This window comes from Primulina eburnea, chromosome 12 (genome assembly GCF_022965805.1).
Source record: "Primulina eburnea isolate SZY01 chromosome 12, ASM2296580v1, whole genome shotgun sequence".
Classification (NCBI taxonomy): Eukaryota; Viridiplantae; Streptophyta; class Magnoliopsida; order Lamiales; family Gesneriaceae; genus Primulina; species Primulina eburnea.
Window position 1 is genome coordinate 11,691,512 of NC_133112.1, and position 72,089 is coordinate 11,763,600.

Consider the following 72,089-nt stretch of genomic DNA (forward strand, 5'->3'; position numbering starts at 1 on the left):
GCACATACATCTCCATATTCTATTCATCCAGGAGGTACCAAGATATACAAGGATATGCAGATTTTGTATTGGTGGCCAGGGATGAAGCGAGACATTCGTCGGTTTGTGTCTGAATGTCTCACTTGTCAGCAGGTGAAGGTAGAGCATCAGAGATCAGCAGGACTACTTAAGCCGCTCCCTATTCCCGAGTGGAAGTGGAGGAATGTCACCATAGACTTCGTTGTTGGGTTACCGAGGTCAGTCGGAGGATCCAATGCCATCTGGGTCATAGTGGATCGATTTACTAAGTCAGCGCACTTCTTGCCAGTGAAGACGACTTTCTCCATGACGCAATATGCAGAGCTCTATATCAGTGAGATCGTTCGATTGCACGGGATCCAGTTTCTATTGAATTCGATAGGGATCCGAGGTTTACATCGTCTTTTGGAAGAACCTACATGCAGCCATGGGGATGAAGTTTCTATTCAGTACAGCTTTCCACCCTCAGACAGATGGCCAGTCTGAGCGAGTGATTCAGATCTTGGAGGATTTATTGCGAGCCTGTATATGGGACTTTGGAATGTAAGCTACCTCTAGTGGAGTTTACCTACAACAACAGTTTCCAATCGTCTATAGGTATGGCTCCCTACGAGGCATTGTATGGAAGGAAGTGCAGATCGCCGATTCATTGGGATGAATTCGATGAAAGAGCAAAACTTGGCCCAGATATTGTTCAGCAGACTGCAAATGTGGTGGTCAAGATTCGAGACAGAATGAAGACCGCCCAAAGTCGCCAAAAGAGTTATGTAGATAAGAGGAGGATAGATCTAGAGATTGCCGTAGTTGACCACGTCTTCGTGAAGATAGCACCCATGAAGGGTGTTATGAGATTTAGGAAGAGAGGCAAGCTCAGTCCGAGGTTTATTGGACCGTTCGAGATTCTTTACATAGTTGGGACACTAGCTTATCGTGTTGCCCTTCCGTCAAATCTGGATGAGGTACATAACGTGTTCCACGTCGATGTTGAAGAAGTATCTAGCTAATCCCTCGCATGTTCTGAACTTTGAGCCGTTTCAGCTTGCTCCAGACCTGTCATATGAGAAAAGACCCGTCCAAATCCTAGATAGGGAGGAGCTCAGACTTCGGAACAAGGTGACGAAACTAGTCAAAGTCCGGTGGCTAAATCAATCAGTTGAAGAAGCCACTTGGTAGACTGAGGCAGATATGAGGATTCGCTACCCGGATTTGTTCGGTAAGATTTAATTTCGAGGAAAAAATTTTTATAAGTGGGGGAGAAACTGTAGAGCCCAAAATCAGTGCACGTAAATCCCATGCATTTATTTAATTGTTAAAACTTTTATTTAAAGTTTAAAATGATTTTTGTGAAGCATGATTGATTTAAATTAAATTATTTTAAATTATTTATGTTTATGTGATACACGTTAAAATGTTTCACGAGTTTCATGTTTCAGACGATTATTCGATGCGGGATCGAGGAAAAGAGGCCGACGACGATTTTGGAAATTTTTAAAATGTGGCATTTTATTTTAAGTTAAGGATGGGACATTTTAACTAATTTATTAAGTTTTTAACATTTTAAAGCCTAATTTAATTATTAGATGAATTTTAGAATTTTAAAACTTTTAAAAGTTTAGCACATGTACATTTTTATTTTTAATTAGAGATTTTATTAAAGTTAAGGGAGAGTTAGTATTTTAAATTAGTTGCTAATTAATAATTAAACAAATTTTATTCCCCTAACTTAACTAATCACACGCACACACACCTCTACACACACACCATACGTAAAACACACACACACAACTCTTTGCACCCTATTTCAGATTTTTGTGAAGAACAAATTAGGGTTCTTGGTCTAGAGAGCAGCCGCCTCTTCCCTCTGTAATTTCCAGCGAGTTTTCTTCATTTTTGTTGCAAGAAAATCTCCCCACGATCGTCCCAGATCAACCTCGTATCTTTCTTCGCTTCGGTATCGCCGCATCATGAATTTTTCACATCAAAGGCACGTATATTCTATTTTTCCTGCGTCGATCATGTCATAGTATATGTTGCGATGTTTTTATGTGTGAAAATCCATGTGTAATGTGAAACGTTTGAGCAGAATTCGTTTAGATCGCATTTTGAATGTTCTTGGATCTAAAAATCTCGTTTTTACTATTCTTTTAAACACTGTGAATTTTCGGTCGTGATTTTGAGATCGACGGGTGATCGTTGCTGCATTTAGGTATGTTTAGTATGGTGTTGGGTTGGTATTTGGTATTCCGGTTAGTGTCGATAGGCAATTGAATTCATTAGAAATCGTAGGAAACGATTTGATGTCAATTTTCGTGATTTTGAGATTTGTATAGTGTTAGGATGGGCGTCGTGTTTCGGGGTGTGTGTACAGGTTGTGTCAATGTAGTAGGATCCTAGGATGGGTCTCGTGGTGTCGGTTCATAGTCCGTACAATTGAGTCTAGAACGTTAAGCAGCACATGTACTAAAATTTCGTGAGTTTTCTCCTACCGCGACCACACGGACCCTTACACGGGGTCCGTGCCTTTGTTTCCTTCGTAGTGTCAACAAACAAAGTCTACACGGACCCTTTAAAGGACCTCTACACGGGGTACGTGCCCTTGTTTTTTCCGAGTCACCAACTTTTCGTGTTTACCCGGACCTCTAGACGGACCCTAGCACGGGGTCCGTGTCCCTACTACTTTCCGAACATTCTTTTGCGCATTTACACGGACCCATACATCGACCCGGGCACGGGGTCCGTGTACTCTCATTTTTGGGAAAAATATTACGTTTTGCTTTGGGGTGCTATGTCATAGTTTAGTCGATGACTAAAAGAGGTCAAGTCTTGAGTGATCTAGAAAGTCATAAGCTATTTAATTACTTCAGTGGTGAGCACGAGTACCTACGTCTAAGATATGCAAGCTAAGTATTTAAATTCATGTTTGTATGTGAAGAAGCGGCCCCAAGTGAGATCCAACGAATCCCTCAGGATTGGAAAGCGTTAAAGCATGAACGAGGACCAATCTACCCGTTAAAGCATGAACGGGGATCTCATGTATGTGGCAGTAGATTCTTCCCTGTCAGCCCAGTACTGTGGTTTAGTTTGATAAGGCGATTTATGTTTTGGGTCACTTGCTTTGAAACATGCCTCTACGCAAAATGCTGAAGTTATGTATGTACAAGTATGCAAGCATGTTCATGAAAAGTTTTCAGGTTATGGCACGTCTATGTTATGTAGGTATGTTCAAGTTTATTGCAAGTTCAAGTTTCAAGTATGTAAGCTCTATTTTGAAGTTGCATGTAGTTTTATTTCGTATTATTCGTTACTTCCAGTTTATATGTGTTGACTCTTTAGACTCACTAAACTTGATCGATGCAGGTGAGGATGCATTTGAGCGGATGAGAGATGTGGACCAGTGAGTTGGCTTGGACTGAGTGGGAGGCTAAATCCGAGGACCGCTATGTTTTAAGTTTTTATGAAAATTTAAAAGTACTCTGATTTACGCTACTGGTTATGAGATTTTGAACAATTGCTTTTGTCAAACTTTATTTTTAAATCTTTTGTTGCATCTACTTTGGGACGTACGGTTTTATTTATCGAATTTGAAGTTTGATTACTCTTTTAAGAAAATTTTTAATTATTCTGCAAATTTTAAGTAGCAAAAGGTACGGTACGTTACATATTTCCCCAAAACCCAGGCCATCAGCCAAACCCGAAGTACTAGCCACGAGCCAGCCTACTGGGGACCAATACCAAGACCTGTTGGGCCTACTTGAACCAACCCTTGGCCCCATGCACATTGCAGCAACCTAGCTGCTCCAATCCCCGAGACCTCACCCCCTTGTCCCCTACTATCCTCGATCGATCGGATGCTTTCGTGGTTCCAACGATGGTTGGGTCTCCTCAAGCCATGACTCAGACTCATGATGGTCTGGTCTGGGCCTTGGATCAGCCCTTGCACCGCCGTCCCTACCCCTATCACCTGATCTACTCAAAACCTGAAGCGAACCCTTAACCATCATCACAGTTCCTAGCATACAGACCACCAGCTCACTACCCCTTATTGACATCACACTCTCGATGAAGAAAACCCTTCAGCAGCATCACTCGACAGCCCCCTTGCAACCATGATCAAACGAACGTGAGAAATCAAAAGTAAGGGAACAATAAAACATGCGTCTACTACCACCGATGAACAAACATGCATGGATCGAAAAATTTACATAATTGTACAAATACTACACACATATTATCAGCGTATTTGATGCATCAAAAAAAGAACAAGCGTGCCTCGGAGATTGATGAATAGAAACGAGCCAGGAGCTTTCCTTTGCACAAACAAGGACACGACCAAAACTCTCAGCTGGAGAATACTGAAACCGAGAGTGACAACAGTTGGGGAGGGTATCGGCTGTTGGCAAAGATTAGGTTTAGGTTAAAATGAGTTCTAGGATTAATTAGTATTATTTAAATAGTTATCAAATAACTAATGGACCTTAATTGATAATTAAAACTAAATAAAAGATTTGAAGCCCAACAAGTTTGAAAGTAGGCCCATTAAATCCAAACACATTCCCGAAAAATAATTTGTGTTGAAAAGATTTTTGAAACTATTAGCCGAACCCTCAAAAAGTCCCCTAATTCGATAAAACTTGCGTACCGTAAGGGAAAGATTAGGTTTAGGTTAAAATGAGTTCTAGGATTAATTAGTATTATTTAAATAGTTATCAAATAAATAATGGACCTTAATTGATAATTAAAACTAAATAAAAGATTTGAAGCCCAACAAGTTTGAAAGTAGGCCCATTAAATCCAAACACATTCCCGAAAAATAATTTGTGTTGAAAAGATTTTTGAAACTATTATCCGAACCCTCAAAAGTCCCCTAATTCGATAAAATTTGCGTACCGTAAAAAAATAAAATCATGTGGGTAAAAATACTCAATAAAATCCCATTTTCGAAAAATACACTTAAAAACAACTTATATTACTTAGTAAAAATTAATTATGTAATAAAATAATTTTCCTGAAAATTCTCCGGTCCCTCTTCTCGTTCGAGCGTGAAATGCACCTAAACACCCTAATGGATGAACTTAAGAAAATTTCATGAATTAGATCCTATCATACATGAATTATGCATAAAATGAATAAAAATAATTAAACACATAATCTAAAATAAAATCCTAGATTGCATGCATTCAGGTACGTGAATTAAATTCTTGGACCATACAACTCTCTCCCCCTTAAACAAAATTTCGTCATCGAAATTTAGAACGTACCGAATAACTCCGGGTAGCAACTCCTCATCTAGGCCTCGGTCTCCCAATTAACCTCCTCCTCAGAATGATTCAGACAATTGACCTTGACCATCTGGATCACCTTATTTCGGAGTTTCTTCTCCTGCCTGTCAGAAATCTGCGTGGGTCTCTCCTATAAATATAGGTGTACTTACGCAGCATAGAGACGTGGAACACATTATGAACCCCCTCCAGATTCGGCTGTAAAGTGACTCTCTAAGCGAGTGTCTCAACTCTCTCTAGGATCTTGAATGGTCTGATGAATCTAGAGCTGAGCTTGCCCTTCTTCCCGAACCTCATCAAACCATTCATCGGTGCGACCTTACTGCGAACTCAATATCTCGCCGTCTCTAATCAACATAACTCTTCTGGCGGCTCTGTGCAGTCCTTATCCTGTCTCTAATCCTAGCCACTAAATCCGATGTCTGACTGACAATGTCTGGACCCAACTCTGCTCGCTCCGATACCTCATCCCAATAAACTGGCGACCTACACTTCCTCCCGTAAAATGCCTCGTATGGAGCCATACCTATCGATGCCTAAAAACTGTTGTATTATGTGAACTCCACAAGAGGTTACTTCAGCTCCCAGTTGCTCTGGAAGTAGATCATGCAAGCTCGGAGTAGGTCCTCCAGAATGTGAATCACCCTCTCTGACTGACCGTCTGTCTGAGGATGGAAAGCGGTACTGAACAGTAACTTCATACCCAACGTCTGATGGAGACTCTTCCAGAAAGCAGACGTTAACCTCGGATTCCTGTCTGACACTACAGACACTGGAATCCCGTGCAGTCTGACTGTCTCTCTGATGTACAGCTCTGCATACTGAGTCATGGTGAATGTCTTCCTGATCGGTAAGAAATGGGCTGTTTTAGTGAGCCGATCAACAATCACCCAGATGGGATAGAATCCTCCAGCAGTCCGCGGAAGCCCTTTCACAAAGTCCATAATAATGTTCTCCCATTTCCACTCGGGCATAGGGAGTGGTCTCAGCTTCCCTGCAGGTCTCTGGTGCTTTGTCTTAACCTGCTGATAAGTCAAACACTCGGAGACGAATCGCAGAATATCCCATTTCATGCCCGGCCACCAATACAAAGTCTGTAGATCCTTATACATCTTTGTACTCCCTGGATGGATGGAGTACGGGGTGCTGTGGACCTTGCTCATTATATCTGCTTGAAGGGAATCACTGTCAGGTACCCATAAGCGGTCCCTATATCTGACTATGCCGTCCACAACTGTATACCATCTTTGGCCCTTAGCCTCGTCCCTCTGTCTCCACTTTTGTAATTGCTCGTCAGAACTCTACCCAGTCCAGATTTTGTCTCTCAAGGTCGGTTGTACTGTCAGAGTAGCAAGATTCGGGGCCTCGCCCCTGGCATAAACTGCAAGCTCAAATCTCTGAATCTCAGAATGTAACGGTGTCTGTACTGACAGATGAGCTATCACTGCGTGCTTCCTGCCTAGAGCGTCTGCAACTACATTAGCCTTACCCGGATGATAGCTAATGTCACAATCATAGTCCTTCACCAGCTCAAGTCATCTCCTCTGACGCATGTTCAGTTCCTTCTGTGTGAAGTGGTACTTCAGGCTCTTATGATATGTGAAAATTATGCACTTCTTCCCATACAGATAGTGTCTCTAGATCTTCATGGCAAATACCACTGCTGCTAGCGCAAGGTCATGAGTCGGATAATTGTTCTCATTAACCTTCAGTTGTCTGGACGCATAAGCTATCACTCTGTCCTGCTGCATCACAACTGCGCCCAAACCAAGCTTCGATTCATCTGTATAGACCACAAACTCTCTTTTCCCTGATGGGATAGCTATTACTAGTGCAGTGGTCAAAGCCAGCTTCAGTCTGTCAAAGCTCTCCTGACACTCTGGTCCACAAACAAACTTGGCATTCTTCTTCCTCAAAACTGTCATAGGCACCGCAATAGAAGAGAAGCCCTCGATAAACTTCCTGTAATAACCTGCCAATCCCAAGAAACTGCGGATCTCTGTCACGCTCTTCTGAACTGGCCAATCTTTGACTGCCTCTACTTTTCTCGGGTCGACTTCTATGCCATCTTGAGATACAATGTGTCCCAAAAAATCCATCCTTTCGAGCCAGAACTCACACTTGCTGAACTTGAAATACAGTCGTCTATCCTGTAGAGTCTACAATACTGTCCTCAGATGATGGTTGTGCTCTTCCCTGCTCTTCGAATAGATCAGGATATTGTCAATGAAGAATATGAAGAACTGATCCATGTACGGTTAGAATATGCGATTCATAAGATCCATGAAGATAACAAGCGCCTTTGTCAAATCGAAGGGCATCACCAAAAACTCATAGTGCCGGTAACGCGTATGGAAAGCTATCTTATACAAATCTGACTATCTCACCTTTGGCTGATGGTATGCGAATTGAAGGTCTATCTTGGAGAACACTGAGGCTCCCTGAACATAATCAAATAGCACTGGCGCGCCCCATGGGGAAAACTAGGGCGAATGAAACCATTATCCAGCAGATCTTGAATCTGATCCTTAAGCTCCTCCATCTCTGCAGGCGCTAATCGGTAGGGTGCCTTAGATATCGACATTGTCCCTGGCATAAGCTCAATAGAGAAGTATACCTCCCTGTCTGGTGGAATTCCTGAAACATCGTCATGGAATACACTGTAGAACTCACTGACTACATCCACATCCTCCAGCCTCTGAATGACTGGATCTGCCACCGATACAATGCTGGCTAAGAATGCCTGATAGCCTCTCTTGATAAGCTTCCTCGCACACATGCAGGAAATGACGTGCGGGAACTAATGATGTCTAGCTGCCTCGAAAATAAACAGCTTCTCAATGGGTAGTCTGACAAAAACTGAATTCTGTCGAAAATCTATGACTGCACCGTGAGAAGATAGTCAGTCCATTCCCAAGATAATATCAAACTCTGTCAGCGGTAGTACTATCAGATATGCCTGTACTGCCTTCTGCTGCAATCTGAGCTCCAATCCTCTCACTATCCGGGAAGTGAACATCTGATCCCCAGATGGGATCGATATTCTGAAACACAAATCCATCGCTACTGGTATGATTCCTAGTCGCTTCACGAAAGACTCGGATATTAAAGAATGCAATCTGATAGAGTTGAACTTGAGGGATTTCTTGCCGAAAAATAACCCAAAATCCTCGAACAATCACTGAATTAACCCAAATATCGATTCTCAACAGTTCGAAATTCAACCTCAGAAAAATCAAAAATTTCAATTTCACCCCTTTAAGTTTGAAATTTTCATTTTGGTCCTTAAATTATCTGTTAATACACTTAGATCCCTATAATTCCTCGGATCCAACAATTAAATTCTTGATCCAAACCAGGTAGAAAATGCATGCTAAATATTTCTAAGTTATCAATCACATTAAGTAAATCATCAAGCCATCATTAAATCCAAGCAATCATGCGAAAATTAAAATCTTAAGCAAAAAAGTTATTGGTAATCAGTGTCGAGTCTGGCGCTGCCTCCACATCCTCGGCATGCATCACATAAGCCTGGCCAGCAGTGGGGCCCTTGTTCCTAGGGCAATCCGATGCTTTATGGCGCTCCTGTTCGCATACAATGCATTTGAAGTTTCCCCACCTTCACTCACCGAAATGGAACCTGGTGCACTGAGGGCTTAGGCGCCAGGAGGTCTCTGTTGCTGCTGCTGCGGTCTCCTACCCTGACCCTGGGGCCTCTGCTACCTCGGCGGCTCTGTAAACTGCTTCTTCTGTGGCTGACAACTGGACTGGGCCTGATGTCACTTCCGTTGCATCTCAAAGTTTATGTCTCGCAGTGTCTGCTCTGTCTGAAATGCGCAGGCAGTGGCCTCATCATAATCTGCCGGCCTCATCAGCATGACGTCCCGGCGAAGAGTAGGTCTTAGTCCATCCAAGAAATGCCTCAGCTTCTGGGCGGCATCTCCTGCTATCATGGGCACGAAGTGGCAGCTTTTGTCAAACTTGGTGATGAAATCCGCCACAGATAAATCCCCCTGCCGGAGGCTCATGAAATTTCTTGTCAGGCGGACCCTGAAATCAGCTGGGAAATACTTCCCGAAGAACATCAAGGACGCATCATCCCTTAGCATATAAATAGCACACCTGGCCCGGTCGCCATCCCTCATCCGCAGATAATCAAAATGAACCTCCAGCGACCTAATTCATCCATCTGCTACGAATGGATCGATGGTACCCCCGAACTCTCCCGAGTTGAGCCTACGGAACTGTTCAATAATGTCTGTCTGCTGGCGAGGAGCCTGCTGGCCTGCTCTATGAGCCTCGCTAACCCCTCAAGTACACGGGTAGCTGGGTCCCCTGGTGGTGGTGGCTGAGGGCCCCTGCCACACTCAGGGATATCATCCACTCTGGCCATCCTGGGCTCGCATCTGGAGGTACATCTGAATACAGTCTAATTTAAAACGTAACCCCTCATGCAATTAATTTAGTTTTGAAAATAATGAACCTCAAATCGTTAAAACAGTTAAACATAAGCAGTAAATCATTATAAAACGTAAATCATGAAAACATGCAGGGGATAACAATAAATTATTTAAAACAAAAAACTTACAGACTTGAGGCTTTGAAGACTGAGCGGCAGAAGCTGGTGGTGGGACAACCCTACACAAGAATCTTTCTCTGATACCAACTGAAACGTCTACTTGTTTTAAAATGCGGATTTTTTTAAAAAAAAAACAGCTCGCAGTTACAGAATAACATTTAAAATGATCGTATTTATTTGGCAATAAAAATATCGCATTTAAAAGTAACCAACATCAAACGTAAACGTAAATGAGTAAAAATCGTAAAAACTTCAATGTATATAAAATGTTTAACTCATCTCCAAACTCATAACTCAAAATGCGGAAAAACGTGCGGTCCTCGGGCTATGTCACTGCACCAAGGCTGCTTACTCAGAGTTCAGCACCTCCTATATCCTGCTCAAAATGCTCACCTGCATCACACATGCCTAGTGAGTCTAAATATTCAACACACCTGTACCAATAAAAAAAATACATATACAGGTACACAGCAGTGAAAAATATCATACTCAACATAACTTTAATGAACTTAAAAACATGAACATAAACATGTCGTGCAAAATCATAACGTGTCAAATTATGTCATCTCATGTCATCATATACGTAAAATTTTTATTTTAAATTGAATTCAGTTCATTAGTTGTGACTTTCGTATCAGCTCTATCGTATCAGTTTTATCGATGGATCCATCTACGTATAACCACAGTACAGGGCGGCAGGGACATCAGCGACAGCATTACCCGTCCATTGAGTCCGGGCCTCAGCTCATCATATCAAATGTCATCGTATACATATACATCGTGAGTCACAACCCATTCTCATCCTTCAAAAATAACATCATATTCACCACTTAATAAATCATACATATACGTAACGTTTTCCTTAAAACCAAACATGCATCGTATTTGTCATAGTTGCGTAAAAATCCTACACATGATGCATAAACATTTAAAATATCAAAAATTTGTGCTCAGGGCACTGCCATGACCAAAAACTCAGCTCGGTGCAAAATGACCATTTTGCCTCTAGAAACCCATAAATTATCGTTTCACCCCTGGACCTCTAAATTTGACCCGAAGCTTACCAAACTACTTAAAATGACCCAAAATATTATTATAAGCATTCCTAGACGTAAAATCGAGTCAAAATTACAACTTAACCGATTCGTTTTAAAACATGAACCGGGGTTTCGGTTTTAATCCGGATCGACTCAAAATTTAACCAATCTTTTCCAAATTTTTACCATATCTTAAAAACACTAAAATGATCCTAAAACTATAATACCCAGCCCAAAACTCTCAGCTGAAAATCCTCACCCTACCAAAAACTCTCGTCCCTTCCACAATTCACTCCTTCCTGCACCTCTTTCCCCAAAACCCGGGCCAACAGCCAAACCCGACGTACTAACCACGAGCCAGCCTACTGGGGACCAATACCAGGACCTGTTGGGCCTACTTGAACCCCCCCTCGGCCCCATGCACGCTACACCTACCTACCTACTCTAATCCTCTAGACCTCACCCCTCGTGGCCCCTACTATCCTCGATCGATCAACTGCTTTCATGGTTCCAACGATGGTTGGGCCTCATCGATCCATTACTCAGGCTCATGAAGGTCTGGTCTGAGCCTTGGATCAGCCCTTGCACCGCCGTACCTACCACTATCACCCGATCTACTCAGAACCCGAAGCGAACGCTTAACCATCCTCACGGTTCCTAGCGTACAGACCACCAGCTCACTGCCCCTTATTGACAGCACACTCTTGATGAAGAAAACCCTTCAGCAGCATCACTCGACAGCCCCCTTGCAAACATGATCAAAGGAACGTGAGAAATCAAAAGAAAGGGAACAATAAAACATGCGTCTACTATCACCGATGAACAAACAGGCACGGATCGAAACATTTACATAATTTTACAAATACTGCACACATATTATCAGCGTATTTGATGCATCAAAAAAAGAACAAGCGTGCCTCCAAGATTGATGAACAGAAACGAGCCGGGAGGTTTCCTTTGCACAAACAAGGACACGACCGAAACTCTCAGCTGGAGAATGCTGAAATCGAGAGTGACAGCAGCTGGGAGAGGGTGTCGGCTGTTGGGATATATTAGGTTAGGTTAAAATGAGCTAGGTTTAATTAATATTATTTAAATAGTTATCAAATAACTAATGGGCCTTAATTGATAATTATAAATAAATAAAAGATTTTAAGCCCAAAAAGCTTAAAAGTAGGTCCATTAAATCTAAACACACTTCCGAAAATTAATTCTTGTTGGAAATATTTTGAAACTATTAGCCGAACCCTAAAAAATTCCCCCTTCTTGATAAAATTTGCGTACCGTAAAAAAATAAAATCATTGCGGATAAAAATACTCAATAAAATCCCATTTTTGAAAATTACACTTAAAAACACCTTATATTACTTAATAAAAAATTAATCATGTAATAAAATAATTTTCCTGAAAATTCTCTGGTCTCCGTTCTTTGTTCGAGCGTGAAATGTGCCTAAAAACCCTAATGCATGAACTTAAGAAAATTTCATGAATTAAATCCTATCATGCATAAATTATGCATAAAATGCATAAAATAATTAAACACATAATTTAAAATAAAATCCTAGATTGCACGCATTCATGTTACGTGAAATTAAATTCCTGGACCTTACATGAGCAGTCACAAACATAAGAAATTGAACCCGCTTTATTTCAGTTTTTTTTAAGCGCATTACAATTCTCATAGCAAATCAAATACACATAGCTTTTTCTCGCATATATTAAAACTATTAGCAATGGCAAATCAATTCCCTGCATACATTCTCAACGCAATGGCTATTGACTTTGATTCAGTTATGTCTGTCAAGGACGAATCTATCAAGGATGTCTATCTCAAGCTTGAAGCAGCCGGACTGAAGAACTTTCTGGGATCATATCTCAAGAAATCTATCCTAAAGAGCTTCAATATCTGTATGTTAATGGCTTCATCTCTGCGGACGACAAAATCACTATAATCGTCAACAGTCAACTGCTGATCATTGACGAAGACTCTTTCAACAATCTCTTCCAGCTGCATTATGATGGCTTGGCCAATATCTCTGAAATTAAGATGTCTGATAGTAGAGGAGATGCAGACACTCTTATCTACATATGGACGGAAAATCAAGGTTTATGATATTAAGAAAGAACTGAAGCCAGAGATTCAGTTCCTGAATGACATTGTGGCCAAGGGACTACTCGCCAATGCAGGCTCATTTGCTGCTCTCACCTTGGAAAAGTACCAGGTAATGACTGCTATCATAGCTGGACGAAGACTGAAATGGTCAGCCATCGTCTTCTCTATCCTCAAGAACATGCTTCAATCCTCCCAACAGTCCAAGGATTTGCTGTATCACTCAGCTACTTGTTGAATAACAACGGTTTGGTGGGTGACTTTTCTAAGAAGCCATCCAAATTCAAAATTTTCAGTGCCAAGAGTGTCCAGCTACTAAAAATCAAGCTGGACATGTCACCTGAGCAATTCATTAAAGTGAAGAAGGAGATTGAGACGCATAAAGCTCCCAAATCAGTCAAGAAAGTCAAGAAGATAGCTCAGAAAAAGACAATTAAAAGGAAACTGATTGTCAGTGAGAATGATTCAGAGATAACTCCATCTCCAAAAATCACAAAGAAGCCAATAACTCTCAAAATCAAACCAGCAACTGTTCTAGAAACAATCCAGGCTGAAAGATTGAAACTGACTGGAGCTGAATAGCCTATCAGCTGCTATACCTTTGAGGGAAATTCCAGTCGAGTCTTCAACTGAAGGTCAGTCACCAACTCCAACTGATCCATTAAGAAGATTATCACCAAATCTGGTGATAAGCAAAAACCAGTAGGAGTCCAAGCTCCATTGATCTCCATCACTGCTCCAAGTACTCTACCAGTTTGCCAGACCAAAAGAGTAGTCATAAGGGAGAAAGTGGATGAAACTGAATCAGGACTGAGTATATCTCATGTCCTAACTGACCCGAAAGGAAATGGCAAGTTGATTGAAGAGCCTCGACCGAAAAACTCAATTCAAACTCATATCGATCTGATATGGAAAGAGGTCAATGAGTTTTCTAATCAAAGCTCAAGACTTACAATGAATGGGTTAGATTTAGAACCTGAGTTTTTGCGAAGCAATTGTAGAAGAAAGCAGTTTCGAACAAATTCATTGCTTTAGAAACTGTAGTCTTGAAGGTAGTCAAAGTTGCCTCGATTGTTCAAGCACTGGAAAGGAAAACACACTTCGTTGATCTGGTGCGTGTCAAGAAACTTGCACAACTGATCGCTCAGCTCCGCCAATTTGTAATCCAACCAGTCCAGCTGCCTTCAATGACAGAGCTGTTCATAATCAGCTGGACACAGATCTACGCTCACTATAGATAAAGATCAAAAATTGGGAAATAGATCTTTTCCAACAAATGCTCAAAGTCCTTCATCTGAAGAGCCAGCTGAACAACCAGTTCAACACCCTGAGCCATCCCAGGAACCAGTTACTGAATCAACTGAGCCAGCAATTGCTCCTTCCTCAAAAGATGGTCAACCATCATCTTCAGGTCCTCAATATTCTACTTCAAACCTTCAGCTCTACATTGATGCTGAGTTATCATTGGCAAATATTGATGAGGTCATACAATCAGTCGCCACTGATATCCAGCTGAATATTCTATCTATAGAATTATTTGAAGAACCGAGATTAACTAAACAACCAGCCTCAAAGGCTATTTTGCAAAAAACTGAAGAAACAGTTTAGTCGGCCTGCCACGACTGAACAAGCAGTTCTAGATGAAAATGAAGTGACTTAGTTGCACCAGGAACCAGCTGAAGAAGTGCAAACTGAAGTGCCAACTACAGTATCAGTTCATAAACAAACTGACGAGCATTCCAGCTCAACTGCTGTTCATTTTCTCACTCCTTCCCCAAAACTTCAACGGGAAGCAATACCAGAAGATGTTTAAAAAATGGTTAATGTTGTGACTGAATCAACTGATATAGCCTTGATAATCTTTATCAAGAAGACAAGGAACAGGAAACCAGAATCCTCTGAAGCTTTGTCTCTTGAGATACCAACAGGTACTAAATCTATGATCGAAGTAATTCAGCCCAACTTTCATAATGTGCTCTCATCCATTTTTGCGTCAAATCAACTCAATTGCTGCACACCTTGAAGATTGATTCTATAATGGAGAATACTTTGAAGAATTTACAACAGGTCACGAAGGATGTTAGTTCACTATTTCTCCAAATGGATCAGTTAAAGAAGGACCGAGTGATGCTTTAAGCTCATTTCCAAACTAAAGATGTGTTCACAAAACGTATGGATTTCCTCTGGAACGTAGTCACAAAGAGAATGGATTTGCTGCAAGAACATCTAGTGCATGCCTTATCAAATGTCACTTCAGATGTTCGTGCCTCATCCAGCAGGGTTGATAAGTTTGAAAAAAAATGGGAAGAAGAAAAAGAAGAATATTAGCAGAAGCAATCCAAGAAAGTGATCTAGTAAACTGACTGATCAAGGACCAGCTAACAAAAGAGCAAAGAAATAAAGAGATCCAGATCAGTTAGAAGACATTCTTTATATTCTTTTTGAGTTGAAGAGTTTGGCATATTTTGAAGAATTTTTTAGTCAGCAAAAGATGCTTTTATTCTTTCATTATTTGTATGAATCTGTATATTGAAAGAGTTGTCAATAAAAGATTATTTTATCTACAATTATTCAGCTTGATCAGTTCGCATTTTCTAGGTTTTGTAAAACACCAAAAATTGAGGAAATTGTTGGAAACTTAATTTTGGAAGTTTGACAAACCAAGCATAAAAAGATTGAACAAACTAATCAAGAAGACTGAAAATAATTGATCTAAAAATACGCAAACTATTGGTTGCCTAACTAAATATTAGTGTGCAGATAAGGCAACTGAACTAAGCTAAATGTACTATGTAGTCGACTGGATGATCATTTGGAACTGATTAGTTTTACTACAATCAGTTGAGAGATTTCAGCCAATTCTATCAGTTGTGTCAAACTAATAAAACAATTTGACACGTCATCAGTTAAGGAATATAGCTGTCAACCGACAATTGTACAAAAGCAGACTGCAACATATAGTGGGAACGCTGCATTTCAGCAATGCTACAATGTACAATTGTCAGAATCATATTGACGTGGCAAACAACGGATAAAAAGATTCGAATACACTCATTGTTACCGTTAGAAGGAAATCATATAAATAGCCGAGAAGAGCAGCTTAGATTACATAACAAACCGAACTACCAAGTTGTTATTCTGATGAAATCTCTTCAAAAGCTTTATGTTCATATTCAAAAGATTTCAAAAGCTCACACTTAGCATATACATTTATAACATTCAAGGCTATACATTGAGCTTACAAGCATAAACACATATCGTTGTAATATTCGATCTTATAGAGATCAGTGGTGCTAAGTAGCTTCAGATTAGTTGAGAACTGATAAACTGTATTGAAACTAAGAATTTTAGTTTGGCATTGTTAAGTCCAAAACTGAATGGGGTCTGTACAAATCTTGTATTGATTAACGTTTTTTAGTGAATATCAAATCTTCTAGATAGAAGAGGTGACATAGGAGTGATTGAAATATCTGAACATCCATAAATCTCGTGTCTCTTATTTTAGGTTTTATTCTATCTGTCAGTCAGTTTATTTCCGCAGTTTCATTAATTAGTTAACCTGATTGACATTGACATAAAAAGATTCCAGAGTCCAGTTTATCACTAAACTGACTCATTATTTGAAAATGTGGTAAAATTGTCAAGTTTTTATTCAATCCTCTTCTAAACACTATCACCTACCAACCGATCCTATCATGTTTGGATCCATATTATTTAAGAAAATTCTCTTTCTCAATCATTTAATTACATTGTAATAATAATTTTGTATATTTGAAATACTTTTACCTCGACTCTGATTTCATTTTTGGTCCAATTATAAAAACAAAGATGTATTTTTTGGTCCTTGTGACTAAATGCAAAGTTGAAACATGGATCGAAAGATTTTTCTCTAATTTACTCTATGAATAGTTGGGCATTATTTAATTATTTTTAATTTTCTTCAGCACGAGGGTGACCGAGAGGTATATTAGTACAAGAATCGCCTTTTATCTTCCTTAAAATAAAATTATTCTAAATTTTAATATATATTGTTTTATAAAATTACTCCACTTGATTTTTCGAGGTAGCCATTAGTTATTTTAAACTACAATTTATATTCTATATATATATATATATATATATATATAGAATATGTTATTTACTAAAATGATGCAAGGGACCATGCTCCATGGAAGACTAGAAAACAACTGAAAAATTAGAAAATAAGGCGTAGCGGTGAGACAGAAGACAAATTATAAGAGTGCGTGTTTTGTGCTTAAATTTTTGCATAAGTTGGGAGAAAAAGCGCAAAAGTTCCATTCTACGCTGGATTCCTCGTGAAGTATATATATATATATATATTGAGGCTTCCTCCACACGAAAAGGCGTTTCCGGATTCAAAATCGCTCGCCCTTCCTCGTCATGATCTACGTACCAGGCCTCCTTGGCTTAACTCTTTATTGTACAAATTAGTTTTTCAATTGAAAATTTATATTTTTTTATTCCCTATATATGCAAAATCATATACGATAATTAATGCACCATACTCGTAAACCTAAAATCATCTTATTTGCACCGTCGAATTTATTTATCCTGATGAAAAGCAGTAACTAAGAGGGTAGCAGCGGACCTTTTTGGCTAAACAGAGCTATAAATCATGGATATTAAACTATATATAAACGTGAAAAGTCGGGTTCTAGTTAGAACCAAACTAACCATGATCACTATGTTCTAGTTTAGTAATTAAAAGTGAATTAATGACAATAAATAAAATATAAATGAATATTCATGAAAATTAATAAATCAATATGTAATATCTTTCAAAATACATGGTATATGCAATATATATGATCATCTCAAAATATTAAACCAGTAGTTTGAATGTTAGCCACATTTTTATAAAGAAACCATTTAATATTAATTTTAATTAAACTCATATACTAAGAAATAAATATTTTATAAAAAAACTTAATTAATAAAAAGTCTCCAAAAACTAAATTACCTCCAATATTATACTTTGGAAATAAAAAAATGAAATAAAAAAATATTTTATTTATTAATTTTAAAAATATAATGATTTTCTATTTTTATTAAAATAGAATTAATTTAAATTTTTCTATATATGAATTAATGAAATTGAACACTAAATATTTTCTAAGTATTAACTCATTTCAAAATTATTAAGATCATGTCTAAATTAATAAAATTGAATATAAATGTAAAAAAACAAAGAAGCAAATGACAAATGTGGCCAATTTAATTCATTAGAGTTATGTTACATGCACAAAAAGATTTGTACAACAATTCATACAATACAAAAATTCAATTTATCAAAATATCATGAAATATCCAATAAAAGATCTCATGAGATAATAAAAAATATCATAATATAATTGTGATAAATATCACTATATCATATATTTGTTGTACATTTAACTTTAATTAAAAAAAGAAAAATAATCAATCAAATAAGGTCTCTCGCAAGCATGGTTCACAATCGCGGTCGCGGAGGTCACTGTTCCAGTTCTCATGACATTTCGCGAAAACGGTTATAGTGCGAATATTTTTTCAAAATTAATATAAATTGGAAATTTTGGAAAATTATTTAAAAATATATAAATCAAAATAAATAAAATTCCCATAGATTATTTGATTAAAACAATATAGTAAAATTCAAGATTTTGAAAAATAAATTATATTTTGAAATTTTTGATTTCGAATATGGATAGATATTATAAAAAATTACTAAATAAAATCAATCAAACATAAAAATATACAAAGAAATCTTCAAAAATTTAACTAAATTTTTGGAATAAAAAATATAAATCGTCAATTTTAAAATTGCTCGTATATAAAACCATTAAATAAAAAAGGAGTAATAGTATTACCTTTTTTTTCTTTATATTCACTTCAATTTATCATTAACAAATCATTTTTATTATCTTTTTTTAAAAAAAATACCAAAATATAGAGCATGAAAGAAAGTTACGGTGTACTTTAATTTATGTAGTAAATCATATCTATATATAGGAAAATATCATTTCACTTAATGTTTAAAGAAGGTATGCTATAGAAGGTGAGTTTCAACTTAATGTAATAAACCGAATATGAAATATTAATATATATATAGTTAGCAAAATGATATTGATAAAAAAAAAAATTTTAAAAAAAAAACTAATTGTTCCTAGTGTAATTGAAACAAGAGATTATTTTTCGAAAAAATAGTTTGACCAATATCATTTTTCAAAATTTGCATATGATTTAAATTAATATGTAATTATTGCAATCTACAACAAGCTTCACTTACACAAGAGCTGGACCCATTAACCTAAATTTTTTTTAAAAAAAAGAAGAGTGGGAACTCGACCCGCTCACCTCGACCCACCTGGGTCGAGCTCTTCGACGCAGGTGGGTCAAGATCTTCGCACATGGGTCGAGCTCGACCTAGGTCTGAAGAGTGGGTCGAGCTCGACCCACCTCGAGTACTCGACCGAATTTGTTAAGACCGCAGCGTGTTTGGAACAATGAATTTATTTTTTATTCGATACAACTCCCTTTCTACTATTTAAACAAGTCAAAATCTCTTTTATTTAATTAAGTTTTAAATGGATCATATAATTTTTTTTTCTTTTTAACGTTCCGTTCCGTGCCGTTTCGTCGATCCGTGCCGTTCCACCGATAACACAGCGTTTTCTATCTACGTAATGACGACCCAAACATCAATGTTCACACTCCGAAACTTCGTCAAGGTGGGCCTCGTTCCCGTTTCGGAACGGCCATTCCACCCGTTCCGATATCGTTTCTTCAAACCATGCTCGCAAGACACCAGCACAGAGCACAAATAAAGTATTTTTTTAACCTCAGTCAACAATTACATTGGAGGAGATAATTTTCTTAAATAAATAGTTGACTGAGGTTATTTTGCAAATTTGCCAAGCAACGGCCTATGAAAGGAAAAAAAAATAGGGCAAAACGGCCGTTTCTCTCCGATCTCGACCAAAACCCGCTCCGAAATGGTCGATTTTCCTTTATAACGGCCTTGTTCATATCATAGAAAGCCGATTCAAAGCACATTCCTTTACATCGTGGAACTTTGTCCCGGCAAGCTTCGTTCCAGCCGTTCCGATAACGATTCTGCGAACCATTGACTCAATGTTCTCAAGTATCCGCAGAAAAATGTTTTCAGATTTATGTATTCTCCAGCCCGCTTGTCCACAGTTATATGAGCTAGTACACCCCCTGCACTTGAGCCTTGATTTCAGTTATTGGCAGTTACTTCAAGTCAGCGTGAGAGTCTTGATCCTCTGTAACAACTCCAGCCAAGTTGGTGAATTCCAGATTAATAGGTGATCCAACTCCTTCAATGTATACATGGATCCAGCTACAGAGCGTGATTTTTTCTTCGTAGATAAAATTAGACCCCTTTTGAATTGAAGAAACGAGGCATGCTTCCGCATAATTATCTAAATTTTTTGATATTTTTTTAACACGGGTTCTTGCTCCATAAAGTGAAATCGCTCACCTTAGGCGTCCCTCACCCTCGGCCCGACAGGATTGTAAGAGGAGGTAAATCATGGTGAGTTGGTGACTCAGCCAAACAGCAGTACGCCGGAGAATTTAACTCTCACACTGCTACTTGCGAGACTCGATCCCTGGTCATTGCTTCAAGATTCACTGCTGCTGACCAACTGAGCTAAGCCATTGCGGGCTTTTAACACGTGTTCTTGATATTTAAAATGATGGTTCATCTTTGTCAATTCTATTAACAGAAAACTAAATTTATTTTCTTTTAGAAAAAAATTCCCAACTCAATCCTACGTGGGAACGAGTGTTAACATCGCTAAATTCATGCAGGAGAATGCAAAGGCCACGTGAGCGTGGGGTATCTAATTGTTTGTTGAATGATTTTTATCGTACGCCACCTACTAATGATAACACGTCATGCAACCAATATGAGTTCAATGCCACTACACTCCCTCTTCCACTTATTCTATAAATTAGCCTCTCATTTCTCCATTCCACACCACAGTTTGTGAGGAGAAGTAATATATAAGAACTAGGATTTCGGTCCTTGTTTCCTTTATAAAACTTCTCTCTAACTTCCAAGGCATGGCTGTTTTTGGCGATCAACCCGCGGCGATCACATTCGGGATCTTAGGTATAATCACAATTTTCGGGCCATTTCTTCTCTTCTTCGATCACTATTTTATGCACGTTTCTGGAAATGGCTACGAGTAAACACTATGTCTTTTTTATATTAAAACCAAACTCTTTTTTAGTTCATGTAGTTTACTCACCTATACATAGAATAATCTCATTTGCATGATCAACCTTCCCCATACTTACATATATATATATATATATATATATATATATATATATATATATATAAAGAATAAGCCATGCTGCAAGCATGGTGTACACCATGCATGTTGATGAAAAAACACCCATAATATGTTTTATAACAAATATTTGTCTTAATCTTTGTTGAATAAAAAAAAAATCATTAATTTTACTATTCTGATAGATTCTACAAATTAAGAAAAATTATGTTTACCTGCAGGCAACATTGTGTCAGTCCTCGTGTACTTTGCTCCATTGTAAGTATCTGTATCTGTCTCAGAATCATTATATATTAAGATGTTATAAAAATTGTTTATTTTTAACTTTTCACTTCGGCATTGGCAGGCCCACATTCGTGAGAATCTACAAGGAAAAATCGACCTTGGGGTTCCAATCAGTGCCTTATAATGTGGCTTTCTTCTCTGCCATGCTGTGGCTGTACTATGCGTTCCTCAAGAAAAATGTGCCTCTTCTGATCTCAATCAACTCTTTCGGATGCCTCATCGAGACGTTTTACATCGTCAGCTACCTTTGGTTTGCATCCAGAAAGGCCAGGGTATATCACTCATTATATAATTAATCTAGCAAATATATTATTATATAATCTGAATACAAAAGATTTCGATGAATTATTTATTTCTTATTAATTTGCAGATTGACACTAGCAAACTTTTCTGCCTGATGAATCTGGTGCTATTTCCCGTAATGTTTGGGACCACATTCTTCTTATTCAAAGAACCAGAGCGAGCTCAGGTGGTGGGATGGATCTGTGTTGCTGTTTCTGTCAGTGTTTTTGCAGCCCCTTTAAGCATTGTGGTAATTAATCATCAACGCCGTTCATCAAAATCTTATAAATTATACTGATACACCCATTAATATTATCCATTTTCATGTCTTAATTCCCGCAGTTCCAAGTTGTACGAACCCGCAGCGTGGAGTACATGCCGTTCCCTCTGTCATTTTTCTTGACGCTCAGCGCAGTCATGTGGTTCGCCTACGGTCTATTTCAGAGAGATCTATGCGTTGCCGTAAGTAATCAACCCAATATTCTTACTGGCCGAGTTGTGTCTAAAATTATTGAGATCTTTAACCAAAAATTATTCATCTTGTAGCTTCCAAATGTCATCGGATTCTTCTTGGGGGCGCTACAAATGGTGCTATATGGATTGTACCGAAAACCGAAGCGAGGATCTATAGACGAAGTCGAAAAAGAAAAGTTGCCGGAGCACGCGTTGAGCGTGATTGTTTTAGGAACACCAGAAGTGCATCCGATCGACTCCAAAAATCTTGGAGATGAAATGATTCATGTGGAGAACCTCAAGGACGAAGAAGCTGCTGATACGCAAGATAATTTTGTGACTTGCGCATTAAGTGTTGAACCCAGCCCGGTGAATCCGCTGAAGGATTCAATTGTAGTTGAAGTCCGTGCAGCGTAATTTTCTTTAATCACTGTGTGTTTTTTGAGTCCGTTGGCGTTGTCTCCCGTGATTCCGAGTATTGTATGATGTGGAAACTAGAATAAAATGGTGCAATTTCTATGTATAAATAAGAAAATTATATATTAATATTTTGCTCGTTTTCGTCTCTCTTTGCTAAATAAATTTAATTTTAGGCCCCAAAATTGGTTAGTGGTCTTTAATATGAGTAAAAATGGCAGTAAAATTTTGATAAGGTAATGGTGGGGATGTGGTAAATGGGTGACTAGGTAGATCACTATGATTCCTAATTATAAACTATATTATCTGAAGAAAATTAATGTGAAATGTTGGCAAGTTATTGAAATTTGGAAAAGGACGTGATGCCTAACATACACTACACTTCAAATTAAACGAGGTAACTAAAAAAATGATATTAAAGTACAAGCAAAAACTTGTGTGAGACGGTCTCACGGGTCTTATTTGTGAGACGGATCTCTTATTTGGGTCACCCATGAAAAAGTATCATTTTTTATGCTACGAGTATTACTTTTTATTGTGAATATGGGTAGGGTTGACCCGTCTCACAGATTATGATCCGTGAGACGGTCTCACATAAGACTCACTCGTAATTACAATAGTTGGAAGATGTTTTAGATTACAATATTTTTATAATATTAAATAACAAAAAAATGGTATTGAAGTAGAGATCAAATATAATATTAAAAAATTTCTTATAAAAATTCACTTAAATTAAATAAAAAAAGATTCATGTAAAATAGTTGATAAATATTTTTGACAACAAGTTTTTCGCATAACCCATGCATTTGAATGGGTTATTATTATTATTTATTAATAATAATATAAAAAATTTTCTTACAAAAACTCACTTAAATTAAATTATTAATATTATTTATTATTAATAATAATAATAAATAAATGTCAATTAAATGTAAAGATAAAGATATCTTTACCCACTTTATTTGATTTATGTGTGCTCTACGTACATATCGAAAGAAATGTAATGAAATATATATAATTATTTTGCATTCTTAGGATCGGTGAGGACACATTTTAAACTACAATAACTTTCTAGAGTTTAAATTCAGTACACGTATAACTCATGCATTTATTTAATTGTTAAATCATTTATTTAAGTTTAAAATGTCTTTTTAGAGATGCATGACTTATGAAATTGCATTATTTCAAATTATTATGTTTATGTGATGCACGTTAAAAGTTTTTCTCGAGTTCCATGTTTCAGACGACTATTCGATGCGGAATCGAGGAAAAGAGACCGGCGACGATTTTGGCAATTTTAAAATGTGGCATTTTATTTTAAATTGAGAATGTGGCATTTTAAATAATTTATTTAGTCTTAGCATTTTAAAAGCCGAATTTATTTATTTGGTGATTGGAGAGTTTAAAACTTTCAAAGTTGAGCAATTATGCATTTTATTTTAATTAGGGGAATTAGTAAAGTTAGCCTTGAATTAACCTTGAAATTTGCATGTCATATGGTTATTAGTTATTTTAATTAAACCCATTAGCCCCTAATTGCTCCCCAGTAACACACACACGTTACAATTTTTCACAAAAACCCACACATTTACACACACATATATGGTTAACACACGCACACAATTCTTGGTGTTCCATTCCATTTATTTTAAAAGAAAATATTAGGGTTCTTGGATAGCAAGAGCGGCCGCCCCTTCCTACGATTTTCAGCAAAGTTTCGTTGAGTTTTCTTCAAAGAAAAACAGTGTAACGTTCGTCCCGGATCAAGCCTCGTGCCGCTTCCGCTTCGGTTTTGAAAAGTTTTTAGATCTGAAAACTCGAAATTCGTTGTCATTTTAAATACTGCGACTTTTCGGTCGATTTTTACGAAAAACTTTCAACATATAAAACGTAGAACTTTTTGATACCTTCGATTTGAAAGTAAATTGGAAATATTTGGATAAGAAATGAGTGAGTTATGATCGTTTTCGTATGACTGATCAAATTGCGTTTTTTTAAAAATGCGTTCTTGATGTGTTCTTGAAGTTTTTGAGTTGCAGGTTTCGTTGGGCAACGTCAGACTTGTGCTACTGCATTTAGATATGTTATGGGTTGTATTTAGGTGTTATTTGGTGGTTCGTTTGGGTCGGAATTGGCTTGGGATGTAATAAAAATCGTAGGAAGCGAAATGATGTCGAATTACGGGTTATTGTTGTATTGAAGTTGCTTGTCGATGATTGGGGACGTTTGGGTTGTTTGTACGGATTTGAATCAATGTAATAGTATCCTAGGATGAGTCTCGAGGTGTTAATGTGTAAAGGCCCGTATTTCGTATTCATAATTTTGCGGAATTATTAAAAATTTTCTAAGTAAATATTTATCGTATCTACTACTACTGCTCTCGAGAAGCTCATGAAGTCACGTCTTCGGTCTGTAAGTTTTACGATTACGCATTTATTTTAAAGCTCGAAATATTTTTACATCATGATTGCATGAAAGATTTTATGTCAAGAGTACGATTATGCATTATTTATTTAAATTTAAAGAAATAGTGGAATTATGCATGTTGGGTACGTTTGGAATTGGACATGTCTAAGAATTCGAATATTGGGCTTTAGGAGAGGTTGAAAATGATTTGACTATATTAATTCTTAGGTCAGTAGTGTTGATGTCCTCCTTATAGGTTATAAGTTAATCTTGAAAATTATGAATGCTTTTGAGACTTGTAGAATTTCTAAGAAATTATTAATGGTTCTTGGTTGCTAGTCGAGTAAATTTTTGAGGCTTTCATATAAGCAATAGCGATTCGAAGACTACGACAATCTTTAGGATTATAAATGTACAATTTGAGGATTTTAAGTATCTATGGAAATGTAATATTAATTATGAGAATTTATTTAGGATACATGCTCTACCTAGTTAGATTTAAGGATGCAATTGCATGAATTGAGAATTTTAGGGACCTAATTGTAATAACTAATAATTTGAGGATCTAAGTGCAAAAATAAAATTCTAAGGGATTATTTTAGAATTTACCAAATTTTGAGATGTATAATTTTTAGTTCGAGAATTTTAAGGTTAATGGGGTTAAATCGAAAAATTTTATGGGGACAATAACGCAAATTTCTTAGAGTTGTAAGACCAAAAATATAAATTTTGAGATATTTAAGGGCCGAATTGCAGAGTCCGAAAATTTTAAGGATTAAATGCGAATTTTTGAGGAACACTTGGGATTTTGAGTATTTATAGAAATGTAAGACGTGTTATGGGAATTAATTTTGGGTTTAATAAACTTAAGACTATTGAACCTTATGATACGTGAAATCCATAAAATGAAATTGAGAATACTGAGGACTCGTGGGTAATTGTGGAATTTTCGAGATTTAAGAAAAAAAATTGGATGACATTCGAGGAAAGTAAGAATTAATTTTAAAATCTTAGGAAATTTGAGAACTTATCTAGTAGTAAGTGAGAATTGAACGGTTTAAATGGTAGGAATTTTCGGTTATTTAGACTCGAAGGAAATATAGAATATTTAGATATTTGGATTATAATGTTATAATGAATAGTAACCAAGGACATTGTAGGGTGAATCAATCTTAGGCATGAAAATTTAAGCGTTAGTGAAATCATGTTGTGGCAAATTAAGGATTTAAAGTGATGACGATTTAAAGTAAATTTGATCGGTTAGTTAAGTTATAAGAGTAAACATTGAGTTAGCGAATTTTTTTGGGAATTTAAGTTTGATGTGTCGTAAGTTTTGACCAGGATCTTAACAGTTAGAATTATACCTTTGGGGGGAATTTGATTTTTCTAGAAAGTTGAGTATGATGGATGGTTAGGTTACTCGATAGACGTAAAAATTGAATTAGACACCTTATCTTGAGGAATTTTGAAAGTCATTAAGAAATTTGGGACTAAGCGGATATGTGGGCTGGAGTTATACTATCTAATATTATTTGGGTTGCATAAGCTTGAATTTCAAGATTTATAAGATAGGTGTTCATACATAAAGTTTTGGGCGAAATAAAAACAAAAAGAGAATTAGAGACGTTCAACATAGAGTATCAATGAACTAACATTAAGATTTTAATTGAGTAAGAAATCCGAATCTTGATATGGGAATTTTAGAACTCTATAGGTGATATGAGCGAAGTTGAATTATTAGAGTAAGTTTATCGCTAACATGAGATAACCTATTAAGTTTTATACACTAGACTTAATTAAGAATTAATGATACTTAAGAATGCGGCATTTGTTTCAATGAGGAAAATCTAGAGTCTTAGGCCTCAACTATATGGTAATTGGGAAGATAATAGTTTAAACATATAATTGGGACTTGAAGGGCTTTAAAATATTGGTACAAGGTCGATCTTGTATAATTGGGTTTTATGGGTTAACGTTATTCGAGATTTAAGATTTGCAACAATTTTGTAATTGGGATATACTTGTAAATAGTTAAATTACGTAAGGTTGGGTCGTAAGATAATGATTCGATTCAAGGATATTGGGCTAATATTATTATGGAGTTAAGATAAGGTTTAACTTTTAAGTGTATTGCCGATGATAGAAGTTGATCAGTAACCTTTGGTGCTAAGAGTCTTTAAGTTGAACTGTGTATATACTAATGTAATATGTCGTTGAACATTACGGGTATAGTATAAGAAAGGTAAGATATGATAAGTTTGAACCACCAATTCTAATATTGGGAACAATGAGAAAAGTCAGAATTCGAGGTCATAGTAAAGTAAAGCTAAGTTACCATAAGTCGTTTTAAGTTGCGATTCGCAAACGAGATTTTTGATAGACAATCTAATTAGGATTGAAGAAACGTAAGGACAGCCTATGACTTAATTTTTATCAGAGTAGCGCAGCGGTAGCATGGATTGTTGGGATAATAGAATTAAGAATCTAAACTTTTGGATTATCGAGGATTAGCGAATTTCGGGGACGAAATTCAATTTAAGGGGGGAAGATTGTAACGACCCAAAAATCAGACTACGTATAAGCCATGCATAATTACTGTTATTTAAATTAAAATGATTTTTATGCACGAGAGTTTAAATTCATTCTTTTAAATTTATTGAGTCATGATTATTTATCTTAAAAAAATTAGATGTTTAGTTTTATATTTTCAGGATAAATACGCGAGGCCGGACCGGAGTTTGGAGATTAGAGATAAGATTAGCAATAAGAAAAATATTCCTAAATTTAATTTAAGCTAAGGAAGGATTTAATTTAAAGAAAAAGAATGTCTTTAGGATTTAATAAATTAATTAGAGCTAAGTTGGTAAATAAGTTCTTTAGGTTAATATTTAATTAAAGCTTAAATTAAAATATGTAAACATATGAGGATGAATTAATCTAGGTATAATATATTCAAGAAATTAATCCTAGCATTTGAATATTTAAATTTGAGGTCATGAATGCCATGCAATAATCTATCCTAAATTTAATGTGTAAATTCACTAAAATATATAATGAGGTGCTAAATTTTAAACAATTAAAATACAAGATTTAAACAATAAAATACCATGCAAATTAGTAATAATAATTTTGGGTCCAACATTTAAAATAATTCAAAGGTTGGTAACTCTCCTTCAAACCACTCCTAATTGCACTTCATGGGGTATTCATTTCTCATTTTAAATTCTTTAATGGGTAGTAAATTTAAATGCAATATAACACCTCATTTCTACTCAACCTACTAGACTAAAAACCGTTGATAATGCAGCAAGAATGAGAGCAAGAATCGGCAGCTAAGGGGAGAAGAAACAATTCAAAAACCCATTCAACTCTTGCACTTGTAACTCTCAACTAAATGCAATTCAAGACTCATTTAACACCTCTTATATCATTCACCTTCAATACCTAGCATTCCATCATCCCCACCTTCGAAATTATCAGAAGAGAACAGCAGCTAGTAATCGAAAACAGCAGCAACAAAACAAGAAGGATAAGCCAACTCCGACTCCGCCGCTCGTATTCGTCGTTTTGATTTGTTTTTTTCAAAACAAATTCCAGGCATGTATATATTGTTTCTTTTCTCTTCAATCAAGTCCTATAGATATTTTAAAACATTATATGTTCAAGATTCATGAAGAAAAACGAAATTTGAGCAACGATTTCAAAAAAAAAAAAAATCTGCACAGGTGCTCTCCATTGGCTTATGTCTTCGTTAGAGATGTTTCTTGTGGTTTCAGGATGTAGTTCGTTTCCAGGCAACCAAGGCTGCTTCTAGGCATAAATTAGAATGTGTTAGAGTGTTTTTGGTTCATTTGTTTCAGTCCATACACTCAAAAACGAAGAAATGACAGCAAACTCTTCTTATGTGCAGAAATGAGTCACAATTTTCTGTCCTTGAGTTGTTTGAGGGGTGTTCGAATCTTGGCTTTCCTAGGGGCTGTAGCCATGGTTAAAACCCTTCCTTATCATGTCTAGGACGTGACCAAATCATCTTTTCAAAGCTTGTTTCATAGGTACCTCAGATTTTTACAGAAACATAACAAGTGCTCTTCGGTTTTCAAAATCTGATTTTTGGTGTGAGTAAATTTCGGTTTTTCTGTGTTGTTTGGATTATGGTTGGCTTCTAGCCCATAAGCCATGGTTCATACCACAATTCATCATGTCAAGATCGAGCCAAGGTTAATTATATAGCCACTGGAACGAAGATTTACAGCAAAACAATTCAATATATACACCACTGCACAGAATATGCATTCTCGGCTAGCATGTGCATTGTCCTATGTGTTGGCTCGGTTTGTGGTTGGCTTTTAGCCCTTAGCCACGGTCCAAGCCATGCATTCGGATGTTGGTAAGAGTCTCTGGTTGGTGGTTCAAGCCCACGGCCATTTGTTTCAGAGTTTCACCCCGAAATAGCAACATAGCTGCTGCTGCAATTTCATTATTTGACAGCAACTGTGCGTCCGATTCAGAAGGCTTGTGTGAGTTCTTGGTGAGCTTTTAGCCTATGGCCTTGGACTGGACACTACCTTAATGAGTTAGGAAAGTCATATTTTTGGCCGTTCACGATTTGGTCGAGTTTAGAGGTCGTAAGAGAAATTACGGTGAAAGGTGCCAAAATGACTCTCGAAAAAGTGTTTTATGTTTTTGTGTTCCATTCACCTATTTTCGTGTTTTACAGACCTTGTGCATATTTTTCAGTATGTTTGGGGTATTTTTAATCATGTTTAAACGTCGGTTCAATGTTGGTTCGGGTTGGTACATGCCATGATTAAAAATCAAGTTGTTGGTCCGAATCGTCTCGTTTTTGGTTCAATTGTCAAGTTTTGGGCAAGTTAAGATTTATTGCATGTGTCACATATTAGAATTAAGTCGCAGCAAGCCTGGGAACGATCCAAATCATTCGTTAAAAAAATAAGGTTATAATTATATTACGTGCATAAAAATATAAAATGTTTATTTTTGAGATATATGCTATATGTCTTGTGGCCACCTTATGCTTATGGGTTTGGAAGTCGGTAGGCGCAACCGAGGACCTCTCCGCCCGGTGACTTACGACCGGTTATGATTATGTATGGGTACGGACATCCAGTCCAAGGGCTGTGATTGATCTCTACCGCCCAGTATACTGTGGTTTAGTCTGATCAGGCGCTTACGCTATGTTATGGGCCACTTGCTTAGAAACATTATCTCTACCAGTAAAATTATGATATGTTATGACAGAGCTCTATTGAGCAAAGCTTTTACGTATGAATTTTCAGATATGCACGTAGTTATAATTATTCATGATACGCTTTTCATCGTACGCTCTACGATACTTTATTTTTATGATGCATGCGATATTATGTTATATTTACTTGTTATTCACGATATATACATGTTGAGTCTTTAGACTCACTAGACTTGATTGTTGTAGGTATTGACGAGGTCGAGACCGCGGGCGGAGACCAAGTGAGCGATCTTGGGACAGCAGTAGTAAACCCGAGGACCTCATGATTTAATTTATGCACTTTTTATTATTCAAACTCAGTTTTAATACGTTGGATTATTTTTAAATTGATACGTTGGATTATTTTTAAGTGATGTTTACGTTGGATTATTTTTAAATTGTTGGTTGAAAACAATATATGCTTCCGCTTTTAATTTAAAGTTAAAATTAGTTACATATTCATTTTATAAATGAGACAAGATAATTATTTATTTAGAAAAAAATTTTAATAATTCCGCAAAATTATGAAAATTATGAATACGAAATACGAGCCTTTACATAATGCATGGTCCCTAAGCTTGGATTGGAAGGATGAATCATGAAGTTAGTGAATTTTCGCGAGTTTGCAAGTCCAGAGGCTACCTGGACCCCTACACGGAGTCCGTGTCCATTTTTCCTTCAAAATACGATTTTCCAGCATCTACACGGACCCCGACACGAACCCTTACACGAGGTATGTGTCCTTTTAAAAAAATTAAAAAAAACTTATTTTTATTTTTTCTAGGGATCTTTTTGGGGTTTTGATGTCATGATTTAGTACGATTATTAAACGAGGTAAAGTCCCGAGCGATTTAGAACGTCATAAGAAAATTTGTCATTTTTGGGTGTGAGCATGACTATACGTTTAAGTTATGTAAGATAAGTATTTGAACTCATGTTAGTATATGCAGCAGTGGCCCCAAGTGAAATCCAACAAATCCCTCAACGCCAAGTAAGTATGTTTGATGTGAAAGAAAATACTTTATAAGTTTTTGAAGTATGCTAAATGTCTTGTGACCAAATTATGTATGGGATTGAAAAGCGGTAAAGTATGACCAGGGACCAATCCACCCCGTTAAATTATGAACGGTTTAGATCAGGATTGCAAAGATGTAAAGTATGACCAGGGACCCATATATCCCGTTAAATTATGAATGGGTTTAGATCAGGATTGTAAAGCGGTAAAGTATGATCAGGGACCAATACACCCGTTAAATTATGAACGGGGATATCATGTATGTGGCAGTGAATCTTCCTGTCCGCGCAGTACTGTGGTTTAGTCTGATCAGGAGCCTTTATGTATGGGTCACATTGGTTTGAAACATGTTTCTACGCAAAATGATGTTATGTATGCTCAAGTATGTATGAAGCAAGCATGTTTACGAAAGGTTTTATGTTGGTGGCATGTCTAAGTATGTATGTACGTATGTTCAATCTTATGTATGCATGTTCAAGTTCAAAGTATGTACGCTTTATTCCAAAGTTACATGTGAATTTATTACGTAGTACTCGTTACTTCCAGTTTATACATGTTGAGTCTTTAGACTCACTAGACTTGATAGATGCAGGTGAGGATGAGTTTGAAGAGGCGAAAGGTGAGGACCAGTGAGCTGGCTTGGACTGAACGGGAGGCTAAACCCGAGGACCGCCATATTATAAGTTTATTTCATGAAGTGTTCAAAATACTCTGATTTCACGTTTTGATTACAATGTTTAAAAAAGTATTTTTCCTTGGCAGCTTTAATTGCGTTAACTCTTTTGCAAATAATTTTGGTTGGATAGTTCATTTATGATCCTAGTTTGAAAGTTTATTGGTATTTAAGAAATTTTTTAATTTTTCTCAAATTTTAAATAGTTTAAAAGTACGGTACGTTACAAACCTAGTTTATGAAATATTGAACATCGATGAATTAAATTGAGTTTGATTTTTTAAATCAATTAGAAAATACTCAATATAATTCCTATAAAACTAACTAAATATTTTTTAAAATATTTAAAAGGTATGTAAGTTAAATGTCTAAAAATAATTTGGTTTAAACTTTTTATCAAACACTTTGTACGAAGCATTTCGATATTTTCTATAACATATAAAATGTTTCAAAAATGCCACAAAAACATCAACAATACGAAATGTGATAAAGTAAAGAAATACAATTTTTTTTAATGTTTGATGGTCAAATCCTTAAATATCTCTCCTTTTTCTATTGCTCATTTTGTACAAACCCGATCCAACACATGTCACACTCTCGATTAGAAATCATAGTACACTCTCAATGTTCTTGACAACAACTCATTGACTAAATCAATATTTTTTAACGTCTTTGTGCAAAAAAAATCACTCACTATTTTATCAAGATCATCTCTATTTTGTGTTAGTTACTTTTTTGTGAGGATTTAATTCATTATCGTGCAATTATCTAAACTTTAATATCACACAAGTGGATATCTCTCAATCGTTAATATATCTATTAAGATTTTCATACATACTTCAACCCTTCAATAAATTCTTCTATGTACTCTTTTTTGGGTTGAGTTGTTCTGCCTCCTTGTCTCGTTTTCACTCTTCTGATATGATCTTCGGTGAGTTTTATTTATGATATGAGTGAAATGAACATTACAAGCAATAATATGTTCGTTTGAAAAGGTTCACTATGATTTCTGACATTAAAACATTCATTTTTGTGCGGCTGGTCATTTTTTGAGATCGAGCTAATTTTTTATTGATCGGGTTGGTTTGATTATGCTGATTTAATATGCTAGTTCGGTATGTTGGTCCGCTGGTTTGATGATGTCTTCTAAGCTAAATCAAGCAGAAGTTAGCTAAACAAGCCAAGGTCTGTTGTGATAAATTTTAAAGCATTGCTGAATTCCATTTTCACCTTCCCAAAACTTACAAATTCTGATTTACCAACTACACATTGATGAAATATGTGAGAAATACAAAAACAAGTATTTTTTATCATCAAAATCAAGATTGCTAGTATTTCGCAACTCAACTGTAAGGTTTAAAAAATCAAACGACGTAACCTCACTGAATGCAAGTATGGGGTATTAGGAAAATTCTTACTTAATTATTTTAAACGTGTTAAATGCATGGTCATGAGACGATTATACATTTATATTGCATGATTTATTAGATTGCAAGTAATAGGGCTGTTAGCGGTATTCGATGCTCGGACGAGGAATTGAGAACGAAGACAGTTTAAGGAAAATGTTTTTATTAAATAATTATTTTTAGTTATTTAATATATGGTATATTTAATATGTAATTTTTGAAAATGGGTATTTTAGGGTAGTTTTTACACGTCGAGTCATATTTTAAACCGGTAGTCGATTTTTGGCAAAATTGATGAATTTTTGAGGGCTCGAGTAATATTTTTGAAAAAGTATGGATACTACACCTTCATATTGTAAAAATTAAGCCCAATATTCTCATTCTTTTCTCACAAAAATCAAGCCTAACCCGAGCATCCCCTCCCTCAGCTCACGGCTGCACTCTCACACACGCATACCATAAGATTTTTGTCTCGTTTATGAGGGGAATTCATTAGGTTTATCGTCACGTCCCTCCGGTGTTCGTCTCTTGATTCGTTGGTTTGATTTTTCTAGCATTTATATGCAAAGGCACTCTCTACACCTTATTTTTCTCATCGATCACATCATAATATGTATTTTGAATGATTTTGCATGGTAGTTAATAGATCTAGTAATATGAATCGGTTTTATATGGTTTTTACATGAAAATATGGGTTTTCTTGTCATGCTCCTCACGTTTCTATCACGGTTTGAAGGGGGATGCAAGAATTTAGGTATGAGGCATGATCTACAGCAGGTTTGTATGTGTTCTAAGTGCTAGGTTCAGATCTGGAACGAGTCATGTAAGGGTTCGATCAGATCTTCATAGTTTTGGCTCAGTTTTTGTCTCGATCGCTTGGGTGAAGGGGATGTTGTGCATAGGACCGTTCCGGGCTATTGTTCAGACTCTGAAGGGTCTAACTCAGTGTCCTAGATGGGCGGTGCATGGTTGGTTTAAAGGGCTAGGGGTAGGCACGTGGTTGGTTAGAAGAGAGTTGTGTTTTGGGGTGTCTAGGTCGAACCATGCACGTCCGCATGCATGAGAATGTGGTCCATGGTTAGATCAACCTAGGAATGTTCAATCAAGTCCTAGGGGTTTCTGGTTTGAGGCTGGTCCTGTGTGGTTTGGGCTAGGGTAGAATTATGGGCTTGGCTTGGAGTTAGGGCTTTCGGTCCATAGGTGCAGAACATTCCAGCGGCTTGCAGGGGTTCGAAGGTCTCATATGGTCTGGACATGGTTGCTTTAGGTATGATTAGGTGTCATTAAGTTATGGTTGAAGTTTGAGAAAGTTTGGATGAGTTTTGGGTTGATTCAGGTTAAAACCGGGACTCCGGTTTATGTTTTAAAATGAGTTATGGAACTTGGTTAACATGACTGCGTTTGTGCCTAAGAAAGTGTTTTAAGGTATTTTGATAAGTTTGGATGGACTCGGGTCGAAATTTTACGCTCCAAGGACGGGCCGATCTTAACAATATTTGGGCCTGAGTCTAACTTTTAAAAAGAGACCTCCGAATCATAACGTGTGTTCGTATTTTTTTCGTTTCATAGCAATTTTTCAAATTAAATCAATACGTCAAAGACAATATAAAAAACTAAAGGAATAAAAATATCAAACATGTCCAAAATGATCACTAAAAAATAATCCGCCTAACAGTTTTAGAGCTAAAAATACTAATCAAATATGTATAATCAAGTTGTTCAGTAATTTCTTTCTCAATCGATAACATAGCCAATCCATTCAATCTTTCTCGTGATATGGTTGATCGGAAAAAAGTTTTGATGAGCTTTATCTTTGAGAAACTTCGCTCTGCACTTGCTACTGTGACAGGACAGTCGACAAGATTTTATAAGCAATATGAGCATTTGAAAGCCGGATAAGCATTACATCCACCAAAATTTCAGTCAAAAGCGTATATTATAAATACCACATAAAGCCCGAAGAAAGTAAAAAAACTATAATAAAAAATTAGAAGCCCGAACAAAGCAAATACAAGAAAATAGACTTACACCTCCTCGCGGGTCTTTCAATCAAACCTAGAGACGACGCAACGAATGGAGTCGATTAAGGCATGTCTGCAAATGAATATTGGGAAAATTGGAGAATAAATCGATGACATGCTAAGCAAGTTCCATTTAATAAATACTTGGTTTTGAGCTATCTAATAACTAATATTATATATAATAATTTTTTTAAAAAAATTTGGGCCCCAAAAAAGAGATGGGCCTGATTCATTGGACTCATTTGCCTCCTAATAGGCACGGCCCTGCTCCAAGGGTAAAATGATGAAATTAGGGTTTCAGGGGCAAAATTATCATTTTACACCAAAGTCAAGTTAGCAATGTTGGCCGTGGCCTGATAACTAAAATGTATGTTTAAAAGGTTTATTTTGAAATGAATATGGAATTTTTACGAAAAATGCTGAAAATACGTTGCATGCCTATTTTCAAGAAAATGTATGTATGTAAGGGTGGGCGTCAGGTCGGTTCGGTCCAATTTTTCTCTATAATGGTTCGGTTTTTCGGTTTTCGGTTTTGAATATATCTGGTCCAAAACCAAACCATTTTATTACGGTTCGGTCCGATTTCTTTGTAATATGGTTTGGTTATATGGTCGGTTATATACGATTATATAATATTTTGTTAAGAAATAAAATTGTACATCACTTGACGCTTGATGGGTACAACACATATTAAAAAAAACAATGATAGTAGATGAATAGAACATATATGATTATAATACACTTATGACTTAACAATCTAAGCTTCAATTACAATTTGAAATACAATTTCAAACAATAGCTCTTCAATCAAAAGATGCACAGTCATTAAATTTCAATTATCAGACTCCAAAATGCACATAGATTTTGCATCTCAAATCTCAATATATTTAACAATATGAGCTTCAATAACAATTTGAACTTTCAATTGTCAATATTGGACTTGTTACATGACTAAGGCCCATTTATTAGCCCATTATACAAAAAACCCTATGTTAAATATAATATGGTCGGTTCAGTTATTTCGGTTTTCTGAGGATCAAAACTGTAAACCGAACCGAAAAATCGAATTTTTTTAATTTTGAAACCGTAACCGGCCGATAAAACCGAACCATTTAAACCGAATTCTTCGGTCCAATCGGTTATTTCGGTTTTAACCAAACTATGCCCACCCCTACCATGAGTCATTTAATATGGTTACACAAATTGGATTTTACAAAGATACCCAATAAAATATAAAAGTATTGATTCATTTAATAAAATATACCATGGCAATCTACTGTAGTAAATATGTAACTAACCTATAAATATGTAACTAACCTATAACTAATATCTCATATTTCAATTTCTAAAATTTCTGAAAAACTAAACCATTTTTTTGTGCTTATTTTTAATAATAAATAAAAATTTGTAAAAAAAATGAATTTAATTGAAACAAGTAGGTAGACGGATATTCTGGTACATTAATTGATGGATTACCATTTGCCAACTATATAATCCTGGTACATTAAAGTTAAATATAAACGAATTACAAATTTTGTCATTTGGTCGTTTAATCCATCTCTCCTTAACTCGTTTGAATTTACACAGGTGCAGCATGACTAACACTAGCAGCAGCCAAGGAATCATAAGATGCAAGGGTGAACGATCTTGAAGTTTTTTTTTAAAAAAAAAATTATGAGTGTTTTTTTGGGAAATAAATGAACTATGAATTCAAGTATCCAATGAATAGACAAAATTAAACCTGTAATTTTCATTTGTGGCAGCTGCGGTGGTATGGAAATCTGGGGAGCCACTGAAAGTGGAAGAGATAGAAGTGGATCCACCAAAATCATATGAAATTAGGATCAAAATGCTTTGTGCTAGCATGTGCCACACTGATTTCCTGTGCTCCAAGGGCCTCCCTGTTGTAAGTTATACAATATTCCCTTGCTAGGAAACATCAAACCGTCGCTATAACCGTCGTCTGACACTCCAGGCGACGGTTTTAGCGACCGTGTTTTTTTTTTTGTAGTGCAAGTAATAAGTTTTTTTTGTTCTTATTAAGATTACGTGCAGTAATTAAGATTCAAGAAATATATGTCATGTTGATTTCGTTTTATTCCCAGCCTTTGTTTCCTCGGATTCCCGGTCACGAAGGGGTCGGGTAAGTGCTTTCTCTTCGATTCTGATTGCACCGTTACTAGTGACTATAAGTTTTGTTCATGATATATTCACTGTGTTGAAGTACAGAATGATTGAGAGTGTGGGAGATAAGGTTACAAACTTGAACAAAGGAGATACGGTGATGCCACTTTATCTTGGAGAATGTGGGGAATGCCTCAACTGCAGTTCAGGGAAGACGAATTTATGCCACAAATATCCCATCGGTGTCACTGGCCTGCTGCAGGATGGCACATCAAGAATATCTATTAGCGGGGAAAGAATTTACCACCACTTTAGCTGCTCGACGTGGTCCGAATACGTAGTCATAGAGGCCTGTTACGCGTACAAGGTCGATCCTAGAGTGTCGCTTCCACATGCCAGTTTCCTTTGTTGTGGTTTTACTACAGGTTTTGGAGCAGCATTTAAAGAAATCACTCTTGAGAAAGGCTCGGCTGTTGCTGTCATTGGCCTCGGTGCTGTCGGACTCGGGGTAATTCAGCTACGTACTTTGTATTGATACGATCTGTAGGACTTTCTTCTGCAACATATATATTCTGATTATCATTCTACTTAATTCTTTTAATTTTCCATAATCAATGCATGTGGTAAATTTACATTGGTTTAAGAAAAAATGTTACAGAAGTTTCTTATAGTGTACAAGGCACATCTTGTGAATTGAGTGGTCTAACTCTACATCTATTTATTTTCTCTGAAAACACAAACGCAGGCTGCCAAGGGAGCACAAATGCAAGGGGCGGGGAAAATAATCGGGATCGATATAAACGATTTGAAGGAGGAGAAAGGAAAAGCTTTCGGGATCACAGACTTCATCAACCCCAAAAGTTCAGGTAAATCTGTATCCGACTTGATCAAAGATGCTACAGGGGGCCTTGGAGTCGATTACTGCTTCGAGTGCACTGGAGTGCCAGAATTGCTCAATGAAGCCGTCGATGGTTCAAAAGTGGTATGTATGAGACCACCCACCCTCTGCATATGTGAGTTAGTATTTGAAATATATGTCCAGTAATAATAAAAGAGTAATTTGTTATGAATCAACAGGGGCTAGGGACGACGGTGCTCATCGGCGCAGGACTGAAGACGAGTGGCGAGCTCAAATACATTCCGCTCTTGTGTGGTAGGACTGTGAAGGGTTCAATCTATGGAGGAGTAAGGCCTCAATCAGACCTCCCAAAAATAGTAGAAAATTGTATCAACAAGGTAAAAATTTATTCATTTGTTACTTATTCAAGATTTTTGTGACATGTCATGTAAATCGTGGGGGAATAAATTGTAATTTTTTTGTGCAGGAATTTAATCTTGATGAGCTGATAACTCATGAGGTTTCACTTGAAGAGATTAACAAAGGGTTCGAGTACATGATGCATCCCAAGAGTGTTAAAGTTGTGATTAAATTTTAGATGAAATTGGGAAAATGAGTTTGGGGTTGGAAAGTTTGAAAGTAACATGAGAAAGAAGAACATGTGTTTAAGTTTTATAATTGATACAAAATAATACTTTTATAATTGAAATTTCGATGCTTATATCATGCGTTACTTTTTTGTGTTATTTATAAATAATTATGATATATATATATATATTTCTATGCATACAAATAAAACATTAAGATTAGATATGTCAAAACGGGCTAACGGGTTGGGCCAACTTGCAACCTGCCATTAGATGGGGCGGGGCGGGAAACAGTTAGACGACGATGAAATATTTATGTTTTAGGATAACGAAGAAGATGTTTTCAAGTTTAAGAACTTATTTTAGTTATTTTATTTCAATTTTAATTAAGTTGTAAAACATTTTCACTATTCATTTTGTTCTTGAGAATTTTGTAATGACGAGTTATTCATGAATCATTTATGAAATGAAATTATTTGATTTATATCGAATTAAGATGCTTGTTGTTTTACGGATTTTATTTGTCAAAAAAGTCAGTGTTGAACGATTCGGTCGCTGGCGGGCATGACAATCCCAGCTAACGTAGATCGATATTTATTTATATCATGATCACTTAGTTCTACGAGTCGAAATCTTGGAAGTAACACAAACAAACTCGAGGTAAAGTTATGTTTTGTTCATGCTTTGTCCATTCCATCCAAAAGCTTTTAATAGTTTGAAATTGCTTTAAACTAATGACAATTTTTTTGCAATAAACTAATTACATTTTTCCATCTAATATTTGTGATTGTTTCCAATGCATCACATATATCGCTAAGAAATATGTGTATTTCAAACGTGTTTTAGAGGCCATGAAAACCAGTAGAGCAAGGATTCCACAAATAAAAACAAACATGTAATATGTGGCATGTTTTAGATGTTTGTAAATTTTTTTACAATTATTTTAATTTTTATTTAAATAAGAATAATGTAAAAATTAATAAAGAGAGGTGATGTAATTTGAAATGATGACATGTCGTTGTTTGAATTGATTATATTAAATGAATGTAACACCATTATTGTGAAGATTACTCATAACTAGGAGTATAAACAAATTGAACATGTTAGCAAACTTTTCGGACCCTGCTCGAAAATTATTCGATTTGTATTTAAAATAATCGAATCGATCGTCAAACTTGAACATGTTCAAATTTTTTTCGAATCGAAATCAATTCGAAATTATTTTGTCTGAAAGTTCATGAGCCGCTCGTAAACTTTTATTGTATATATTTATTACATAATATATAAAATTTTATATAATAATTCAACTATAATGCTTGTACTCTGGAGACCTAGTGGTTATGTAACCCATAACCGAACTAGATCTCTTCCACGTGGAAGAGCTTGTCTAAGATGGTACTTGAAAATCTGGCGCTCGAACATGGATGTCATTTTTGTGTGGTGCTTCGAGTACGATCTGAGATTTGAGTATGAATTACAATGGGAGAGAGTAATCACTACTGTGTAAATTGTTGGAAGTAAGATGGCAAAGGCCACCGAGGAGATAGCACCTCTTTGGGGAGTGTTGTTTGTAAAAGTTCGATCTCGATTCGATTCGAAAAATATTCCAGCTCGTATTCACGAAATTGGAGCCATTATCCAAAATTTTAACTTCGAATCAAACTTTTAATACGTTTATTCGAATTCGAATACGTCTCTAATAAAATCTCTCTAATAAAATAAAACATTTTTTTTTATCTCAATGTAGCCCTTATATGATATAAATAATACACTTTTGTTTTTATTTGATTTTTGTTGTGAAAAAGTAAAAATTTATGGTAAAAAGTAAAAATCTCAAACACTCAAAATTTACCAAACTACACACTTTATAATATTTTTCTCTCTACTCAATTGTGATTTTCTTCACAAATGAGAGATCTATTTATAGAGTTTCATTACACATAATCCAAAAAATAAAATACATCATTACCTACATCATCACACACAAATTTCTAATTTTACAACTCTTATTTTCAACATTCAAATATTCAACTATTACTTTTCAATATTCAAATCATTTATTTTCAACACTCCCCCTTGTGATGATGATCATGATACGATGATGTCTTCATTACGTGTTTTCTACTGCCTCGTTAAAAACCTTACTTGGAAAAACCCATTGGGATAAAAACCATAGTAAGGGAAAAAGAGTGCAGTCACGTAAACTCTCCCTGATGTTGACATGAACAATTCTTCACAAATTTCGTAGATTGCGCATCCCAATATTAAATATGTGCTTTCTGAATATTGACGTAGGAAGTTCCTTTGTGAAGAGATCTGATGAGTTTTCACTTGATTGAATGTGACGAACATCAATACATTTATTCTTCTCTAGCTCCTTGCTGAATGCGAAGAACTTAGGAGGAATATGTTTAGTTCTGTCGCTTTTTATGTATCCTTCTTTCATTTGAGCAACACATGCAGCATTATCTTCATATAGTATCACATGCTTCTCATCGAATGATAATCCGCATGAAATTTGGATATGTTGGGTCATTGATTTTAACCACACACATTCACGACTTGCTTCATGTAGTGCAATAATCTCGGCATGATTTGATGAAGTTGTTACGAGCGTTTGTTTCTGTGAACGCCAAGATATTGCAGTGCCTCCACGAGTAAATACACATCCAGTTTGGGAACGTGCCTTGTGTGGATCAGATAAGTATCCGGCATCAGCATAACCAATTATACTTGGATTAGCATCTTTTGAATACAAAAGTCCCAAGTATGTCGTTCCTCGTAGATAACGGAATATATGTTTAATTCCGTTCCAGTGTCTCTTTGTTGGATATGTGCTAAATCTTGCCAACAGATTCACGGCAAAAGATATATCAGCCCTTGTACAATTTGTAAGGTACATAAGGGCACCGATGACACTTAGATATGGTACTTCTGGACCAAGAATATCTTCATCATCTTCACATGGACGGAATGGATCATTTTCTATGTTTAATGATCTAACAACCATTGGAGTACTTAAAGGATTTGCTTTATCCATATTAAAACGTTTAAGGATATTTTCTGTATAATTTGTCTGGTGAACAAACATTCCACATTCTTTTTGTTCAATTTGTAAACCCAGACAATACTTGGTTTTTCCAAGATCCTTCATTTCAAATTCTTCCTTCAAGTATGACACAACTTCTTGAATTTTCTTATTCGTTCCAATGATGTTTAAATCATCAACATATACAGCAATAATTACGCATCCGGATGTTGTTTTCTTAAAGAAAACACAAGGGCATATTGAATTATTTACATATCCTTTTTTCATCAAGTGATCACTTAGTCGATTATACCACATTCGACCTGATTGCTTTAACCCATATAATGATCTTTGTAATTTTACAGAATAACATTCTCTGGGTTTTGAACTTTGTGCTTCAGGCATCTTAAATCCTTCAGGGATTTTCATATATATATATTACTATCAAGTGATCCATATAAGTAAGCTGTAACAACATCCATAAGACGCATTTCTAAATTTTCAGATACTGCCAATCTAATCAAATACAGAAACGTAATTGCATCCATCACAGGAGAATACGTTTCTTCATAATCAATTCCAGGCCTTTGAGAAAAACCTTGTGCAACAAGTCGAGCTTTATATCTTACTATTTCATTTTCTCATTTCGCTTTCGAATAAAAACCCATTTGTATCCAACAGGTTTTACACCTTTAGGTGTAAGGACTATAGGTCCAAAAACATTACGTTTATTTAGCGAATCCAATTCAACCTGGATGGCATCTTTCCATTTTATCCAATCCTGCCGATTTTTACATTCACCAAAAGATTTTGGTTCATGATCTTCATTATCATTTATGATGTCGATTGCCACATTATAAGAAAATATATCATCAATTTCTTCTATATCTTTTCGGTTCCATATTTTTCTAGTATTAATGTAATTGATAGAGATGTCATGATTCTCGTCAGTTTGTGGTTCTGACAGAACATTTTCATCATCATGTGTTTCTTCAGGAACACCATTCTCTATTTTGTGATCATCATGTGTTTCTTCGGAAACATCATTCTTTATTTTGTGATCATCGTGTTTCTCTATGAATTTTCTTTTTCGAGGATTTTTATCCTTGGAACCGACCGGCCTTCCATGCTTTAGGCGTTTAATGACATCATGAGTATCTTCCATTTGTTTCTTTGGAATTTCAATTCGAGCAGGGGCATTTGCAGCATGTATATATGATTTAGTTACCCCTTTTGTGTCTGCAAATGCATCTGGTATTTGATTTGCTATTCTTTGCAAGTGTACAATTTGTTGTACATCTTTTTCACATTGTTTTGTTCTTGGATCCAGATGTAACAATGATGATACATACCATGTAATTTCCTTTTCGGTATGTTTCTGTTCTCCCCCTAACATTGGGAAGATTTCCTCATTAAAATGACAATCAGCAAAACGTGCTGTGAACACGTCGCCTGTCTGAGGTTCAAGATATCGAATTATTGATGGACTATCATAACCGATATAAATTCCAACATTTCTTTGAGGTCCCATTTTCTTTCGTTGTGGTGGTGCAATAGGCACATACACCATACATCCAAAAATTCTCAGATGAGAAATGTCTGGTTCTTTACCAAATGAAAGCTGTAATGGAGAGTATTTATGATATGCACTTGGTCTGATGCGAATTAATGAAGCAGCATGTAAAATTGCATGTCCCCATATAGAAATAGGGAGCTTTGTTTTCATAATAATTGGTCTAGCATTCATTTGCAGACGTTTAATCAATGATTCATCCAATCCATTCTGTGTATGTACATGAGCAACAGGATGCTCAACAATGATTCCCATAGACATACAATAATCATTGAAAGTCTGGGAAGTAAATTCACCAGCATTATCAAGTCTAATTTTCTTGATTGTATAATCGGGAAACTGATTCCTCAATTTTATTATTTGAGCAAGTAATCTTGCAAATGCAACATTTCGAGTTGACAATAAACATATATGTGACCATCTGCTGGAGGCATCAATCAATACCATAAAGTATCTGAATGTTCCACATGGTGGATGGATTGGTCCACAAATATCATCCTGAATACGTTCAAGAAACAATGGTGATTCAGTTTGGATTTTGACTGGTGATGGTCTTATAATAAGTTTTCCAAGAGAACATGCTTTACATTGAAACTTATTATTCTGAAAGATCTTCTGGTCTTTCAGTGGATGACCATGTGTATTTTCTATAATTCTTCGCATCATTGTTGAACCAGGATGTCCCAATCGATCATGCCAATTGGTTAATATCGAAGAATTATCAACTACCATGTTTGATTCAATGGGACTTATATGTGTATAATGCAATCCAGTAGGGAGCATTGGTAGTTTTTCAATCACATATTTCTTTCCTGATTTATATGTGATAAGGCACATATATTTCTCATTCCCTTCATTCATTGTTTGAGTATCATACCCATGGGAATATATATCATTAAAACTCAACAAATTTCTTTTCGATTGTGGTGAATATAAAGCAGCATTGATCAAAAAATTTGTACCATTAGGTAACAAAAATTGTGCTTTACCACATCCTTTAATCAAGTCTACAGGACCTGATATTGTATTCACCGTTGTTTTTGTTGGTTTTAGTTCCAAGAAATATCTTTTATCTCGGAGGATAGTGTGCGTTGTACCACTATCGGATATGCAAACTTCAGTTTTGCTCATAACATTTTTCATATTTGAACTTCAAAAAAATATGCAATGAAATAAATTACTGACAATATATATTTAAATATAACACATATCATAATTATACAATAAAACATTATTCTATGAATACATGAAAAATAAATTATTGTACATTTATATTCTACCATTATATTGTTCATTTTCAGAGAAATTATTGAGAAAATCTGTAGCATCAAAATTGTTCATTTCTATCCCACCAACATGTTGATCATTTTCAGAGAAATCATTCATAAAATCACCAGCATCAAAATGAGTTGAATCACTCAAACGGTCACTGCGTTTAATGAAGTTGGTCTCCTTTTCTTTCCCCTTTAATGATTCTTTATAAAGTTTACAAAGGTGCTCAGGGACTCGACAAACTTTGGATTAATGTCCTGGAGTACCACATCTGTAACAAGAACTTTCATATCTTTTTGAGTGATTTTCATTAACACTTGTATTCTCATGATGCCTTTTCTGTGGATGGTTTGGGACGCTCTTTTGAGATGAGTTATAAAAATGACTATCTCTATTATTTTCAAAACCACGGCCGCGTCCACGACCACGACCAATTCCAAGTCCACGTCCACGACCTCGACCTCGACCTCGACCAAAATCTTGTCTTTGAATTTGATTTTGATTCCGAGGTTTAAATTCATTTTTACTTATAGCATTTACTTCTGGAAATGCTGTTGATCCAGTGGGTCGGGACTGATGATTTCTCATTAATAGCTCGTTGTTTTTTTCCGCCATAAGAAGACAGGAGATGAGCTCAGAATATCTTCCAAATCTACGTACTCTATATTGTTGTTATAGAGTAATATTTGATGCATGAAACGTGGAAAATGTTTTTTCAAGCATCTCAGATTCTGTGACCTCATGTCCACAAAATTTTGAGCTGCGAGATTATTCGATACATCGCTGAATTATAATCACTGACTTTCTTAAAATCTTGGAATCTTAACATATTCCATTCATCACGGACGGTCGTAAGTATAACTTCCCTTATATGTTCAAATCTTTCTTTCAATCCTTTCCACAAAGCCATGAGATTTTTTTCAGTCAGATATTCACATTTTAATCCCTCGTCGAGATGTCGACGTAAAAATATCATGGCTCTTGCCTTTTCTTGTGACGAAGATATACCATTTTCTTTAATGGTCTCGCTTAGACCCAATGACTCAAGATGCATTTCTACATCGAGAGTCCATGTCATATAATTCTTTCCCGTGATGTCGAGCGCAACAAATTCGAGCTTTGTTAAATTTGACATGGTGGTACTAAAAAAATTACGATGCATTTTATTAGTTAATAAATATTGCAATACAAAGTAACGGATAAACAACAAGTACAAGCATTTGTAAAAGTAAAGAAAACGCACGAGGAGGATATTCTCAGATAAATACAAGACTCGTGAGTATGATAACAAAAATAATTAAAAATAACTTTGAGAAAGCCATCTTCTTTTTTCTTCGAAAAATTTGATGAAGAATAATTTTTAGAGAAGAAGAGAAAGTTGTAGTGATTGAATGTGTTGGTGAGATCATATTTATAGGGCAAAAACTAGCCGTTTTTTACCATTTATGACCGTTGGTGTACAAAAAAATAAATGTATGTATTTGTATAATTTTATGGTAATAATATGATGTATATAATATTAGACATGTTTAAATAATTATATATATCATATCATAATATTATAATGAGTGTCATAATTTATTTTCTTTAAAAATCTTATAGGCTTTTATACTTGTCGTATCTCTTACCGGGAATGTGAGATGTCGTCTTAACATCCTCCCAGGATTTATAACAAGTTTATGAAAAATTTATTTTTATTATTTCCAATAATAAAATTATATTGTATATTAAATAAATACACAATAAATAAATAACAGTAAAATAAATATTATTACTTTTTGTTTAAAAACATTATAGGCTTTTATACTTGTCGTATCTCTTACTGGGAGTGTGGGATGTCGTCTTAACATCCTCCCAGGATTTATAACAAGTTTATGAAAAATTTATTTGTATTATTTCTAGTAATAACATTATATTGTATATTAAATAAATACACAATAAATAAATAACAGTAAAATAAATATTATTACTTTGTTACCTTTTTCTTCTGTTTGGAGCTTGGAATAGTATGTAGGACTTTTAGAGCTTCGTACTGATAACGTGTTGTGAAAAAGTAAAAATTTATGGTAAAAAGTAAAAATCTCAAACTCTCAAAATTTACCAAACTACACACTTTATAATATTTTTCTCTCTACTCAATTGTGATTTTCTTCACAAATGAGAGATCTATTTATAGAGCTTCATTACACATAATCCAAAAAATAAAATACATCATTACCTACATCATCACACACAAATTTCTAATTTTACAACTCTTATTTTCAATATTCAAATATTCAACTATTACTTTTCAATATTCAAATCATTTATTTTCAACAATTTTTATAATTTTAAGAGTACTTTAGTCCAACAAATATGATATTAATTGGAGCCATTAGCCAAAATTTAGAATAAGATGAAAATTACGATTTTTTCATTTTCAATAATTAATTTCAATAAATAAAATATAGATATAAATAATAATTTTGTAATTTCTAATTAAATTATTTGATAAATATTAATGATTTGACTGATTAAAAATAAGATGTGATGATATTGGATAATGTGGACGTAAATTAATTATTATTATTTTTTAATCGAAAATATAGTTATATATTTATATATATTAACTTTTATATGAATTATATTTTTTATTTAAAGTTAATACTTAAATTTCTAATTAATTATATAATTTTAATCACAACTTTTATGATGTTTGGTATATTTAGAATATAGAGTGGCTCTCATGTGAGACCGTCTCACGGATCTTAATCTGTGAGACGTGTCAACCCTATCCATATTCACAATAAAAAGTCATACTCTTAGCATAAAAAGTAATACATTTTCATGGATGATCCAAATAAAATATCCGTCTCATAAATACGATCCGTGAGACCGTCTCACACAAATTTTTTCCTAGAATATAATGATATTTACCGGAAATTCGTATTTTAGCGAAAAAAATTAGTATGACAATATAATAGATATGTATGTATTTATTTATTTTTAAAATTTAGGATACTGATGGTTAAAAAGATGTAGGAATTATTTAAATTACCAAACGGTAGTACAGTTATCAACGCTCCCATATATATAGACACACACACATACTAGTACACCGACGCACGCAACTAATTTTTTTTTATAATTCATTTGATTTATATTTAAATAAGGATCAAAATATGATTATAAGAAATAGTGATATATAAATCAAAAAATTAATTGAACATAAAAGAATAAAAAAATGACCTCAGTGAGATTGCACCTATAAACTAAACACCAAGGAACAATGATTCTATCTGCTGAACTACATATAACTTGCTTTAAAATTTTAAAATTTTATTAATATATATAATTATTAAAACAGACCATGACACCAAAGTGTCTCAAACTTAATAAAATAGTTTATATAATATTGGACTTGCAGATGACTAAGGCCCATTTATTAGCCCATTATACAAAAAACCTATGTTAAATATAATATGATCGGTTTGGTTATTTCGGTTTTCTGGGGATCAAAACCGTAAACCGAACCGAAAAACCCAATTTTTTTAATTTTGAAACCATAACCGGCCGAAAACACCGATAAAACCGAACCATTTAAATCAAATTTTTCGGTCCGGTCGTAAAAATTGCACCGCTTTACCATAAAACATAAAATATCATATTTTCATCAAAATCATCAATTTAAATCATAAAATATCATTTAACATGCATAACGACCCTTCGGGACGCTGCCAAGCTTTTACGAAATTCTCAAGTGTAAAATGACTGTTTTGCCCCTAGATGTTAAATTTCTCGATTTTTACTTTTTCTTACTTTTAATGATATGGTCTTATCCCAAATAATAATCTCAAATCTAATTTTTCATAATTTAATCAGCTTAATTCGAGGCTTTTTTATTTAATTCTTTAATTAACAATTCGCGAGGCGTTTAATTCTCGAATAAATTCAAACTTTAATATTTTGATCCCAAATTTTAATCATAGACTTTTTATTACCTAAACTACCCTTGTGAGCCATGAAACACCCTCGTGGACCCATGGTTCAAAACTTTTTTCTTTAATTCTCGTTTTTGTCCCATGATCAAGACCACCGAGCCATCTCTCGATTCCACCTCGCCACGGTCGAGCCACCTCAAGCCAGACCCTAGCCAACCCATCTATGTACCATCCTTACCAACTCTGACCCTATCTCGCGCACGAGCCCTGCAACCAGGACCCAAAAGCTGCGCTTGAGCTTTCCGCCTTCACTGGGACTCTTAGCCAACTAGGACACTCCTACTCAAGCCACCACCGAGACCACCTGACCCTAGACCACGCCTAGACCCAGCCGAACCTAGCCCAAGACACTAGTCAAGAACTGCGAGCCACCTGAACGAGAAAACAGCAGCCGCACGCTTTGATGCTTCCTCACGCTGTGGTCGAGCCAACAGCGCACCAAGCCGGACCAGCCCCTGTCCCAACCCTTGACCACCTCCCTTGGACCCTGATGAACTAGCTAGGCTCGCACCAAGGCTAGCCGCAAGCCTCAACTTTCTTGAACCAACCCATACGTGTGTGAGAGAGAGTCCTAGTTCACTAGGACCCTTCCCTAGCCACTCCCTCGAACCCTAGCCACCCTAGGACTCAACCTAGCCCTATACCAAGACCAGCCCTGCCCCTGGACTGGCCCTGGACGAGCCCCATGTGACATGCAAACTATCGAACCCCATGACAACACCCAAGCACACGACCCCTAGGGTATAGAAAGACACTAGGTGTTCTTCCTTGTTCAAGCGTGATTTCAGCATGTATTTTTCCTTTAATTAATCATGTTCTAATCATATATCATCCTACGTTGGCAGCGTACTCGTTGGAAATCATATCATGATCACATATATGTAAAAACGTTGTAAACTTTTGAAAGTATTTGAAAATACGTTAAACCATCGAACGTAAATATTTTCATGCAAAAACAATTGATACATGGATATTATGATTTGAATGATGCGTAAAAGAGTTTATAAAACATGTCTTTGCGTTTAAAACGAGCTGTGATTGTCGGCGAGGAAGGATGAACGGGCGACAAAGACTCCTAGCTTTCTACCTTGATGATTTTAGAAATTATGTGTGTGTATTTTTTGGCTGATATGGTGCTCTCAAAAGCTTAGGTAACATATTTATAGATTTTAATTTTTGCATGTTAATGGGATTTGGTTTTGGAGCTCATAGTATAGGAGCAATTGGGCCTACTCAATTTAGTTAAATTGAGCTCAATAACTCTTAAAATATAAAAGTTTATCAAATTTAGTTTCTAAAAATAATATTTTTGGATCTTTTAAAATGTTAGATCTAAATTTATTGTTGCGATGAAAATCAAAACCAGTAGATCACTCGTTAAAACAGCAGACAACTAAAAAGCAGAATCAGTAGCGTAGAAAATCAGAAGAAGTACCTAAACGGATATAGAATCAGAAGCAGAAGAAAGGACTTTATTAGACTCGACATCTTAACGTTATCAGCTTTAAATGTTACCGTTACTTTTTTCTAGTACAAGTATTAATTGCAGCATTAATCATTGTACGAAGTCATTTAATTCACTTTACCGATTCTAGTATAAAACAGGACTGATTGTTTTATAGCTTTTCTGCAGGAACCTATTGCGGTAATAAAGCTGATTATATCAGAAGTCAGAAGACATTTTCTGATTAAAGACGTTGAACTCAGTCACCTATATATATGGAACAAACCCATATAGAAGATAATGCGAAGTATCGCTCAAAATCAATCTGTATTTCACGAAACGAGAAAACCACGAATCCTTGATATCTTCGAGTTCAAGATAAAGAAAAGTAGCACATGCTTCATAGCAGATATTTGATCTATTGAGATCATTTTGTGCTACTGTTTCTTACACTCTTCATAATTAGTCACTGAACTCATATTTTATCAAGAAGAGTTTGTAATCTGAAAAGAGTCTTTTCAGAACTTTGTTGTATCGTATTTTCACTGTGTTGAGTAACTAAGAGTTTCAGTAGGCAAAAGGTAAGCCCTGCTGAAGTGGGTGTGTACAAGAGTTGTACTGTAAAATCCAAATTCTTTTAGTGATACCTTCTGGAAACAGAAGAAGGGGAGACGTAGAAGACTTTATCTTCGAACTTCCATAAACAACTGTTGTCTACTGATATTACTATTTTCATTCACTCCATCAGATTGTTTCCGCACTTAATATTGTAATCTATTGGAAGCATTCACGACAAGATATGCTACTATCTCTAACAGGATCTTAGCACCTTCTTCATCCGAGAAAGAAAAGAAGAAATTGGAGAAGAGTTCATTCACCCCCCTCTAAACTCTTCCTCAATCCCCAACAATTGGTATCAGAGTAGGTTATTCTTGTCCGTGAAAATACATACAGATGGCACACTTCAGCAAGGTTCCCATGTTCTCGAAAGAAGATTTTGATGATTGGAAGATCCGTATGCAAGCTCACCTTGCAGTGCAGGATGATTACATGTGGTATGTCATCACAGAATGACCATTAAAGATCTTAAAGCCAAATACAGCTATTGCTGTTACCGAGGGTGCACCTCAAATGGTTGAAAAACCACGAAACGAATGGACTGGCGAAGATAAGAAGAAAGCAAATCTTGATAATGTCGTGTAGGAAATTCTTTACAAAACTCTTGATAAGAACACATTCAGCAAAATCAAGATGTGTTCTACTACTAAAGAGATCTTGGAAAAGCTCTTTCAGATGTGTGAAGGAAATGAGCAAACAAAAGAAAATAAACTGTCTGTAGCAATACAGAAGTTTGAAAATTTAAAGATGAAGGCTGGTGAAACTCTAAATGAAATTGATGAACGTTTTAGTAGCCCAGTCAATGAGCTAGCAGCTCTGGGCAAAGAGCACGGCAATCGAGAAATAGCGCTCAAAGTAATGAGAGCATTACCCAGAGAACGGGACGTGAAAACAATGGCTATGAGAGTCTCTAAATATCTAAACAAGCTGGAATTACATGACTTGTTTGCTGACTTTAAAGCCTACGAGTTCGAACTAGAAGTAAGAGGTGGAGAAGAGCCCTCAACAAATCTGTCAACCAAGGCCCTTGCTGCTATTACTGCTATTACTTCTACTGCTGCTGCTGCAGTCATTCCACAAGCGAGTACCTATTACCCTTACTGAGAAAGTACTTCTGAAAAGACTGCTGAAAAAATCAGCAATGAAGCCATGTCCTTATTTGTGAAAAAGTTCTGTAGATTCATGAGAATGAATCACCGAGCCTACCAAAACCCTAATCGCAACTTCAAGAAAGATTCACCATCTGGTGATATGGCATGCTTCAACTGTGGAAAGATTGGTCACTTTATTGCTGACTGTCCAAAGCCCAAGAAAGATGACCAGAAGAAGAAAGAGTACAAAAGGAATGACAAAAAGTTCAGAAAAGACCGCAAAGCAATGATTGCTGAAGAAAGCAAATATAAATGGGCGGATTCCAGCTCTGAGTCATCTGACTCAGAAAGTCATTCTAGTGAAAGTGATGCAGAAGAGATTAAATGTCTTATGGCAGATGTTGAATCAAACTCAACATCTGAAGAGGTATTCGACTTTGACTCTGACGAATTTACACGAATTGATTTAATTAAGGCATTACATGACATGGTAGGGGAGTACTCAAGACTTTCTCAATCATTCGAGGAAGTTAAGATTGAAAATATAAACTTAAGAAATCAAGTCAGTAAATTCACTTGCTTGCAAGAGAATAGCTGCGATGATTTGAAAGTGGAGATGAGTAAGTTGAAAACCGAGGATTAGAAAGTAAAAGCAGATTACCAGACAATGAAATCTGAAAATCAGAAACTATCTGCTCTGGTAAATGCTTGGAATAAGTCTTCTATTTCAAAGATGCAAGAATTGCAGAAGCAATCTGGAGATAGAAGTGGTCTCGGATTCAGCAATGATGAAAGCACTTCTGAAAATCAGTACTCAGCCAGAACTGGATACCAGCAAAAAAAGATACATTGGATTTGTTAAATCTAGTGTGGCATATGAACCGGAAGTACCGACTGTTCAAGTTGAAAGAAATGTAAATCGGATGAACAGACGAAAGAATTATGGTCTTGGTTATATTGAACCTAAGGGAAGAGTTGACCAAAGTTCTGGATTCGATAGAGGATCCAACTCAGGAAGACAACCCCCTATAATTCTAGACCTATTCAGAAGAGATACAGGCTAGACAACAGGAACAGAAGAGAAGAACAACATCCTGAGATGCATAGAAATAATAGACCCTCTACTGCACACACCTCTATGGATACCCGAAGTACAAAATCACCAAAAATTGTACAAATGTGGGTTCCTAAGTGACTAATAAGGTTGGACCCAAGTAGATTGGGTACCAGATACTAAAATTTGTGTTTGCATGAACAGGTAAAGGAAGCTAAAGTAAGCAGCTCCACATGGTATCTGGACAGTGGATGTTCCAGACACATGACTGGACAGAAAAATCTACTTTCAGAAGTAATGAGTTGTACTGGACCAAAAATAACGTTTGGGGACAACTCAAAAGGTAAAACCGTGGGTAAGGGTAGGATTATCCATGGTAACATAACTATCAATGACATACTACTGGTTGAGAATCTCTTTTATAATTTAATCAGCATTAGTCAACTGTGTGATAATGGTTATTCTGTAGTTTTTCAAAAGCACACATGCATAGTTAAAGATTCTGCTGAATCTACTGTATTAACTGGAAAGAGAGAGGGCTACATCTACAGAGTTTCTTGGAACTTAGATCATGTTATTACTCCTACATGTTTAGTTGCCTCTCTTAGTGATAAACATTGGCTCTGGCACAAGAGATTGAATCATCTGAATTTCAAATCTATCAACAATCTCAAAAAGAATAATATAATCGACGGTTTGCCTGATATTAATTTTGTTAAGAATCATGTTTGTTCTGCTTGTCAGCTTGGGAAACAGATAAGATCCAGCTTCAAGAACAAAGGCAGCAAATCGACTTCAATATGTTTGGAATTGCTGCACATGGACTTATTTGGTCCAATCCCTATCATGAGCTTAGGGGGAATGAAATATACCCTTGTTGTTATTGATGATTTTTCTAGATTTACTTGAGTAATATTTCTTGCTGGAAAAGATCAAACCAGTAGCCTCCTGATCAAGCTTCTGAAAAAGATTCAAAATGAAAAATCCTCTTCTATAATTAAAATCAGAAGTGATCGGGGTACTGAGTTCACTAACAGAATTCTTGAGTTGTACTTAGATGAACAAGGGATTCATCATGAATATTCAGCTGCCAGAACTCCTAATCAAAACGGAGTAGCTGAGAGGAGAAACAAAACCCTCAAGGAAGATGCTAGAACAATGCTAGCACATGCAGACATTTCTCAGCGCTTCTGGGCAGAAGCAATAAACACTGCATGCTATACGCAAAATAGAACAATGATCAATAAAAGGCATAACCGGACTCCTTATGAGATATGGAAATGGAGTAAGCCTAATATATCTTATTTTCATGTATTCGGCTGCAAATGTTTTGTGCTCAATAATGGAAAAAACTATTTAACTGCATTTGATTCAAAATCAGATGCTGGACTATTTCTTGGTTACTCTGGTGTGAGCAAAGCTTTCAGAATCTTCAATAATAGAACTCTTACTGTTGAAGAATCGGTTCACGTTGTCTTTGACGAGGACAACAGTGCTCCTGAAATATCTAATATGTCAAATTTGAGTAACAGTTTAGACAAAATTCACTTGGAAATGGATAGTGAAGATGATGCAGAAGCTAGTATAAAAGACGTTCAAAATCCAGAACCAGAGATTCCATTAGCAGAACCAGAAGTACAAATGTTAGACATACTAGTACCAGCAGCTGATAATCCAGAACCTGCTACTGGTTCAGATGAGATCAATCCAAATATATCAAATCATGAAGAAATCCCTTTAAACCCTTTTATTTGGAGAAAATCTCATCCTCCCTCTTTGGTTATTGGAAATCCAGCAACGCCTTTGAGAACCAGAAGGAAAATGATTAATGAATATATGCATGCTGCTTTCATTTCTCAGGAAGAAACAAAGAAAATTGAAGAAGCCCTTCTGGATCCTAGTTGGATTGAAGCCATGGAAGAAGAGCTGAATCAATTCAAAAGAAACGAAGTTTGGTTTCTAGTACCTAGACCATCTCAACAAGCTGTCATTGGAACCCGGTGTGTATTCAGAAACAAATAAATGAAGAAGGCACAGTGATCAGAAATAAAGCAAGACTGGTGGCTCAAGGCTTTAGACAAGAAGAAGGAATAGACTTTGATGAAACCTACGCACCAGTAGAAAGGCTCGAAGCTATTAGAATATTTTTGGCCTTTGCTGCTTTCAAAAATTTCAAAGTCTAGCAAATGGACGTGAAGAGTTCTTTTCTAAACGGTCTACTACAAGAAGAGGTCTACGTCGAACAACCTCCAGGTTTTATTGATCATTTCTTACCTCATCATGTATTCAAATTATACAAAGCCTTGTATGGTCTAAAACAGGAACCTAGAGCATGGTATGATACTCTATCACAATTTCTTGTCAATCATGATTTTACAATTGGGACAATAGACAAAACTCTGTTCACTCTAATAAAAAATAAACATATTATATTAGTACAGATTTACGTTGATGATATTATTTTTGGGTCAACTAACCCCAAACTATGTGCAAAGTTTGCTAAGTTGATGCAGGATCAATTCGAAATGAGCATGATGGGAGAATTATCATTCTTCCTAGGATTACAGATCAAATAACTTGATACTGGAATTTTCATAAATCAAGCCAAGTATACTAAGGAGCTTCTGAAAAAGTTTGGTATGGAAGCATGCTCTGCTGCTTCCACTCCAATGAGCTCTTCTATCAAACTTGATAAAGATGAAAATGGAATTCCAGTAGAGGTAACTCAGTATCGTGGTCTTATTGGCTCATTGTTATATCTTACTGCCAGTAGACCAGATATTATGTTTGCTGTTTGTATTAGTGCGAGATTTCAATCTAACCCTAAACAATCTCATTATATTGCTGCTAAACATATTTTGAAGTACTTGAAAGGAACTCAAAATGTTGGTTTATTGTATCCTAATGATTTATCGTTCAATCTTATTGGATATTCTGATGCTGATTATGCAGGTTGCAAATTAGACAGGAAAAGCACAAGTGATTTCTGTCAATTCCTTGGTGATAGGCTGATCTCCAGGTTTAGTAAAAAGCAAACTTCTATAGCCACATCTACTGCAGAAACAGAATATTTGGCTGCTGGAAGCTGCTGTTCTCAAATACTATGGATGCAACAAAAATTAAAAGACTACGGAATTCAGGCCTCCGAATCACCTATCTTCTGTGACAATACCAGTGCTATTGCAATTACAAAAAATCCAGTACTTCATTCCAGAACGAAGCACATAGATATCAGACATCATTTCATCAGAGATCACGTGCAGAAGAAGGACACTCGTCTGGAATATGTCCCTACTGATCAACAAACAGCAGATATCTTTACGAAACCTCTGCTTGAGAATAAGTTTTCTTATTTTCGAAATACACTTGGATTGATAGGCATAAATTAATTGTTTGTTATCTTCATTCCATTGATATATTGTGATTTAATCTTCTCTTGTGATTGTTCATTTTTAGCTTGCAGACAATAAAAGCTAAGCGAAAGACACAATCAGTAAACAAAATATAAAAACTTCATTAATGATAGAAGCGGGGGCATACATTCTTTATTTTTTTTAGAGTACTCTCTCCAGATTGCCAACTAGGTGGTCATCTCTCCGGTGGCGGTACGCAGAAACTCCTCTGAAAAAGCAATCTTTTACAGAGTCCTCTGCTCCTTTAAGAGCATGAGGAGGTATACGCCATATTCAGAGAAGACGTCTACGTTATCAGCACTATGGAGACGTCGATAATACTTCTCCATTGCTGACAGCTCCTTGGAAGAAGACACCAGCCCACCTTCAAAGGCGGACTGAAGCTCCTGGACCTTAGTCCAGGTAGCAAGTGTCTTTTCCAGCACCTTGTCTTCTATTGCCTCCTTCCTTCCAACTATCACTTCCTTCATGAACTCCTCGGCCAAATCAGGACTATTCTTTCCTGCCATATTCTTTTTGTTTAAAAGTGACTATATGGCTAACCTCTATGCCTGTATTTATAGATGACAAACCAGGTACCAAAGATCGAGGTAATCATGACTGCAGTAGGAAATGTGAAGCGTTTTGTGTCAAGCTATCGACGGTTCAATTACCAAGAATTATCAATTAATAATTGCATTAATTTAGGGGGAAATTTATTCTGATTATACTTGATTTTATGTCAGATGCAGAAGGCGATTTTTCTTTTTGATAAAACAAGGCATTCTTTTTCTTCCAGTAGAAGCTATCATAAGACGACAAACTCCCTTTTGAATTTCTTTTATCATTTATCAGTTATATATATTATTCAGTTGACATTGATTTATTTGCAGAAAAATAAGGAAACACCAAGTACTTCAACTGAAATTTTATTAAGGAACCATTTCAGTACATTAAACGATGAAGAAGTGGAAAAGTTTCAAGTCAACCGAAACGTCTTTTGATTTACCAGACTAAGCTTTTCTTACTCAAACTATTTTATTATTCAATGAAAGCAGTAGATAAACAATGTCAAAATATTTTTAACCAGAAGCTTTACATTGAGTTTATCCACTACATTTGTTGATATCAGCAGCTTGAAGTACTTTTCTTGTTGCAAAGTACTTCAGCAAGAAAAGGATGGTCTTCTCCGAAAATATTCCAGCAAGCTTGGGTCTTGTAAGACTTTGGCAAGCTTGGGTCTTGTCAGCACTAATGTATTGGAAAAAGATGTCTTCAAACATCTGTGCTTACGAGAGACTGAAAGTTGTCTTTGGAATTCCTCTGCTGATTCTGACTCTGGAGAAGACTCCGAGATATCATTTGCACCTATCATGTGTATTGGTTTGATAAAAGAAATCTTGAATGAATTAGTTTGTGAACTTGCAGGCACTTATATAGAGTCTCAGGAAGCTGAAGAGACGTCAATTTGGTTGCACGAATACCAAGATTCATCCTTCTTGTCCTCAGATATCACATCTCTGCATTTATTGGTTGCATTTATCGAGAGAGAACAGTATTTTAGTCAAACTAAGATTTTCGTATCTTTTTCCGAAAATAGATAGAATGTCTGTCTTTTGATAAAACAACAAGTCTACTGGTTTTATCAAAGTGCTCAATTATTTCAGCACTTTAAAACTTCCAGTAGAAGTTATCATAAAACGACAACTTCTCTTCTGATTATTACAAAAGTAACCGCTTGGACAGCCCGCTCTTTTCACTAAATTTCAAAATTTAAAAGTCATTGGTCTATCTGACACATTCTGAATTGTTTTTTTTTAAAAAAAATAATAACTCAACCGTAAACATATTGACACGTGTCCTTGTGTTTACAATGACGGCTGTAAATTTTCTTTTGAATATTAACCGCCTTTTTTCTTCTATTCATTTTTTATGTTTCCAGAATCTTATTCTCTAACTACTGTTTTCTTTTGAAATCGTGCTTACTCAATCTCTTTGAAGTTACTTTCTTTAAAGGGAACAAATGACCGGAGCTTACACCCTGAATGCTTACCAGGTTAACTTCTCCTATGTCCTTACCATCAAGGATGAGAATCTTCTGAAGATGTTTCAAGCCCTAGAAAAATCAGGACTCCGAAAATTCTTGGAAGCACCTGCTACGATATACAAAACTGCTCTTCTGGATTTCTATGCTAGGGCAACTATTCAAGAAAGAAAGATCATTTATTCTCAAGGAGACGCATCCATCTCCATTGATGCAGCACTATTGGGAACAACCTTCTTCCTCCCATGTTCAGACGCTGCCAACGTGCTTGCTCTTTGACCTAAGCCAACTGTGGCTGAGTTTATTTCTATGAAAAAGGAAGAAGGCGATGCTCAAACTAAGGCTGTGGCACCTCAGAAGAAAGATAAAAGAAAGAGAGTGGTCATCTCTACTGATTCTGACAAAACAGTATCCGAGGAGTCTGCTGCTCCTACCAAACCATCTCAGCCACCCACTCCCCTAAAAAAAAGGTCGAACAGTTCTTCGTATCAAGAAGACAACAACCCTCTCTGCTCTGGAAACTGTTCCTTTAAGGCAAGTGTTCCCAGAAGTTGTTCCTTTTGCTCGACCAATTGTCTCTGCCTCTCCACCAACCACTACTGTTGTTATTCCAACAACATCTACTGTGTCAACTTTTAGACCCGTGTCTGGAATTGTCTTTCGAGAATCTACTGCAGGGTCTTCTACGTTTCGACCAGTGCCGACTGTATCTGTTTCAGAAAAGGGAAAAGAGAAGCTTGTGGAACAACCAAATTTTCAAACTAACCAATCTTCTGTCTCGACTGGTGTTGATCTTCATCTCGAAGAAAAAGAAAATTTTGCAAATGAGGAAATGGAGTTCTTTGATGAATGGCCCAAGGTCAGGGTATTTCATCCCCTCACCTTTTTCAAACTAAGGGTTCGTTTGGACGACTGGTAAGGCATGAGTTAAAGGTCTTTGATCTTGCAAAGACAAAGAATGTGATTGAAGCGATGCGCCGTCGGAGCTTCATTGTTGAGCAGATTAAACGAAAGAAGCTGGAATCAATCTTAAAGACTCTTAAGTCCAATTTTGATGCATTAATCCCAACTGTTGCTCACAATCAAGAAGTGATCCTTGTACTGACAGAACGTCTGAGAATAATGGATGAGCAACTCAGTGCTCAAGAACAAAAGTTTGGAGAAACTGAACCGTATTCAATAGGCCTTATTCCGGATCTTGCTCAGATTCAATCAGTTGAGGAACAATCTATAGCTACTTCAGAAGCTATAATTTCCAGTACTCCTTCATTTTCCAAGATGCCTACTCCGTCCTCTTCACTTGTATCTGTTCGTGAATTGGCTTCAGTTGAGGAAGTCATTCAATCTATCACTCGGAACTCCCCTGCGGTATCGGATACCGTTCCAGCTGATGATTCCGGCCACCCAACAGTCCAACCAGCAGAACCAACTCAGGAAGAATCGCATGCTGACCAGTCTCTTTCCTTGTCGAATTTGGCGATTTTCTCTACTGAACATCAAGAGGAGATGGTCGTGATCTTGAATGATTCGATTCAACCCGATCAACAATTGACCGCCATGGCAGTAGTTCAACCAGCAGAAAGCACACTTCCTACACCTTCTACTGTTTTTGAACCTGCTGCTGTTGAACCCGTGGCTGCTGAACAATCTGTTGATCAGGAAGGCCTCACTACTGTATTATCTACTGCTCTCGTTCCTACTTCTTCTGCTCTAGCAAAAGCTCAACCCTCTACTGCATTGGGATTATCCACAATTGCCCAAACTGCTCGTGACGATCAAATTGAGGAAATAAGGCGTCGTATGCGTGAAAGAACTCCGTCACTAGAACCATTCGATATCGAACATGAGATAGATATTCTACAGAAAAATCTCAACAATCTCTCTGATATAGTTCGGAAGCTATCTCATGAACATGCTGCAGAAGTCAGTTGTTCTAAGTTCTTTCGAGACCGCATTACAAGGGAAATCTTCACCACGGCAGAATCTATGAGCAGGATGTATGCTGAAACCATTACCTTCAGACAAACAGTTTCCAAAGGATATGGTACCTTAGTGCTTGGTCAGAATGATATTTTGCAATGCCTCACTGATCATGATGCACTTATCCGTTCGTTCTCTAACACCATGGAATCTTTGGATGCCAAGATTGAGTCCCAATCTCAATATCTCACTACTCTTCATGACCGAGTTTCTACTCAGGCTCCTTGTCTGGAAATGGTTATGAATGGACTTCAAAACTTGTCTGGACGCATGGATGAATTAATTTCTCGGGTTATTGCTAATGATGCCAAAAGGGGGAAGAAGAACAAAGAGAAAGAGTTCTAACAGAAGAAGAACAAAGGAGAAATAGAGATAACACAAAATCCTCAGTCAGACAAAGAGACCAAGATGACCAGAATGAAGAAATCATTTATAGGGATATTGAAACCAATAATTAAAATTCGTGTTAAAACTCTTACTGCTTTCTTATATTTATGTTTTGCATTTATCTCATCTTTATTGTCGTTCTAACATTATCTAGGTTTTGGCATCACCACAAAGGGGGAAATTGTTAGATCTAAATTTATTGTGGCGATGAAAATCAGAACCAGTAGATCACTCGTTAAAACAGCAGACAACTAAAAAGCAGAATCAGTAGCGTAGAAAATCAGAAAAAGTACCTAAACGGATATCGAATCAGAAGCAGAAAAAAGTACTTTATTAGACTCGACATCTTAACGTTATCAGCTTTAAATGTTACCGTTACTTTTTTCTAGTACAAGTATTAATTGCAGCATTAATCACTGTACGAAGTCATTTAATTCACTTTACCGATTCTAGTATAAAACAGGACTGATTGTTTTATAGCTTTTCTGTAGGAACCTATTTCGTTAATAAAGCTGATTCTATCAGAAGTCAGAAGACATTTTTTGATTAAAGACGTTGAACTCAGTCACCTATATATATGGAACAAACCCATATAGAAGATAGTGCGAAATATCTCTCAAAATCAAACTGTATTTCACGAAACGAGAAAACCACGAATCCTTGATATCTTCGAGTTCAACATAAAGAAAAGTAGCACACGCTTTATAGCAGATATCTGATCTATTGAGATCATTTTGTGCTACTGTTTCTTACACTCTTCATAATTAGTCACTGTACTCATATTTTATCAAGAAAAGTTTGTAATCTGAAAAGAGTCTTTTCAGAACTTTGTTGTATCGTATTTTCATTGTGTTGAGTAACTAAGAGTTTCAGTAGGCAAAGGGTAAGCCCTGCTGAAGTGGGTGTGTACAAGAGTTGTACTATAAAATCCAAAGTCTTTTAGTGATACCTTATGGAAATAGAAGAAGGGGAGACATAGAAGACTTTATCTTCGAACTTTCATAAACAACTGCTGTCTACCGATATTACTATTTTCATTCACTCCATCAGATTGTTTCCGCACTTAATATTGTAATCTGTTGGAAGCATTCACGACAAGATAAGCTACTATCTCTAACCGGATCTTAGCACCTTCTTTATTCGAGAAAGAAAAGAAAAAATTGGAGAAGAGTTCATTCACCCCCCCCCCCCCAAACTCTTCCTCGATCCCCAACATAAAAATTCCTCGTTTGCCCAAAATCGGCTTCCCGTGAAAAATCGAGCTCGACTCGTAAAATAATTCGAACTCTAATATTTTTAGAATAATTAAATCATTTTAATAATATTAAGAAACCTTGGAAAATATTTAGTGAAAAATATTTATTCTTGTCTTGTTCGTCCCCGGTCTCCTTTCTGCCTATTAACGAATATTCGGGTAGAATCCCTCAATTTCATGAAGACATGTCATATAATCATTTAATCATGCAAGCATACCCTTAATTATTTACTAAATATCATGTAAGTATTTAAAATCAATTAAATAAACAATTAAGCAATTCAAGTAATTTGCATGCATGCGGTTTATGTAGATTTGGTTTTTCGGACGTTACACTATAGCTAATATGAAAGTCACAATTGAGGATCTGAATTCAATAAAAAGGGAAACATATATGTATATGATGAAAGGAAATATGATACGATGAAAAGAAAAATGTTTAAGATTATGTTCATGAAAATCTATTTTCGTAAAAGTATTTTCACTGTTGCATGTTGATGTATATGTATTACTTGGAGCAACAAAATCCATCGTATCAGTCGTGGCTTTGCATCCTGTTTGGTCAACAAATATCTAATAGCAGAATGATCAGTAAACACAATGTTCGTTGATCCAATCAAATAAGATCGAAATTTATCTAATGCAAATATTACAGCAATTAGTTCTTTTTCAATTATGAAGTAATTCATTTGAGCATTGTTTAAAGTTCTACTTGCATAATATATCACGTAAGGCTTATTGTTTCTTCTTTGACCCAGTACTACACCGACTGCATAATCACTCGTGTCACACATTATTTCAAATGGTAAAGACTAATCAGGAGGTTGTATGATAAGAGCTGATGTTAAATTTCGAACGATTTTATCAAAAGCATTTTGACATTCTTGAGTCCACTCAAATGCAGTGTCTTTTGTTAAGAGGTTACAAATGGGTTTGGAGATTGAACTAAAGTCCTTTATAAACCTTCTATAAAATCCAGCATGTCCAAAAAATAAGCGAATTTCTTTAATGGTTTTTGGAGGGGGTAAATTGGCAATGACATCAACTTTGGCTTTATCAAATTCAATTCCATGAGATGAAACGAGATGTCCCAAAACAATCCCAGAATTAATCATGTATTGACATTTTTCCCAATTTAAAATAAGACCTTTTTTCTCGCATCTTTTTAAAACTTTTTCCAAATTTTCAAGACAGTTATCAAATGTATTCCCAAAAATGAAAATCTCCAAAAAAATTTCAACCATGTTGCTAAAAATGCTTAGCATACATCTTTGAAATGTTGCTAGGACATTGCATAATTCAAATGTCATTCTTCTAAATGCAAATGTTTTAAAATTTGATCCGAAAATGGTAATGGAAAATGATCTTTTATAATGGCGTCATTTAATTCTCTATAATCAATATACATCCGCCAACAAGATGGGACTCGACTTGTTAAAAATTCACCTTTTTCATTTTTTATCAATGTGATGCCAGATTTTTTTGGAACTACTTGTGTTGGGCTTACCCACTTACTATCAGAAATATGGTAGATAATCCCAACATCAAGTAGTTTGAGAACTTCAGTTTTCACAACATCTTTTATGTGTGGATTTAATCTCCTTTGTGGTTGTTGAGATGTTTTTGCATTTTCTTCTAAGTGAATTTTATGAGTGCAAATTAGTGGATTAATGCTCTTGAGATCTTTTAGTGTCCAACCAAGTGCATTTTTATGTCTTTTAAGCATATCAACTAATTTATCTTCTTGATCACTTGCTAGTTTGGAAGAAATTACCACCGAAAATGTTACATCTTCTCCAAGAAATGCATACTTCAATTATTCTGGCAAGGGTTTAAACTCCAATATGGGTGGTTCGTCTTTGTTCTCATATTTTGCCTCAAATTCTTTCTCTAATCCTGGTAACGAGTGATACCTGATAAAATCATCAAGATCAATTTAAATATTTTCTTTAACAGTTTCAATTGAACAAATATCTAATTGATCACGAGTACTCCTTTCTTGAATGTTTTCTTCCACAAGAGTTTCAATAAGATTTCATCTTCACTTTCATCTCCTTTGTCATGTGGTTGCTTACAAAGATTAAAAACATTAAGCTCCAAAGTCATGTTACCAAATGACAATTTCATTATTCCATTCCTGCAATTTATAAGAGCATTAGAAGGTGCTAAAAATGGATGACCCAAAATTACAAGAATTGCATTACAAGCTTCGATAGGTTGTGTATCTAAAACTATGAAATCGATAGGATATACAAAATTATCAACTTGGACCAACACGTCTCTACCATACCTCTTGGCACTTTAACAGATCTATCGGCAAGTAAAAGTTTTACCGAAGTAGATTTTAACTCACAGATTGAGTTCTTGATAAACTGAATATGGAAGTAAATTCACACTAGCTCCAAGATCAAGCAAGGTTTTCTTAATCTTTCGTTCTCCAATAATACATGAAAGTTTAGGACAACCAGGTTCTTTGTATTTCAAAGTATTATTATTTTGAATGATTGCACTTACTTGTTTGGCTAAAAATGCTTTATTTTCCACATTTAATTTTCTTTTCACAGTGCACAAGTCTTTCAAAAATTTGGCATATGATGGTACCTGCTTTATTGCATCTAATAAAGGAATATTAACTTTTACTTGTTTAAAAATATCATATATATCATAATTCAAATTAGATTTTTTTTTTGTATTTTTCAATGCACGAGAGAATGGTGGTGACACTGTCTGTTGATCTTCTTCTTTGTAAGTTATGGGTTCCACTTCCTTACCCTTTGGAGTTGATTTATCATCATCGTCACAAGGTTCAAGAATGGATTTTTCCACAATCTTACCACTGCGAAGGGTAATAAAAAATTTTCCTGATCCATCGGTTGAGTTCTAGAAGTTCCAGTTTGTGAATGATGATCCTTGGGATTAGGCTGTGGTTGTGAAGGAAATTTGTCTTTTTCATGAACATTAAGTGCATATGCAAATTTAGCAAGAGTATCTTTCAAATCTGTCATGGTTTGAGCAGTTTGAGTATTGATAGACTCTTGCTTTGCAATGAAAGAATTCATTATATCTTCCAAGTTTCTTTTAGGTGGAGGAACATAAGGTGCATAATTTTGAAAATTTTGTTGATTTTGGAAATGTGGTTGTGATTACTGTGCAGCATTATCATTCCTCCAACTAAAATCTGGATGATTTCGCCAACATGGATTGTAATTATGAGAAAATGGTTCAAAATTTGGACTTTTGAAACTGTTCAAAACATTGGCTTGTTCATGGAGACATTCTTTAAAAGAGGGCAAAGTGGGACAATATTTTGTAGAATGATCACTCGTATAACAGATATGACACGCAATTTCTTGAACAAATTTTAATTGACCATTCTTTTTCAATTGAAGTGCCTCAATTTTTCTTGCCAAAGAGGTAAATCTATACTGGAGATCATGTTCATCTTTGAGGGTGTACATAACTCCACCAGATGTGAGAGATTGAATCTTGTTTGATGGTTCGATTGTACCTATAGTATCCCAATTTTGAGCATTTTCAGCTAATGAATCGAGATACTCAATTGCGTCGTTTTAATCTTTATCTTCAAATGTTCCATTACACATAAATTCAACCATTTGCCTATCTTTAGGTGTTAAGCCTTCATAAAATTGAGAAAAAACTCTCCAAATGTCAAAACCATGATGTGGACAAAGATTAAGCAATTCTTTGTATCTATCCCAACACTGATAAAAAGTTTCTCCTTGTTTTTGAGTGAAAATGATGATTTGCCTTTTGAAAGAATTTGTTCTATGAGATGGTAAAAACTTTTTCAAAAATTGTTGTTGCAATTCATCCCGAGTTCGAATGGATCCCGATTTAAGATTTTGTAGCAAAGATTTAGCTTTATCTTTTGAAGAAAAAGGAAAAAGCTTAAGTCGAATAGTGTTCATGCTACAATTTAGATCATTATATGTGTTGCACACTTCTTCAAACTTTCGTAAATACAAGTATGGATTTTCAGAATCTAAGCCATGAAATTTGGGTAAAATTTGGGTAATACCAGGCTTAAAATTGAAATGAGATGCATCAGGGGGAAAAACTAGACATGAAGGTGCACTAGTACGTGTAGGATTCATGTGATCTCTAAGTGTTCTTCGTCTATCATGATCATGTTGAGATTGAATTTCATATTCTTCATTTTCTTGGATGGATTATTCCGCCATGTTTTGTAAAAATAAAGGGTTATTTCGAATGATTCGACCACTAAGTGTACGTGATCAAATGCTCATGCAAATGCAAAACAAAATGAATAAATACACACAAAATCAATAAAAATTCAAATAAAGAAAAATAAATTATAAGCAAAATAAAATAGACTTGAAATAAAATTATACTTTCCTAGCAACGACGCCAAAAGCTTGTTGCGACTTTGATTGTTGCACTCCCAAGAGCAGGTTGTCCACAAGTAGTGTAATTCGGTGAGTCCGATATCATATCCACAGGGAAGCTAAGATAATTACAAGTTCACTACAATGTCTTTTTATTTTTGTTTTTGTTTTTTATAATTGGTTGAACCTTTGATTGGTAATTTTTAATTGTTCAAATTTTAATTTAAGTAGTTGAAATTAAAGGATCCACTCTTGGTAATTTAATAAAGTTAACATTAATGAACATTATTGAAATTCACTTAATAAAATGGTTCCAATATCTATTAAATAATCATATTTATATTGTGTTATATATTATTATCTTATAAGTATATAATATATACCCAAACTTGTAAATGTTGTCAAGTATTTATTGTGATATATATATATATATATATATATATATATATATATATATATTTGTAAACACTAATCAAGATTCACACTTTAAATGGTTGGTAAAACCAAACAAACATTTAAATTGTACTAAGAAATTAATATTATGATATATTCATATATAATAAATCAAGACTTCCACTTTAAATGCTTGGTAAACCAAACAAACATTTAAATTCTACCAAGAAATTAATAATATTATATATTCATATATAATAAATCAAGACATCCATTTTAAATGGTTGGTAATACCAAACTACATTTAAATGGTTCCAAGAAATTAATATTATGATATATTCATATATAATAAATCAAGGTATCCACTTTAAATGGTTGGTAATACCAAACTAACATTTAAATGATTCCAAGAATTTAGTGTAACATATAGCAACAATAAATCAAAACTCCCACTTATCAGTAAGGTATAATAATACTTAAAAAAATAAATATAACATAAACAATAAATAATGATTAAATAATATAAAACATAGATTCTTACATTTTAATAACCTTATTATCATGTCAAGAGTTTCATCTTTTCATCTCAACTTTGGGAAGTTAGCTGCTCATTATTCAAAGGATAAAACTTTTAATATGAAATTAACATGCTTTATATTTAAATGAAGAAATAAAGGAAAAACAAAGAGAGAAATATTATGAACTCAAAGGTTTGTTAAAAAAAGGGAAAGATATCTCAAATCATTACAATGCAATCCTATTTATAGCCAAATTTGGAGAGACAACCACAAAAAAAATATTATTTTTTAACACAGAAATCTTCATTGGTGTTTCAAGAAATAATATTTTAATACACATCACTTTTGAAAATCTTCCCATCCGAATTTTCTTTTCCACATAAAACAAAACATGTAGATAATTGATTTGTTTGAATTGTGGTATTTTTTTAACCATTTGATCAAGTAATTTGAGAGATATGGTCAAAATGCTATAGCATGGTAAAACTGCCACGTCTTTGGTAACTTTATTTGTTGCTTAATTTGATCCCACTTGTGAGAAGATTTTTCTCTCATGCTTGCCACCAATATTGTAGATATTAACATCAACTTTCTACAGGTCCAATGTGGGGACCCGGACTCTAATTCAGTTCTTAATCATCTTTGGGAATAATTGGATCAATTAAATTAACTGGGTCTAATTTTTTTTTTAAATACAAGTGCGGAACATAATAGATTCAATCTGATATAAACATCAACATAAAAGTACAAGTCTTGTACAAATACATTAAAGACAAACTAGGGTTCAATCACTATACATCAAGTGGTGAAACCTATTCTACTTCTAGGTTCGAATCTCCACGCTAAAATTTGATCTATCACCTCTTCTTGACCCTGATCCTGTCCCACCTGTTGTCATGTACACATACAAACACAACAACAGCCGGATAACTCCGGTGAGAATATAATTCCCAGTATAAACAACATATATATGCAATCATATAAAAACATATAAGAAATCATAACAATAATCAGTAACATGTATCAATCTGAAACATGAAATGATATAAAACTGTAATTCAAACTCATATATCTGACTCGACTCTGATCTAGTCTAGTCTAGGGATCCCGGTTCCCGGACGTTGGCACATATATCGAATATCAGCAATAGAAGTCGATCTACTCCTAAGCAACATCGATATAACCAAACATCTAATGTCTAGGCACCTCTGCCTAAGACTTGGCACCTCTGTCAATGACTCGTTCTCGTAATATATCTTCTATTCTTTGCTTTTTTATAAATCAATAGAATAAGCATATACATTCAAATAATACAAGTGTATTAAAATAATAACAAACCAGTATGTGATTTAAGGAAACTCAATTCCAATCTAACTCGAGTCGTATCTCCCGGTTCAACATTGATTATGCCTTTCTTGTGTCGGGTTTCGGCTCTGTTCTGTCTTCTAAATCTTCAATATCAATGTCCTTGTGAAGCCTTTGTCGAGAGGATCACAGAACTATGTTCGGATAAAAAATCTGATAACCGGATTTGATACAATCACAATTCAAAAGTACAAAGAAGCTTGAGGATTCTCTGAAGCTATTCCCTCCGTTCTCTGCTGGAAAATGTGAAGGAATGAAGGATTTCCCATTTAAATTGCATGGAAAATCTACGTGGCTCATCCTGAGTGTCTCGCGCATATGCGCGACCTCCCTCGGCGCCTATGTGCGAGACATTCTGTCTCGGTGCACAAGAATTATTCTGCTCGCGCATATGCGCGCCTTGATCTCGCGAATATGCGCGAGACCTAGTGTCTCGGCTCTTGTCTTCCCGCACAGCTCGCGCATATGCGCGTCCTCTTTTGCCCATATGCACGAGTTTCTCTGCTTGCCTCGTGCATATGCATGCCTAGTGTCGCGCATATGCGCGAGGTGTTCTATCCTCGCACATCAAATCTTCTCATGGTAAATCCAGTCGGGTCTCGGGTGGCCCTTTCATAATCACATCAAATCAAAATCAATAATCGCAGATTAACAGGATATAAATCTTGGGCATTACATTTCTCCCCCCTAAGATACGATTTTGTCCCCGAAATCACATGCAGTCAAATCATATCAAATAAGAAATGTAGAACAGAAGCTAAAGAGGGAACTCACATCAATAAAATAACTCTGGGAATTTCTGTCTCATATCTGATTCAGTCTCCCAAGTAGCTTCTTAAATTCCATGATGACTCCACTGAACTTTCACAAGCAGAATAGTCTTCGTTCTGAGTTACTTTTCTTTACGATCGAGAATCTGATTCGGCTTCTCGAAATAACTTAGAGTTTCATCCAGTTTGGCCTCGTCTGGCTGAATAATATGCGATGCATTAGGAACATATTTCCGCAATAACGAAACATGAAATACATCATGTATTCCAGATAAAGAAAGCGGTAATGCGAGTCGATAGGCATGATCTCCTATCTTCTCGAGAATCTCGTAAGACCCAATATATCGTGGAGACAACTTCCCTTTCTTGCCAAATCTGATAAAACCTCTTAAAGGAGAAATATTCAGAAATAATCTGTCTCCTGCCTCAAATACCAACAGTCTTCGTCGAACGTTGGCATATTTGGCCAATCTGTCTTGAGCTGTCTTCATTCTCTTTTGAATCAGCTTCACTTTCTCTATCATATCTCTAATCATATCAGGTCCAATCTCAGGTACCTCAGAAATATCGTCCCAATACAGAGTGGATCTGCACTTATTACCGTACAACGCTTCAAAAGGTGACATCTCTATACTCGTCCGATAGCTGTTGTTGTACGAAAACTCACAAAGTGGTAAACAATTTTGCCAACTAGTGCCAAAATCTAGCACTACAGCTCTAAGCATATCCTCCAGTGTCTGGATAGTCCGCTCTGACTGTCCGTCGGTCTGAGGATGATATGCGGTACTAAGATGCAATTTCGTACATAGAGCCTGCTGTAAACTGTGCCAAAAGTGCGAAGTAAACTGAGGATCACGGTATGACACAATCGAATTCGGCACTCCGTGTAATCTGACAACTTCTCTGACATAAATATCTACCATCTGGTCATGTCTGTACGTCATCTTGTACGGAATAAAACATGCTGATTTGGTCAATCTGTCAATCACGACCCAAATCGCATCACAACCTCGGGAGGAACGTGGTAGCTTCGTCACAAAATCTATGGAAATGTGATCCCATTTCCATTCATGAATAGATAAGCTGTGCAACAGACCTCCTGGTTTCTTTCTTTCGGCCTTCACCTGTTGGCAATTAAGACATCTGGAAACAAAATCTGCAATATCTGCTTTCATCTGTTTCAACCAAAACTGTTTTTTCAAATCATCATACATCTTTTGGCCACCAGGATGAATACTGAATCGACTACTGTGCGCTTCTGACAATATCTGTCGTTTCAAATCTGAAACATTGGGCACAACTAGACGATTATACACATATAATACATTCTCACGAACCTGATACTCTGATTGATGCCATGATCTGACCATCGCAATCGAATTCTGCACATTCTGATCCACTTTTTGAGCTTCTTTAATTCTCAAAATTAGCTCTGGTTTAACTTGAATGACATAGAGTCTCAACGGTCTGCAATCTGTTTCAAATACTATTCCAGACAAACATCAATCTTCAATCAAATTCGAAACACCAATCATCGATAAGGATAAAGAACATACCTTTCGACTCAGTGCATCAGCTGTTGTATTGGACTTTCCCGGGTAGTATTTGATTTCACAATCAAAATATTTAAGTAAATCAAGCCATCTTCGTTGCCTCATATTCAGTTCAGATTGTGAAAACATATATTTCAGACTCTTGTGATCAGATTAAATTTCAAACTTCTAACCGTATAGGTAATGTCGCCAAATCTTCAAAGCAAATACAAAGGCAGCCAATTCAAGATCATTGGGTAGGGAGTCTCATGTGACTTTAACTATCTCGAAGCATAAGCAATGACATGACCTTGCTGCATCAGAACACAACCTAATCTTTGGTGGGAAGCGTCACAATAAACAACAAAATCACCAGTACCTGATGGAATATTCAACACCGGAGCACTGGTCAATCTCTTCTTCAATTCTAGAAAACTAGATTCACATTCTTCTGACCAAACAAATGGTGCATTCTTCTGAGTCAGCTGAGTAATCGGCTTAGCAATACTGGAGAAATCTTTAATGAATCGTCGATAGTATCCTACTAAACCCATAAAACTGCGTATCTCTAGCATAGATGTCGGTCTCGGTCAACTAATCACGGCCTCAACTTTGCTAGGATCAACATATATACCATCTCCAGATATGATGTGCCCCAAAAACACAACCTGTCTCAGCCAAAACTAACATTTCGACAATTTGGCATACAGTTTCTCAGCCCTCAGAGTTCTCAAAACAATCCTCAAATTTTCAGCATGATAGGTCATATTCTTCGAATATATCATAATATTATCAATGAAAATAATCACAAAATCATCAAGATACTTCTGAAACACACGGTTCATCAGACCTATAAATACAGCTGGAGCGTTCGTTAAACCAAATGGCATGACTATAAACTCATAATGGCCATACCTGGTTCTGAAAGCT

At 35.7% G+C, this 72,089-nt stretch overlaps 2 protein-coding genes across 3 annotated transcripts; both read left to right on the forward strand.

The window, feature by feature from the left end:
- The first annotated feature begins 21,012 nt into the window (after positions 1-21,012).
- Positions 21,013-22,929, forward strand: LOC140807462 (bidirectional sugar transporter SWEET15-like). Its single transcript, XM_073164308.1, has 6 exons — positions 21,013-21,160; positions 21,566-21,602; positions 21,691-21,901; positions 22,000-22,161; positions 22,254-22,373; positions 22,458-22,929. The coding sequence occupies exons 1-6, from the start codon at positions 21,112-21,114 to the stop codon at positions 22,779-22,781; spliced, it is 903 nt and encodes a 300-aa protein (XP_073020409.1). The 5' UTR covers positions 21,013-21,111; the 3' UTR covers positions 22,782-22,929.
- A 14,162-nt stretch (positions 22,930-37,091) lies between these two features.
- Positions 37,092-39,230, forward strand: LOC140807558 (8-hydroxygeraniol oxidoreductase-like). 2 transcript variants are annotated; one of them, XM_073164465.1, is made up of 7 exons: positions 37,092-37,184; positions 37,311-37,453; positions 37,653-37,690; positions 37,777-38,179; positions 38,417-38,653; positions 38,749-38,907; positions 38,997-39,230. In XM_073164465.1, exons 1-7 carry the CDS (start codon positions 37,142-37,144, stop codon positions 39,105-39,107), a joined length of 1,134 nt encoding a protein of 377 aa, XP_073020566.1. In that variant the 5' UTR covers positions 37,092-37,141; the 3' UTR covers positions 39,108-39,230. The 2 variants fall into 2 exon arrangements, with proteins under 2 accessions (XP_073020566.1, XP_073020567.1); XM_073164466.1 differs by having other exon boundaries at positions 37,112-37,199.
- Positions 39,231-72,089: the final 32,859 nt, after the last annotated feature.

What these genes read in the sequence shown, in the direction of transcription:
- LOC140807462 (XM_073164308.1), top strand. Translation starts at nt 21,112, where the DNA reads ATGGCTGTTTTTGGCGATCAACCCGCGGCGATCACATTCGGGATCTTA. An exon ending in TTGCATCCAGAAAGGCCAGG is followed by an intron (nt 21,902 to 21,999) that starts GTATATCACTCA and finishes ATTAATTTGCAG; the next exon opens with ATTGACACTAGCAAACTTTT. An exon ending in AGAGAGATCTATGCGTTGCC is followed by an intron (nt 22,374 to 22,457) that starts GTAAGTAATCAA and finishes TTCATCTTGTAG; the next exon opens with CTTCCAAATGTCATCGGATT.
- LOC140807558 (XM_073164465.1), top strand. Translation starts at nt 37,142, where the DNA reads ATGACTAACACTAGCAGCAGCCAAGGAATCATAAGATGCAAGG. An exon ending in GCTCCAAGGGCCTCCCTGTT is followed by an intron (nt 37,454 to 37,652) that starts GTAAGTTATACA and finishes TTTTATTCCCAG; the next exon opens with CCTTTGTTTCCTCGGATTCC. An exon ending in CCCGGTCACGAAGGGGTCGG is followed by an intron (nt 37,691 to 37,776) that starts GTAAGTGCTTTC and finishes GTTGAAGTACAG; the next exon opens with AATGATTGAGAGTGTGGGAG.